Source organism: Capsicum annuum, chromosome 5 (genome assembly GCF_002878395.1).
Source record: "Capsicum annuum cultivar UCD-10X-F1 chromosome 5, UCD10Xv1.1, whole genome shotgun sequence".
Taxonomy (NCBI): Eukaryota; Viridiplantae; Streptophyta; class Magnoliopsida; order Solanales; family Solanaceae; genus Capsicum; species Capsicum annuum.
In genome coordinates this window covers 80,035,215-80,107,303 of record NC_061115.1, presented here as the reverse complement: position 1 = coordinate 80,107,303, position 72,089 = coordinate 80,035,215, and the positions used below count along the sequence as shown (strand labels likewise).

The 72,089-nt window shown below is 33.3% G+C and overlaps 1 protein-coding gene and 1 long non-coding RNA gene across 3 annotated transcripts; both read left to right on the top strand.

Moving 5' to 3' along the window:
- The first annotated feature begins 53,513 nt into the window (after positions 1–53,513).
- LOC107870623 (glycerol-3-phosphate acyltransferase RAM2) lies at positions 53,514–55,961 on the top strand. The gene is made up of 2 exons (XM_016717212.2): positions 53,514–54,556; positions 54,938–55,961. Exons 1-2 carry the CDS (start codon positions 53,945–53,947, stop codon positions 55,832–55,834), a joined length of 1,509 nt encoding a protein of 502 aa, XP_016572698.1. The 5' UTR covers positions 53,514–53,944; the 3' UTR covers positions 55,835–55,961.
- Positions 55,962–56,851: 890 nt separating this feature from the next.
- Positions 56,852–63,146, top strand: LOC107870624. Of its 2 annotated transcripts, none has more exons than XR_001674214.2 (5): positions 56,852–57,055; positions 58,499–58,593; positions 58,703–58,850; positions 62,657–62,763; positions 62,851–63,146. It is a non-coding gene; the product is annotated as an uncharacterized LOC107870624 (long non-coding RNA). The 2 variants fall into 2 exon arrangements; XR_007055781.1 differs by having other exon boundaries at positions 56,863–57,067.
- Positions 63,147–72,089: the final 8,943 nt, after the last annotated feature.

Here is a 72,089-nt window from a genome sequence, read left to right as displayed (position 1 = left end):
GACCTGAGTGATAAGGTAGATAGATTGTTTTCAATAGACCCTTGGTTCAAGAAAAATAGTCTGAAGTTGTTCAATTTCAAGAAAAATATTAGTAAAAATTGATTTAATATTGGTCGTTGATCAAATATGATGAACGATTGAGATTATAATTGAGTAGATGAGCCATATTAGGATTTGATATTGGGTTAAAAATTGAATTGAGGATTTCGACTGAGTCAAATTAAAGTCAATTGACACAAATTTAGTATAAATTGGCTAGAATTTAAATAAATTAGGAAAATTGAATTGACTTAGGATGATATTTAATAAATATTGTAACTATATAAAATTAATATTAAAAAATATATAATAATAAATAAATGTCGATCGATGGCTGAGATCTAAAGATTAAGAATTTGGTTAAAAATTGAATGAAATTTGAAATTGAGTTCAATTGGACACAGTTTGGGCTAGGATTGTAATAAATTGAATAAAATTTGGCTAAAATTGTTACAAATTGACAAAATCAGACTAGAAAATAAATAAATTAAAAAATCAAATTGACTAAGGTTGCGGATTAATACAATAATAATAATAATAATAATAGTAAAATAAATAATATAATTATTCTCAGATTATTTATGAATAAATTATGTAGCTAAAAATATGACACTTAATATATTACTTTAAAATCAACGATAACAATAATATATATATTTTATTATATATAGAAACTTTATATTTATATATATATATATATATATATATATATATATATATATTTTATATATATTTTGTATAATAATATTTTCCCGTTATTTCATTTCATTTCATTCATGTAAAATAACACTTTTAACGAATGCCTAATACTTTCAACTCAATGTAAAATAAATTAATTTTTTGATTTTATTTCATAATTATTATACCTTAGATCTCACATCAAACGACTCCTAAATATACATTATATTGATATATTATATTATCATGCATAGCAAGATGCCTTACAATTATATTTAAATTAACCAATAGAAAAACATGCTCTATTTAAGCCCTGGGTCGTTCCTCGCCCTATCATAGGCCAACGAAATTTAACTTCTTTAATTTTTTGGTGATAACATAACGAGCAAGCTATGGTTTATTTGACTTGAAGACATTTGATATACTATCCATGTCAACAAACTAATTCTAATTTCTTGAGCATCTTTTGCTTGATTATATATGTCCACCAATTTAATGTCTAATTTCTTTTTATTTTATATTTTTTATTCTGCAAGTTTATCCTTTTCCTATTTAAATTTTTCACGTCACAAAAATCCTACGTAAATCCCCAAGAAATAGTTTCAGCTAAATTTGTAACAACACAATTCCCCAATAATTTTTCAAGTAATAATTTCGTAGGTAAATCCCCAAGAATAAATCCCCAGCAAAATTCACAGCACAAAATCCCCAAATAATTTTTCAGGTAATAAAATCCATTACATAAATTGCCACCAAAATATCTCTAAGTAAATCTGTAGGATAAATTACCTTGAAATTTTCCTATGAATTTAATAAATATATATATATTTGTTCATATACCTGCGAATTTACCTAGAAATAAAATACCCGCAAATACTTTTTCAGGTAATGTCGCAAGTAATAATTTCGCAGGTAAATTTCCAAGAATAAATCCCAGCAAAATTCACAACAAAAAATTCTCAAATAATTTCCCAGGTAATAAAATCCCTGGATATTTTTCTATGGATTTAAAAAATATATATTTTTGTCCATATACCTGCAGATTTTCCTTGAGATAAAATACCCGCAAATACATTTCCTTAGGTAATGTCACAAGTAATAATTTCGTAGGTAAATCCCCAAGAATAAATCTCCAGCAAAATTCGCAGCACAAAATCCCCAAATAATTTTTCAGGTAATAAAATCCATTACATAAATTTTCACCAAAATATCTCTAAGTAAATCCGTAGGATAAATTACCTGAGGATTTTCTATGAATTTAAAATATATAAATATTTGTCCATATACCTACGGATTTACCTAGAGATAAAATAACCGCTGATATATCTCCCCAGGTAATATCGCAAGTAATAAGTTCACAGGTAAATCTCCAAGAATAAATTCCCAGCAAAATTCACAGCATAAAATCCCTAAATAATTTCCTAGGTAATAAAATTCATTACATAAATTTTCACCAAAATATCTCTAAGTAAATCCATATACCTGGGGATTACGGATTTTATATATATATATATATATATATATATTTGTTCATATACCTGCGGATTTACCTAGAGATAAAATATCCGCCGATATATTCCCAGGTAATTCGCAAGTACGAAATTTGCTCAATATGTCACCAAATTTACCTAGAGAATTTGTTGAAAATATATAGTTTGCAGGTAATATATTTTAATGTTGTGGAATTTAATATTTTCGTAGGTAAATCCGCATACATTTTCTGCGATATTATTCCCTAGGTAAATCCCCATCTAATTTATAGTTTTCTAGTAGTGGATAAGTATCGATTGATTTTTGAGTTTATGAGGTGTCAGGGTAATATTAATTCCAAATAACTGGTCTAGGAGTATCCAAACAATATGGATTTCGGGTTAGAAAAATGAGAAAAGACCAAAATGCCCTTCTTAAAACATTCAGGAAATTCTAAGAAACAGGCGTTATGGCTCGAGTAACGACTCGTGGTCTGATTCATATCCTGAGGACCTGAGTTCTGGGTCCTTTTTGTTATCACAACATCTCCCATCCTGATGAATCATTAGGTTTGATAATGAGTCATCATGAGGGTTATTGCCAAGGGGCTGAGTTCTCGGTTCCTTACTGTTGTGGCAACGGGTCCATACACAATGACTTGTTATGTCTGACCATGAATCATATCCTAGACTTGTTACCAGTGGGATGAAATCCTTGATCCCTCACTGTCATGGCAAGGAGTCTAGGATGCAACTCGTTGTGTTTGAGAATGGTTCATCGCCACTGGCAGTTTGACAGTGCCTTAAAGAAAAAATCTTCACAATTTTTTATTATGATATCGGACTAAAGCGAGACTAGTGGCGTTGGAAAGTTAATTTAATGACCTATGTTTAAGTGGGTCTAGAGATTAAAAATTTTGGGTATTACCCATACCCATCAATTTTGATATCGTATCCTCAAAAGCAAAACCGTAAACTCGCGAATCTAGATATGTGTTCACGATCTTGGTCTCCATGGTATCTGTAGTTTGGATGGAGTAAAGTTCAACTAGAATGTCAAATTTGAATCATTGAGGACATTCATCAAAAACTTAGTCTTCATTTTATTCTAAATCGATTTTACCACTATTTTCAACCTTATGTAGTTTATCCATAACATATTAATCTGAAATCATCTAAGCTTGGTTGTCCCCTTCATTTATTTCCCTTAAACAAAAATTAATACAAAAACAACATTGACAGTCAACACTGCACACACACCCATAGACGCAAACAGTTGCATTGGCAGTCAACACTGCATATTCAATCCTCAGACCACCTTTGTAGTTGTTTAACATTCACAACTATTCCTGACATTTCATTCATAAGGGTCTATTTATTTTCTTTATTTTGTTCAACCATTTCAGCCAAAGTAAACTTCACAAATATCTTCTTCGAGTTACTACTAGTCGAGACAGGTACATTGCTCTTATATCAATTCTCAAGACCTAGCCACAAATCGATCAATATAAGAACTAAAAATAAATAAAATAGTGGATTTTTGGGGCAATTTTCTAATTTTTATTCAAAAATGGTCAAATGGATATTGAGTACAAGAAATTGAAATGCTGAATTAAACTATGATAATTATGATACATGGGACTCCATTGTTATTCTTGAATCTGTAGAAATAAGGAGTTGAGAATTAGATTTAGAGAGAGATAGAGAGAGAAAAGAAATAGATAAGAGAGAAGGAACACGAGGAAGAAGCATGAAGATATCACAAGTTCATTGTATTGTAGCTATGATTTGTTTGGAATTATATACGATGAGCTGTCAAGCTTAATCTTAACCGACCAAGCTCATTAATTTCCAATTGAATCTACACCCTCCAGGATTTATAATTTCATTGGCTCTCTTCCTTTATTTCCTAGCTTCTTTGTAATTGACTTTTAAGGTCATAACAAACTAATTATTATAGATTTTTTAAAAAAATCAAATCAAATCAAATCAAATAAAATTTAATTTATCTAGTCAGATTGATTTGATTTTTCAATTTAAATCAATTTTCAATCAAAACATGAACACTCTTTTAAAGGGGATGAGGGGTGCCAAGGGTGGCGGTGGGTGGATAGGGTATATGGGTGTGGCCATATGGGCAGAGTTTGGGGGTGAGGGCAGACAGTTAGCCTAAAAACCCTAAAAAAAATTCAAAAAATAATTTTTATTATACTATTATTTATTTTTCAGAGAGAATAATTTCTAAAAGCTTTTTAATAAATCAAATATGAAAAAATTTCAAAATGTATTTTCTTTTCATTTTTTCCAAGAGCATTATAGTGTGAAGGAATTGTTTTCAAAGATTATTAAAGGTCAGATAGGTTTTATTCACACTACCTCATCCACTTTTTTCTGCGAATCTCCTAGGCATTTGCTGCAATAAAGGAAACAAATTGCTTCTATTATTGCTATTGCAAGGACACTGGGAAGCTTGATTTCATGGAGTGAAGAGGAATTGCCAGAACTTGCTAGGTGAAATGGGGTCTAGCATATTCATGTGTGCATTAAATAGTGCAATTACTACAGCAATAATAAAAACAAAACCTTTTTCTTTCATCAATTTAAAGCATTAATGACAATTCACCCATGGGTTAGCACACCGTTCTTATGCCGGAAGGAGTAATTTAGGACACATTTCATGCTCTAATAGTTATATTGATGATGATATTGACACTATCTTTCAGGTCGTTTTTCTCTTCCTTGTTCTCTCTATTCAATTTTGACATATATATAAGTGTGTGTGTGTGAGAGAGAGAGAGTTTGTATAGTTTGTCCTAAGAAGAGGCGGATTTAGGATTTAAAGATTACAGGTGCCACTGTATTTAATTCAAATTTGTTAGTAGTGATGAGACATCGGCTTAGAACGCGCATTCAGTTAGTTCAATCCGTTTTGGGCTAACTCATTTCAATTTACAAATTTTTTTATTTATAAATAAAACTCAATCATCGAAAAAAATTGCATGCAATTCAATATAATTCTTGGTTAACTACTATTGAAAAAAAGGAGAAACATAAAACAAAAACTAAAATTTTGAGTACGCAGTTAGACCCCTTTAATTCAAACACGATGCAATTTGAAAATTTTAACTTATGACGAGCTCTAGAAATATTTAAAAGAAAATTAAAAAGAGCCTAAGGAACGTTTATCGTCCCCTCAACAAGACAAGTAAGAAATATTGTTTATTACAAGATTCCTAAATTATCTGTACGAAACTTGATAAAATATTTAATTGTTAAATAAAAAACCCCATAATGAAGTGTAAAAAAAATCAATGAAATAGCATATATCGATCTTGTCTTTACTTAATAGATTAAGAAATAAAACATAAATTCAACAGATGAAATCTACCTTGAAATGGAAAAACAATATTAAAATTGCACCTAATTAAATACTGAAGATCTTGAAAAAGAAAAAAATAAAGAGATAATTTAGATAAATAAATTAGCATTGAGGAAGAATTGAAACAGATAGAAATACAAAGAACATTAGGAAAAGAAAAAAAATTAAGTAAACGAGAAAAGGGAAATAAAAAAGCACATGTCCAGTAACTTGTGGAAGAACAAAATGAAAGGTGTCGAATAGGTTTGAAAATGCAAAAAGGCCCTAGCATGACCCTGACACGTGTGCCTTTAGACAACATACTAGAAGTCATTGATATTCTATAGGTATCAAATATATTATATCCACACTATTTACTAAAATGTATATGTATATATGAAAATTTTAGCCGAGTGATCGGGTGCCATGGCATCCTCACGATCAAACATGGATCCACCTATGGTTCTAAGTCAGTTAGTAGTTAGCATCTCACCAATCCTAAAAAAGTAAGTTCCTACAAAAAAAGAATTCACTACACGGACGCTGGAGTGATGTTAAATGGGCAAGAACTACCACACGCATTATAAATCTTATACAAGGATAAATTTATACCTTCTATAAAATATGATATAAATCTTATCCCAGGCTTAGTCGTGGCATATCCCACATTATTCCATCCATCTAGGGATTATTTTATTCCATCTCTTAGGTGGGATAAATTAGTCTAGCAATTGTAATCCCAAAACTAGGATAATTAAATTTATGTACTTTCCACCCTATAGGGGTTGAGGTGTAATTGATTAGTTGATTATCTAAAGTTCTAACACTTACATCCTTTTCCCTCTATATAGGATTGTGTAGCGCCCTGAGATCCCATCCCGAGATGTCACATGGTGCTTATGGACTCGAAGGACCACAAGGTAATCCTTTTCTGATATCTGTACCTGTACACTGCATAGTATCTGAAATAAATGCAAAAACTTGCCATAAGGTTCAACACATCTATACATACTCAAAACTGAAAACTGAATACTAATACATCCGTCTGAAAAGCCTCTAAACTATCTGAACTATGGAGTTGATGGGACTGGTCCCCAACTAACTCCGTCAACTAAAAATAAAAAAAATATGAAACAATAATAGTAAACTGAGATTCTTTCTCGAAAGAAGAGGACTCACTTCTACTGCTGCTGATGGGGACTGAACTGCTGAGGATAATCTGGATCCTGTGCCTCTGAACCTATGATGTCAAATAAAACACCATAGCGCAAATGCGTCAGTACGGGAATATACCGAGTATATAGACGAGGTAGGCTAATGCAAGGGCTCATGCATGCACAATATCTAAACTGAATAATCATGAAAGAAGCCGCAGGAGAACACATACATGAATGCACAGAACATGAACACAATCATCATAACTCTATATACTGAAACTCGCATACCATTTTACTGCAGACTGAACTCACCACTGATACTGAGATACTGAATCACTGACTCCTCTGATACTGATAATTGAGGATCTGGATGTGCTTACATCAAGGACTATACTCTGAGGTTACTACTTTCGACTGACAGAATTAGAGATCAAATTTGCTAATAGATTATTCTGGAAGAGATTATCAATGATAAAAAGTATGATTATATCTGAATCTAACGACAAGAATGTTTAATAGAAATATGATACTGTGATCAAGCCTGTTTGGCGGCATATCTATGAATATGATATCAATCAACTATATATGTGACCAAGCCTATCTGTCGGGATGGTCCATGAATCAACGAAACTATCTGAGTTCCTCATAAAGATAGATTACTGTATCTGACAGTCCTGATTTCTGAAGATTGATTCTAAAGCTGAGACTGAATCTGAAATTGAAATTGTGGGAAGTAGTCACTTAACTGATATGCCCCAACCTACCACAGGTGGGGTCCAATCTATACCCCCGATTGGGAGGGCACCAATACCATGCCACGGGTAAAGACATTATCTTTATGTGCATTATCTTTATGTGACCCTCATCTATCAGGTGCTCAAACGAGAATGGTGGAGCCCTCATCTAACAGGTCAAGCCACCTCATCTACCCTCATCTAACAGGTATAATGTCTCTCATCTACCCTCAACTAGTAGGTATGATGTCTCAATCTACACTAGCTACGTAGTTCTGGAGCATAAAGATTGTATCTAATAATCAAACCCTCTACTAGTAGGTGAGTTTCCATCCTTTAGCTCGCTCGGTACTAGTTTCTACTCCCAACTGAAAGACTCTGACTGAATTCTTAACTGAGCATAACTGATCATATTTCTCAAAATATCTAACTGAGTTACACAAAGATTACTTAGTTCCGTATTTGATGGATAAGACATCGAATCATAGTATCTAACTGACGATACAGAGCTTGAATAGATTACTTAAAGAACTTCTGAGATTCGAATTGAATCACTTGAATACTATTAGATCTAATCTGATTATAGGACTAAGGCTAGATTACCAGCGATACAGAAATTATAGAGATTTCTGAGATTACTGAGCTTTCTTAAGTTCTGCACTTGTCTGAGGATACAGGGTTCTATAGTTCACTGAGTTCTGAGAATCATGGCTCAACTGGGATTATCGAGAAACTGACATGGGCTTTAGACAACAGCTCTATTTTTAGGTATAAATACCCCTAGGACTCGATAGCATAAAAGTAAGCATCATCATTCATGCATCATCACAATCATTCAAATATCTTCACAAATAATTCAGGAATCATGCCATATGTTCATTTCCACAGTCATTAAACATCACCTCAAGCATTTAAGGATCTCAAATGTCTATTTATCATCACAGTCGCCAAGGAGTCACTTTAAGCATCTCGAAATCATAATTATATAATAACTTAAGGGAAACATGCTACTAGATTGTACTCCCTTCAATAAGGTTTTACCTCGGCTATTTCATGCCTATATCGATCTTGACATGTATTTGGATATCCCATGGCTTGGGGAGGCTTCATACTATCTACTCATAACTTACTTGCTAACCACTTGGCATGTATTTAAAGCCTAACATATATCAAGAGCACATAATTGGGGGAATTTACAACCATCATATCTCGACTTGTTCACTAGGGTCTTTCAACAACCACTAGACATGACCTATTTTACACCTACTTGGGAATTTCATGCTATCTTGGCATATTTCACTCACTAAGTCATTTTATCAAACAGTAGGCATGCATGGACTAGCTCACAATTTGGGGTTTTCTATTCAACATACTATAGTGGACTTTATGCTTCACCTAAGCTCTTTATCTCACCTATTGGGAACGTTCTTCACTTATTCAACTATTTCTACACCCAAAAGTCATGAACACATCACATGGAAAAACAACTTCAAGAGGGTCTATCACAAACATCACATGAATTCTACATACTAGGGTCAAAGCTCATAAATTTTGTAGGCAAACATAAATCAAAACTCAATAACACATTAAACATCCATTTCAAATCATACAAATCATTAACAACTCATAAACATAAAAAAATTTTAGTTTTAAAAAGGGTTCTTGAGCTTTTTGGATGAAAGGGGCCCAAGAATCAACATCTACATACCTTAACCTTTGAAATTGGATGAACTTTAGTGCTTGAAATATTATCGACACTTGAAATAAATAAATTCTTGAAGCCCACACTATGAGGAACTTGATTCTTGAAGAAACCTTGAAGTATTTATGGATGAATTTTGGAAGATTAGGGTTCTTGAATGAAACCCTAGATATTCTTAAGAGAATTGGAAAAGAAAATGATTGAATTAGGGTTCCTCATATTTAGGCTAAAAAAAGGTGGGAAATGACCAAAATACCCTCTCAATGATATTATGAGTTTTCTTAAGATCAAACGATTAACACCTATTTAGACCAAATAAGTTCTTAAATCTTAATGTAAACCAATGTACCAAATGGCCTATTTGAACCATCTAAATTTAGACCTCTATTAAGTGTAAGCAAATAAGGCTTTACACATGGTATTCATCGACCTAGAAAAGAGATATGATAAAATCCCTAAGGAGGTTTATGGAGATATTTTAAGCCTAGAAGTGTACATGTGACTTACACCAGAACAATTAAGGACATGTATGATGAATTTAAGACCTAGTTAAGAATAATCAAAGGTTACTTAGAATAGTTCCTGGTCCATGATGGGGTTACAACAGGGATCAACCCTAAACTTGTTTCTATTTTCCTTTGTGATGAATGAATTGGTATGGCATAGTGAAGGGGAAGTATTAATTGATAAAATGCATAGTGAAGTTAATGTTAGTCTAGAAATTTTGAGGCAGATCCTAAAATCTAGAGGTTTCAGGTTGAGCTGGATTAAAATATATTATTTGGATACTTCAATGACGTAATGTATCAAGTGGAGGAGGAAGTGAAGATTGATATATATTCATACCTAGAGAAGAATTTTCAAGTATCTTGATTGTTATAACGCAAAGAAATGGAAAAATTGACAATGATATAACATATCATATTGGATTGGATGGGTTAAATAGAAGCTTGCTTCTGGGTAATGTATGATAAGAGTTTGTCAGCAAGGAGTATGATAAGAATTTGCCACCAAGGTTTAAATGTAAGCTTTATAGAGGTGTGGTTAGACCTACATTATTACATAAGATAGAGGGGTGTCCAGTTAGAAATGCTTACATTTTAAAGGGGGAAAACTATTATTTTAGCCCTGAGTTATTGCTATATTGTGATTTTCATCCCTGTGTTATTTGATCAAATGCATTTAAACTTTAGTTAAATTAAGTGTGCTAAATTAGTCCTTGAATCTGATAGTTTGTTAATCCTTGAATCTGATAGTTTGTTAACTTATTGCTAATTTAGTCCTTGAATCTAATATTTTGTTAACTTATCCCTCAGATATATTGTTATATCAATAAAGTTTTGATGATTGAAATGTAAATGAAATATGTTACTCAAGATGGTCCAATCACATGAAGACAGGGGTTAGATCTCACTAGGGGATATAGACAAGTTTGCTTGAAGTCAGGAATGGATAAGCTCTCTTAATACAATCGTAATGATGGATCACATGTGAAAGAAGAGGTGGAGATTGACTAAGAAGTAGTGATTGATAAAACATTGGAAGATAAGAAAAAGAAAGAGTTTGACTCAGTTATGGTAATTGGGTTGAAAAGGGACTTTGAATAAACAACAAACTCTATTGAGTTGAAGAGTACAAAGGAAGATAGAAGACTGATGACATTAACGGACTCTATACAGAGTAGTTTTTATTTCAATGGAGTGACTCACTTAGTTACTCATGCACTTACAAAGAAATAAACACATCGACAAATTATCTAAGAATTCACCATATTAAAGATATCATTATTGAACCTGTTCCAAATACTTAGAGTTAAGGAGTCTTAGACTTTATGTATTAGGATTGGTTTTGAGTTGTATTGTGATTTCAATTCTAGTCTCAGTGGAGTATAAACTGAGGTAGGATTATTGTCTTCAAGTAGGGGAACTCAAAGACTTGGGAACACTTAGCTTGGGGAAGGTTTGTGTTTTGTAGAAATAAGAATTAGAGTTTAATTCCTATTTTACACGAGTCTTGTAATTTGTTGATTGTTGAAGCTCGATTATTTTAGTGGAGTTGGGGTTAAATTATGTAGAGGTAGAAGTCATGTATTTTTACACCTCTTTGAGTCAGGTGTTTTCCACATAAATATCACTATGTGATTTACTACTATTTTAGCCAGATAGGAAGACATTAGTTAAACTGTTCCATTAATAGGCAACTGTTAGGCTAAAATAAGATAATCAGTAGGGAACATAATCTTATAAGTGGTATCAGAGTGAGGATGTCTTACATAAGGTTAGAACCTAAGAAAAGATCACTATGATGAATTCCACACTTTCTACTAGTCACATTGAAGGCCAATCCACTACTAGGCCTCCTCTTTTTTATGGCTCTTACTTTAGTTGGTGGAAAGATAGGATGGAAATTTTCATTCAAGATGAAGATTATGAATTATGGGATAGCATTTCTAATGGTCCAACTATCCCAATAAATCTGGTTGATGGAGAACAAGTCAAGAAGGTGAGAAGTAAGTTTACTACTGATAATCTAGTTGCGTTAAGGAAAAATGCAAGGGCTAAGAACATATTAGTGTGTGGATTAGGTCCTTCGTAATACAACAGGGTATTTAGCTACGCCACTACCAAGAAAATTTGGGATGCCTTGGTAAATGGACATGAAGGTACCATTCAAGTGAAAAAATTCAAAATTGCTCTACTATTCACTGAATATGAGGCCTTTAAAATAAGGGAGAATGAATCTATCCATAAAATAATGTCAAGACTCACTGCCTTAACCAATGAGCTGACATCCCTGGGGAAAACAATTACTACTGGGGAGCAAGATGAAAAGGTGTTAAGAGTCTTATCCAAGTCCAAATGGGATGTTAAGGTTACTGCAATTAGGGAAGCAAAGAATTTTGCTGGAATGACTTTGGATGAACTTGTAGGAAATCTTAAAACTTATGAGATGTAGATTGATAAAGCAAAAAAAGAGAAAGGGAAGCTCCTATAAAATCGTTGGCCTTAAAGGATTCTGTAAGTGATGAAGAAGCTGAATTTACTGAAGAACAGGTGCCATTTATAACCAAGAACTTCAATAGAGTCTTCAAAAAGAAAAAAATAAAATAAGTAACAAAAAGAGGTCCAACGATAATTCTAATTGATATTATAAGTGTGGAAAGATTGATCATTAAATCTGAGATTGTCCTATTTAGGAAATTGAATGGAGAAAATAAAGAGCTGAGAAGGAATTGAAAGAAACATCTAAGGAAAAAGAAAAAGAAGAATATTCTATGGTAGCTACTTGGGGTTCTGACTCAGAAGAATCAAAAAAGGAAAAGATTGATAAAATTTCTCTCATGGCCATTGGAGATTCAGACATAGAAGAAGAAGATGGTATCTCTAAGGTAAGTGTTCCTGAACTTAAAAACAAGTTGCATTTATTCTTAAAAGAAAAGCTTATTTCCTTGATGAGTGCTTTAATTGATGACTTCCAAGAAGTAACTTCTGATAGGGATGAGTTATTCAATAGTATTGCAAGTCTCAAGTTTTACCTAATTGATGTGGAAACTTGTAAAAACACTGTTGAAAAGGAAAACGGTTTAAGGAAAAAGTCAGTCAACTTGATTCTTCAAATTTAATTCTAAATCTGAAATCTTAAAACTAACTCTTTCTAGAAAAAAGAAAAAGAATGAAAAATGCTAAACAAGAAAAAATTGAGTTTGAATTAACCAGGGTCAAACAAGAATGTAGTGATGAAAAGGACAAGGTAGAGAGGTTAAATCAAGAAATCTCAAAACTGAAACTTGATTTTGAAAGGGATAACAGATGGACAAATTCCTCAAGAATTGTTCATCAATTGGGTGAAAACACTCACAATGAAAAGATTGGTTTAGGATTTTATAAGAGCCACAATGTTACTAAGGATCTATGCTATATATGCAGTAACCATGATCATCAAACTGCTGAATGTCCAATTGCTGCTAAAAGAAGATCTAAGAGTACAAGGTTGGCAATGAAAACTAGCTTCATGAAAATCCAGACAAATAAAATAAATAACAAACCTGGTCAGAGGAATGGGTCACACAACCTGTTTCTTCGATGGGCTAGAAGAAATCAGATTCACCATTTTTCTCATAAGAAAGGTCTGAAGCTTGTCTGGGTTCCAAAATGTAACCCTTGAAATTATTTTTGGAGGAGAAAGTAAAAGAAAGCAAGAAGAAACAGACAAATAAAATAAACAACAAACCTGGTCAGAGGAATGGGTCACACAACCTATTTCTTCGATGGGCTAGAAGAAATCAGATTCACCATTTTTCTCATAAGAAAGGCCTGAAGCTTGTCTGGGTTCCAAAATGTAACCCTTGAATTATTTTTGGACGAGAAAGTAAAAGAAAGCAAGAAGAACTGGTACTTGGATAGTGCTTTCTCAAGACACATTACGAGTGATAAGTTCCTTTCACTCTCCAAAATAAGTGAAGGGGGAGTACCCTTTGGTGATGGCAAAAAGGGAACCATTATAGGAGTTGGGAAGGTTGGGACCTCTAAATCAAGTGTACTGGAAGATATCTACCTAATGAAAGGATTGAAGCACAATCTTCTTAGCATATCACAACTTTGTGATAAGGGTAACAAAGTCATTTTTACTTCTATAGATATTGAAGTCAAAAGGGCAGATACTAAGAAGGTTTTACTTATTACAAGAAGACACAAGAATGTGTACAAAACTGATATTATAAATATGCCAGCAACAAGGCTGACTTGTTTGAGTGCAATAAAAAATGCTCCCCTCTTATGGCACAAAAGACTTAGACATGTACGTCTGAAACAATAAACAAACTCTCTTCCAAAGACATGGTGTTGGTCTTGCCCAAAACTAAGTTCAAGGTTGATAAAGTTTGCAGTGCATGTGTAAAGGGGAAGCATGTATAGTCCTAATTTATATCAAAGAACTATGTCAGTACAGTCAGGTGTCATGACCTGATCCATATGGATCTTTGTGGACCAATGAGACTTCAAATCAGAGGTGGAAAAAGGTATGCCTTTGTGATTATCAATGATTATTCCAGGTTTACATGGACACTCTTTTTAGCTTTCAAATAAGATGCTTTTGATGTCTTCTCCATATTCATTAAGAAAATGGTAAAAGAGCTAGGCACTTCTCTAATTTCCATGAGATTTGATCATGGTACAGAATTTAAAAATGCAAAGTTTTTAGAATTTTGTTCCACAAATGGTATAGATCACAATTTCTCTACTCCTTGAACACCTCAGCATAAAGGAGTAGTAGAAAGGAAAAATAGGACATTAGAAGATATAACCAGATTAATGATGCTTGTAGGAAATCTAGCAAAAAATATTTGGGCTGAAGCAATCAGTACTACTGCATACATTATAAATAGATGCATGATCAGGCCTATTCTAGAGAAGACTCCCTATAAATTACTAAAAGGAATAAAGTCTAATATATCTCACTTTAGAACCTTTGTTTGCAAGTATTTTATTCATAATAATGGCAAAGAAAATTTAGGAAAATTTGATGCTAAAATTAATGAGGGAATCTTCTTAGGATATTCACAATATAGCAAACATTATAGGGTCTTAAATAATAGAACAAACTGTGTTGAAGAAAGTGTGTATGTAGTATTTGATGAATCTTATGTTGAGATTAAAATGCAGGAAGAAAGTGACTCTGAAGAACAATCAACGAAACAAGTTACAAAACCTGGTCCATCGATTGAAGGAACCAAATCTGAAGACACCTCAACAAGGGGAACTAAATTAGGAGGCAATCTGACAGGGGGAACTAAACCACCATCTACTCCTAATCAAACTAGTCATGTTGATCCTAGCAGCTCTCAAGGATGATCCCAAAGGATACAAGTATCAAGAATGTCATCCTATAGAAAATATTCTCACTGATCTTACCTAAGAAATCACCATAAGATCAGCACTGAGGATCCTGTGTGATTTCAAATCCTTATTATCTGTGATTAAACCAAATAAGGTTAATGAAGCACTTCTTGATATTGATTAGGTCATAGCCATGCAAGAAAAGCTCAAACAATTTAAAATAACTAAGGTTTGGCACTTAGTTCCACCTCCAAAAGATAGAATTATTATTGAAACTAAGTGGGCATACAGAAACAAAGTTGATGAACGTGGAATAGTTACAAAGAAAAGGCCAAATTGGTGGTCCGAGAATACAATCAAGAAGAAGGCATAGATTTTGTTGAGACTTTTGAATCTGTGGCAAGACTTGAGGCTATCAGACTTCTTGTGGACTTTGTTGCTTATATGAAATTCATACTTTACCAAATGGATGTCAAGAGTGCTTTCTTGAATGGATTCTTAAAGAGGAAGTTTATCTGAAACAACCTCATGGATTTGAAAGTAGGGAATTTCCTGACTATATGTACATGCTTGATAAGGCTTTGTATAGACTGAAATAAGCTCCAAAAGCTTTCTATGAGAGGTTGTCAAAATTTCTTTTGGATTATGGAAATACTAGAGGTAAATTTTACAACACTCTCTTTATAAAAACTATTGGGAAAGATTTGTTGATAGTGCAGGTATATGTTGATGGCATCATATTTGGCTCCACAAACATCAACATGACTCATGACTTTGCCAAACTTATTAGTTGTGAATTTGAGATGAGTATGATGGGAGAGATTACTTTTTTCTTAGGCCTACAAATCCAATAATCACCTTTTGGAACCTTAATTCATCAACAAAAGTATGTGAGAGAACTTCTCGAAAAATTCTCCATGATAGAAGCCAAGGAAATTAGCACTCCAATTGCCACTACTACTAAGCTAGAAATGGATGAAGCAGGTCAATCTATAGATCAAAAGTTGTTTAGAGGGATGATTGGTTCACTACTATATCCCATAAAAAGTAGACTAGATATTGTGTTTAGTTTAGGATATGTGCAAGGTTTAAATAAAATCCTAAGGAGTCTCATCTAAAAGCTATGAAGAGGATCTTCAGATATCTCAAGGTAACTACTAATCTTGGTCTGTAGTACCCCAAAGGGAGTAATTTTAAGTTGGTAGGTTACTTTAATGCTAATTATACAGGTTATTTAGTGGACAAGAAAAGCACTACAGGTATGGTACACTTTCTTGGATCATGTCTAATTACCTGGTCCACTAAGAAATAAAACTCAGTAGCTTTATCCACTGCTGAGGCTGAGTATGTTGCTGTCGCGTCATGTTATGCTCAATTATTATGGATTAAGAAGCAACTCATGGATTTTTATATGGATATAGCCTGTGTTCCTATCTTTTGTGATAATACAAGTTCCATCAATATTGCAAATAATCCTATGCAACATAAAAGAACTAAAAAATATAGATATTAGACAAATTTTTTTTAGAGATAATGTTCAAAAAGGTCTTATATCCATCATATTTTGTTCTGCTAAGGACCAAATAACTGATATTTTCACTAAGTCATTGAGAAGAGATCACTTTGAAAAGAACAGATTAGAATTAGGGATGATTAAGATTGCATAAACTCCCCCAAAATTATTGACTAGAAGTCTTAGTTCTTGTTTATGTCCTGACTAAATTATTGAGTAATTTAGCTTTGCACATTAAGTTTTGTGTCCAAATTCCAGAATTTTGAATGACCTTAATGAATTGTGTATTTAATTATGCAGAGATACCAGTTCATACAAGTGATTTTGGTTGTATTTTGAAAGCCACCAGGTATGATCTTCATTAATCTTTTCTAAAATCAGCTTAATAAAATAGCTAAGCTTATTTGATTCCTATATTATTGAAGTTTGTAACAGCCAAGTCCCAAGAGTTAATGTTTTTCATAACACTACAAACATACTCCCATTAAACCTCTATTCCAACTATAATTCCATCATCACATATCATAAATTTCCTCACTAAAAAAATCAACACTCATACTGATCTCTCTCTTTTCATAAAGAGTTTGTTTGTTTCTCCCTCTTTCTCCATGACTTTCTCTTTATCTTCTTCCAATACAACAAAATCCAAACCACCCAGTGAATCACACCTCACCTAATTGGTGCCTCATGCTCCTCCCAACACCACCAATTATATTCCTCCAATAATTCTTGGAAATCTTTTGGATTTTTCTATCTGCACTAACTTTCAAAACCCGTTCTCCATATTCTCTACTAATCTTCTTCACGTGAGCAAAAAGAGATGTGTTACAATACCTATTCCTATCCCTACCTCTTTTTTTTCTAGATGTGTTTTGTTGTTCAATGAAAATGGGAAAATTAGTGGAGCATCCTATTTTTAAATCTTCTTCTGAATACGCTTAGTCAAAATCTTTCTCTCCTTTCAAGAAACAGGTTGCAAAACTTTTTCTTCTGATTACTCTAATTCTAAGAAAACTCAGGATTCCCTTACTTAGAAAGATACAAACTTTAAGATTGAGGAAACTCTTGAGACCCTCAATCATCAAGAGAATCATATAGCACCACCTGATTCAATGGGGAGTCCTGCTAATTGTATGGAAAGGTTGAGAAATATACTTGCTGAATTGGAACTGGAAGAATACCTGGAGTGTGAAACATCTAAAAATGCTCAGCCTACTAACTTGGAGGTTGCTCATTCTGAATTTAATCTTGCTCGAGTTGTTCATAATACTGAAAAATAGAGCTCCTTGCTCAAATTAAGGCTCTCCAAAATATTCTTGCTAAGAACAATATTGTTCTGGTAACATCTCGGGATAATTATAAAGCTGAGAGAATAATGTTTATTTCCAAAATCAATCCTCTAAAGTCTGACCTTGCTCGTGAACATGCTGAAAATATTGAAACTATTCATCGGCTGACCTGGTTGCTTCACTTTGTTCATTCCACCTTCACCAACTCTTATAGACCTAGTTTTTTTTCATTTAATCTTGCTATTTTGGGATTGCTTACATGTTATCATGTGTTGGTTTTTTCATGATATGGACACTTTTTCTCGTTAACCTCAATCCTTGTACACTTTATGCATTACTTGTCTTTTCTTTCATGTTATGCTTGTTTTAGTGATAGCCCCAGTGTCCATGGATTATTAAACGTTTATTTTTTGGTCTTAACTTATCTTGAACCATCTTTTCAATGATGTCAAAAGAGGGAAGTTGAGTTGTGAAAATGTTTAGAACCTAATGAATAATCTGTTTCATTTTAGTGCCTTCTCTTAACTAAGTATTTCAGGGAATATAATGGTTTCATCAAGACAGTAGGTTTGTCATCATCAAAATGGGGGTATTTGTTTGATCAATAAAGTTTTAATGATTGATATGTAAATGAAATATGTTACTCAATCTAGTCTAATCATATGAAGATAGTGGTCAAATCTCATTAGGGGATACAGATAAGTTCGGTTGAAGTCAGAATCGATAAGCTCTCTAATACTATCATAATGATTGATCACGTGTGAAAGAAGAAGTGGTGATTGAGTAAAACACTGGAAGATAAGCTGAAGAAAGAATTTCACTCAGTTAAGGAGATTGGGTTGGAAAAAGACTTTGAATAAATAACAAACTCTATTGAGTTGAAGATTTCAAAGGAATATAGAAGATTTCTCTTAAAAAAACAAAATCTTGAATAGAAAAGTCACAAAAAGATGAACTTATTATTCAAGTCAACCCTAAGAACCCTATTTTTGATAGCCTCCTTACCCAAAATAAATTTGTTGATGGAAAACTCTTTAGACACCATTGTTGGGAAAAAAATTATAATATAACTAGTATTATGAAATCTATTGATTAAACTAATCCAATTGATTCCACTATATCTTCTATCATCTTGGAGATAATTGCTATCGATGAATTATTAGTCAAGGAAAATAGTTGAATGTTCATCTACTATATTTTCATATATATTAATTAAATTTTTGTTAGAAGGAGTAATTTTTCATTTGATCAATGTGTTAGAGTGTGAAATTCTTTTTAGCCTTTTCTTGTAGGTTTAGGGAAGGAAAATAAATAAACTGGTTGAAACATCAATGGTGGCTCTATATTTATAAACTTCTCTTTATTTTCTATTTTTCTAAATTTTCATACTAAAAAAGAAATATCTGAGGCCTGAAATGATATTTTAGTAACTAAGAATGCAAAAATGCATGGCAAAGAGAAATGTTAATGGGCAGTTAGTTGAAAGGTCTAATATAGCACACTTACTTTAATTAAACGTTATATATGTTTGGTCCAATAACAAAAGGATGAGAATCACAGTATACCAATAACTCGGGGACTAAAATAATTATTTTTTCTTTGAAAGATGATGGTAGCGGAGATGGGGATGCTTGATGGATGTCTGGGAATAGTAGGAGAGATAGGATTAGGAATGAAGTTATTCAAGAAAAAGCAGGAGTGGCCTCCATAGAAGACAAGATGAGGGAAGCGAGACTAAGATAGTTCATACATATTAAGAGTAGATGCATAAATGTGCTAGTAAGGAGGTGTGAGAGATAGGCTATAGGAGGTTTTTAGAGAGGTAGATATAGGATGGAGAAGAATTAGGGGAGATTATTAGACAAGACATGACAGATTTTTAGCTTTCTGAGATATGACCCTAGTTAGGAAGTATGGAGGTCAAGGTTTAGGATAGAAGGGTTGTAGGTAGCCGATTATTGTCTTTTTTTTTGTTGGAGAGTAGTCTCCTGTGCTTATCTTCTCTTTATTTAGTATTTTTAGTTAGTATTCACGTAGTATCTTTTTCTCACACTTTTACTACTAGCTTATTTTGAATTATTAATGGTGTTATTTTGCTGTTGTTATTTTCTTTTAATTCCTACTTTGATTTTAGTTTTTTAGGCTGGAGGGTCTATCGAAAATAGTCTCGCTACTTCATAAATATAGAGGTAAGATTTTCTTACATCCTACCCCCCTCTCTCTCACACACACACCCCATTTGTAAGACTACACTGGATATGTTATTGGTCTGGAAGTCATCTTTATCAATCTAACTAAATTTATCTGCTTACCACAAACATGTTTCAGTGGATATGCTTTTAATTAAATAACTAGATGAGTTTCATATTATCACATAGGTTATCAGTAATAGTGCATTAGCATTAGTGGTTGACCAGTGTTGTAAAATTATTTTACTGTGCACATGTACTAATACTACAAATATAATTTGATTAGGATTAGATTTTTTCAACTTATTTAGGCATTAGTTGTATTAGACGTAGTTATCTATTACTAATTTCTAGGAGTTAGTTTACGCTAATTTTGATTATTTCAGTTGTATATAAACTGCACCGCAGTCTCATCAAATACACATACTTTCTTCTACTCTATTCCTCTTCTTTTATATGATATCAGCGCCATAATAACTCTAATGAGTAATTTTTTTTCCAGCACATCAATGGTTTCCTTCACCCTAAATGCTAATGTTGATGCCTTCCCTATCATCAAAAACTTAATTCAATTCAACCCAACCTCCCAACTGCCGATTAAACTATCTAGCAGCCACAAATTCACTATTTGGAAGGCCTGGATTGCCATGCTACTTCATGGCCATGACCTCAATGGTTATCTTAATGGCACTACATTGTCTTCTCTGAAAACTATCACCACTAAGGAAATTGAATCTGCCAGACCCAAATACAAGGATTGGTTTCGTCAAGATAAACTAATCCAAACTGCTCTTATGTCCTTTGTTGATGCCACAATCGCATCCACTGTCACTTCCGCAGATAACTCCAAAGCTGCCTGGGATCAGCTTCCTCCCTCCTTTGCAAACAATTCATAGACCCGCATATTTAGCCTCCGTCACACACTCAATCGGGTCAGTAAAGATAATAAATCTATTATTTAATATCTGTGTGAGATTCTCTCTCAGTCTAATAAGCTCACCACAGCTGGTTCACCAGTTAATAACAAAGAACTTATGGTGAAAATTTTGAGTGGAATCGGTCCAGAGTTCTATGATATTTCAGTATCTATACGGGCATGAGACTCTCCAATCAGCTATGAAGAACTTTGTGACAAGTATCTTGATCACGAAGTGTTCCTCAAACATGATGATCTAAAAAAGGTGACCACACAAGTCACTGCAACAGTTTCTCAACGTGTCATAAATTCCTAATCAGCACCACACAATAATCGATGCCCACCTAACAACAACAACAATAATTGTCATCCCCAAAATAGATAGCCCAATCAAAGTGCTATTCCTCAGGATTCCAACAATAGTTCTCGGCAGTATAATTTCCCACACTAATCATCACGAGTCTGTTGTCAGCTCTGTGAGAAATTTATCCATACAACAAATGTTTGTCGGTCCCGATCCAATAACCACTTTGAAGCTAAGTCTAATTTTCTTCCCAAATGACCCATGGATTGTAGACTCGGGTGCATCTCACTATATTACCCCCAATAAAAACTCCCTGCACAATGTTTAAGACCTCAAAGGGATGGCAGAAGTAACGATGGGTAATGGTAATGTGATTCCAATTACTCACACTGGTACTACTCATTTATATGCACCAAATAATGTCTTCAAACTCTCTACTATTTTATGTGCTCCTACTATCAAGCGCAATCTTATTTCCATTTCTCAATCTTGTCAAGATAACCAAACCTCAATAGAATTTTTTCCTTTAAACTTTGTTGTGAAGAATTTAACTACGGGAACACCTCTTCCGTGTGGCCCAAATAAAGCAGGACTTTATAATGGCCAACATTTTCTTTCCCAACCATCAATGTTGTTGTTACTGGCTTCGTTACATCTATGGCATCGAAGATTGGATCACCCTCATTCTCGAGTTTTATTTTGCATTCTCAATAATTTCAGTCTTTCTTATTCTTTGAAAGACAAATTTACTTATTGTAACTCTTGTTGCTGCAATAAAGCCACAGATTTCCATTTTATTTAAACAAATTGTCTAGTAAATCTCCATTAGAAACACTTTATAGTGATCTATGGGGGCCATCTACAGTGCTCTCAATTGATAAAAAATGTTATTATTATATTTTTGTTGATCAGTATAGCAAATACATCTAGTTATACATAATGAAAAACAAAAATGAAGTTCAATAAATTTTTCCAAACCTACATCCTATACTTGAAAAACATTTTGATAAAAAAATACTCACCCTATACACTGATGAAGGAAGTGAATATCAAATATTAGACCCGTGCCTCTACTCCAATGGCATACAATATCTTGTTTCTCCACCGTACACACTTCAACGGGTTGCCATGGCTGAAAGACATCATCGTCAAGTAGTTGAGACAGCCAAAACACTACTTCATCAAGCTACTTTTCCATTTAATTTTTGGTCATTTGCTTTCATTATGACACCTATCTCATCAACCGTCTAACCACTCACAAACTTAATAACAAGTCACCATTTGAAGTTTTTTTAGAGACAAACCAGCGTATGAATCTCTTTGTATATTTGGTTGTTTGTGCTACCCATTGCTTCGACCATATGCCCAAAATAAGTTAGAACCATACTCCAATACTTGTGTCTATCTTGGATTCTCCATCACTCATCATTCCCATTAGTGTTTTGACACTACCAGTTTTAAAAAAAAAATCTCTCGGGATGTAAAATTTTTTGAATATCTTTTTCCATTTGAAAGTATATTTTCTCAATTCAACCAGAAATTTTCTTCTTTAAAGTGGGAATAAGTTTCTTCTCCAAATAACTGACTTTTTTAATCATGGAGAAAATACACTTGATGCTAATAACACTCAGTTGCCCCCCACTATTCCACTTATGCGAGACACATGCCAAGATGCATGCTTAATTCGTGCCGTACAGGAAAACTACCCGAAGGCAGATCACTCCAGACCTCAGGCACCAGGTAATATCCCCTCTAGTTCCTTAACATCTTCTTCTATCAGGTATAGATAATCCGCCGCTGATAACCTTCAACCCTATTTTGTTTTCCAAAGCTAACCCCTTGATCCCTCTACTTTTCCTATCTCCAAAAATTGTCGCTCACTAATTTACCATATCTATTGGGGTCAAACAAACTCATCATCCATACAAACATCTCCACCTCAAAGTTTAACTCCCCCATAAGCAACCTACTATCTCTAGATCCTCTACTAAGGCTAAATATCGTGCGGTTGCTTTCGCTTTGTCTGAAATATATTGGGTTACTCACTTGTTTAAAGTTCTTTATGTGTCACTCCCTGATACACCTATAATACTTCATGATAAGCTTGGAATTACATACATTGCTGAGAATTTGGTACATTATACCAAAATGAAGCACCTTGAGGTTGATCTTCACTTTGTTCATAACTAGGTTCGTAATGGATTAGTCCAAATAAGGCACATACACTCTGCTGATCAACTTGTAGATCTACTTACAAAACTATTGTCCAAGCCAGTTTTCCAGTTAATGCTTCCCAAGTTACGTGTTGTCTCTTCATACTAAACTTGAGGGGGCGTAATAGTGTATTAGCATTATTCGTAGACCAATGTTGTAAAATTAGTTTACTGTGCACATGTACTAATACTACATAGATAATTTGATTGGGATTAGATTTGTTTAACTTATATAGGCGTTAGTTGTATTAGACATAGTTATCTGTTCCTATATTCTAGGAGTTAGTTTATGCTAATTTTGATTATTTTAGCTGTTTATAAATTGTACTGCAGTCTCATCAAATACACATACTTTCTTCTACTTCATTCCTCTACTTTTATAATTAGTGATGTTTTTTTTCAGTAATGTTTATGGCTTGATAGTTGTTTGAGATTCGTGTTATCTTATAGTTATCACTGATGTTTATGCATGGCAATTATTATGCTTTGATAATTACTATACTAATCAAAAAAATATTATGCAATGTTTGTAGGTGATTTTACATTTAGGTTGTTTGCCACAAGTTACACAGATGATTCTGGTAGGCGTTAACTTCAAAATACTAAGGTAAATACTAAAAGTTTTAGAATTACCCTACTTTGTGAAAATATCAAAGTATAATTGTCATGATAATTACTAGTGCTCATCTTACTTAGAAGCACTAGAAGCTTACTGTAGTTTACTAGGAAGTGAAAAGAAAAGGGATGAAAATGGTGGTCTCGAACCTTGCTGCTGAATTAGTTCTCTATGAATGTTATTATGATCTTAAGATGTCTTTTCTGAAGGAAATACAAAGCAACAACTAAACACTGGAGATTTTCATAAGAACTTAGTTGTATCTAATTTATTAGTTCTAATTGTATTTTGCTGAAGGGTATAAAGAAAAACAACTCGGCACCAAGAGATTATTTGAAGAGCTTAGTTATATCTGCTTCTCTTTTTTAAAATGGAAAATAATATCTGTTTCTTCCATTAAGTAGGTATCTATTGAAGAAATACAATGTGTCCTTTAGGCAATTAGATAATTTAGAGGAGATGATAAAGCTGGCATTGAGGGTACTTTGCATCACATTTCCACAATTAGGAATAGAAAGGGCGAAGTCACTGGTTTGACTTGTCGAGCTGGCAGGGCCAGAGGATAAATTGACATGGTGCAGGATTTTCTTGATTTTGGTGAAAGAATATTGTTTGTTGGATAGTAAGTAACTTAATTATAGATGTATATCATGTCTGACCTGTGAAGAGAATGAAAATAAATTATTTATTTATGGATTTGAAAGATGGACTACACCATGAAACTATCATTATCATTATAATCTGTGTTATGCCTAAAAGATTCCCATTTGTTCTAGATGTCAATATCTAGGGTTGCTTATATTTCCATATCTAATTAACATAACCCCAAGGTTATCACAAAGTATCATAGGTATACCAGGGAGTGAAACATGAAGATCTTTCAGCAAGTGAATAACCCAATTCATTTCAGTGAGTAACCCAATTCATTTCAGATGAGGTGGAAGAAATCACATGATATTCAGCCTCAGTGGAGAATCCAGAGACAGTAGGATACTTATGAGAACACTAGGAGATAGGTGTCATACCCAGATAAATATTGTATCCTGAGATAGATCAGAGATCATTAATGTCACCTGTCCAATCAGCATCAGCATAGGAGAGGTGTTAAACTGGGTAATCTTGTTTACTAAATATATGATGTCAGGTCGTGTAAATGAAAGGTACTGAAGCTTACCGAGCACACTCATATACTTTTTTCCATCAGTTTTAGGTGTTCCATGATCAACTAGAAGGGTCTTGGATATGCTCATAGGTGACTGAATACCTTTGTAGTCTTGCATTTGAGTGTCATGTAAAATCTCATATATATGCTTGGATTGACTGAGAAATAAGCCATCAATATTCATGTATACTTCTACACCCAAGAAATAGTGCAATAATCTAAGGTACTTAAGCAAATATTTTTTGATAGAGAGGTAACAACATGTTGAATAAGTGTTTCATCACTACCTATGATTATAAGGTCATCCACATATATTAGAATATAAATAGTGACCTTATATTGTGCATAACAAAGAGATAATTATCACATTCAAACATTTGGAGCCCCATTGGAATTAAAGAGCTAGTCAATGCATCGTAACAAACCTTAGAAGCTTATCGAAGTCCATAAATTGCCTTTTTGAGATGGCAAACATAGTTGAGATGATTCGTGTTTTCATAGCTAAGAGGTTGAGATATATACACATCTTCTTTAATCTTTATTTAAAGAAAAGCATTGTTGATATCTATTTGATGTAGCAGCCAACTCATCTATACATTAACTGTGAGTATTGTTTGAATTATAGCTGGTTTAACCATCTGACTGAACATTTTGTAAAAATAAACTCTGGTCCTTTGAGTGAATCTTTTTGGAACTTAACATACTTGGTACCGATCAATAGACCCATCAGACTTAGTTTTAATTCAAAATAACCACTTATAAGGGATAATATTTTTGGCATGGTCTGGAGGAACCAAGTCCAAAGTTTGGTTCTTCATTAATGCATCAATTTCAACCTTTATAGCATCTCTTCAATATGGAAATTTTTGTTCTTGCTTCTGGGTTACAGGAGTATAGGGTATAGGCTGGTTTATTTGGGTAGTGTATTCAATGAATTTTTATTGCTCGGTGAAGTTATTTTGTGATCCCGTTACCATACTATGTTGTTCTATGGGTGAAATGTTAACAACATGTTTAGATGGGGGAGGTAACTTAAGATATGAGGTGGGAATATGGATGATGCGTGTGGTCGATGTCAGTAGATGTGAGTAATTAGTGGGTAGGGATTCTTGGAGATAGGACAAGTAGAGGGAACAACGGGTTGTGCATACGATTGTTGTGCATTGTAGTTTTTTGATGGAATGTTCATGATATTAGAAGATATGAAAATATAACATGTTTATACGCATTCCTATCCATGTACAAGATTATGAATGATAAATGCTTCATGAAATCCCTCAATGATTGTATTATGAAATGTTGACAATAGTCATGTGTTCAAAAAGTGTCATGTCTTATCAGTTTCATGCTATCGAGTGTTGGGGGTACTTGTACCCAAAAATTTAGCTGTGTGCCTAGAGCCAGTGTTAGTTTTCAAGATACTCTTAGTCAAGCCATGATCAGTAGAATTCAGTCTGACTCACGACTTAGGCAAACTCAAAAATCTTAGTAATCTCAGAAATCTCAGTAATTCAGTAAATCTCAGTAGTATTCCATCAACCATGAAACCCAAGGAACCCAATCCAGTTCAGTTCAGTTATTATGTTTTAGTGTTTATTCAGATGGGAGTAGGATTAACCACCGAGTGAGCCCAATTATGGGAACTCACCTGTTATTAGAGGGTGTGTTGCTTAGAAGTAGTCCTTGCGCTCCAGAACTACGTAGCCAATGTAGGTTGAGACATCAAACCTACTATTTTGAGGGTAGATGAAGTGGCTTAACCTATTAGATGAAGGTCCCATTGTTCTTCTTTGAGTACCTTCTATATGAATGATCACTCACAGTTTGTCCTTACCAGTGGAGCGGTATTAATACCCCAACTCAGCTATATTACTTTATTTGGGGCATGTCGGTTAGATAACTACTTCCCACAGTTTCAGTTTCATATTTAGTCTTCAGAATAGAACATAGTCCAGTTCTATAGAAATCAGGACTGCCAGACACTGCCATTCAGCTTTGTATGGAACTCAGCTAGTTCCATTAGTTTTTAGGACTGTCAGATACAGTCATCCATCTCCTTATAACACTTAGATTAGTTAGTTATAATCAAGACTGTCAGAAATAATCTTTTAGTTATCAGTTACTAGTAAACTCAGATATCATTAAATCTATGTTGTCAGTAGACTCAGTAGTCAGAACTTAGTATTCAATCCTATCATGACCTCAGTTACAGTTACGTATTCATGCATGTATTCTCACGTTCATGTTATACAGTCAATTAGTATTGTTCATGCATATGAACCCTTTGCATTCAGCCTGCCTCACTTGCATACCAGTACATTCAATCGTACTGACGTATTTGCACTATGGTATTTTATACCATAGGTTTAGAAGCATGAGCTCTCGAGCATCCTTAGTAGATCAGACGTTCAGCATCCAAACTAGTAGTAAGTCCTCATCATTCGAGGATAGCATTATTATTTTATTAACTTTATTATTTTAGTAGTTCGGAGTTAGTTGGGTACATGTTCCATCAACTCCACAGATTTCAGACAGTTTAGAGGCTTTCAGACTACAGTATGTTTTAGATAGTTTATTTCAATTTTGGGTATTGTTATACCCCATTATAGACATTATTTTATATTTAGGATTAGTTTAGTTTTGAACCTTATGGCCTTACAGCTTATATTCTGCATATTTATAGTATATTTTTAAGTGCTCAATTACAGATATCAGTCATGCGTTAGTTGTGGTCCTTCAAGGTCATGAGCATCGTGTGATATTCTGGGTGTCAGATTTGGGACGTTATAGTAAGTCTCTTCAGGCACTCCTTCGGTGTGATTTTAGGTCTACCTCATCTTGCAAATTTTGTTTCAATTTATATAATTAGTTTCCTTTAGAATTAGAACTTCAAATTAAATAGTGTAAAGGAGAATATTCCTTTGCCTTAGAGGATAAGAACCTGTAATATATTTCTTTTTGATAGGTTAATCTAATTATTATTATTATTATTATTATTATTGATAAAATTCTTTAATCCAAATATTATGCAATTGAATTACCAATGAAAGAAAATCGTAGCTATTTGGATCATGTCCAACTTGCCTGTTACAAAATATATGTCTTTCTTAATAAACGAAAGATAATTCTATTTGAATTGGAGTGTTGAGTGTTTTTTGGTAGCTTTTCTTGCAAAATATGCCATAAGACTATTTTTTAGTAGATCTCCTTTAGATTAGAACTAAGTCCTATGAAGTGTGGCTGAACCTTTAATAATCTAATTTATTACTTTTGTGTCTTGAGTTGTATCCCTGTGTAAGTTAGACTAAAGAGAGACTACTTTTAGATGGATTAAGAAGATGCTGCAAGGTAATGTATTTGATAACCGTAAAGAATAGCAGAAAAAAGGTGTAATTAGGGAGACCTTCTACTAGTCCAAGATCGTTAAATAAAAATAGGAAGATTCAACTAAGAAGAGGAAGCTATAAAGGTGAACGAAGATATTGAAAGGAAGAACTTGAATTTGAAAGAAGACTACTTGAATGTGCTTTGTATTGGATTTTTTATTGGATGGTTACAAATGTACAAAACTCATCCCTATTTATACTAGTCTATGGATGGTTCTAGAAATTCTTTTAGATACATCTAAAAGAATATTCTAGCAAACTTTATCCTCTACAATACTCAAGAACATCTAGATAATTCTTCAAGATAATTATCTAAGTATCTATACTAGGACATTCTAGAAAATCTATGCTATTCCAAAAAATCATCTTTAACTTTTTTTACACACAGACACACCCCTAAAGTGATTTTTTGAAAGTTATCCCAAACTTATTGCAAAAAAACTCAAACAAAACTTTAAACCATGCCTTGGTGAAACTCTTAGCAGTTTTTTCCTAACTCTATTTTCTTCTTTCAATGATGAAGATTTTCCATCATTGATTTGTACTTGTTGAGTTTTATGATGTTGATTTCTCGAGCTCTCCTTTTCTCTGAACTCCTCCATGGCTTCATTATCTGGAGACACACATGTGATAGAAAAGTTTGGAGCTATATGATTCAACATTTTAGAATTTATTCTTTCTGAAGCAACTCTATAACATAAGGATATTTCATCTTATTCAGCCTCCTCATTTGATTCAATGATGATTTGATCATCAATTTTACGTGTATACTCAACACCATAATAGTATCCACTACTGGAATTCATTTTTATCTCTTCAATCATATTGTATTTCTCTCCACCTAAAATAGGGACTTCTCTTTCAAATTTATCATTCATTTGATCTCTAATTTCTTCATTAACTCCTAATATTTTCTTTGAGCCAGTGATTGACCATGATACGATAGATGATTCATCAGAGACTTCAACTTCTACTATATCTCTCTTAATGTTTTCTTCGATAAAGTCATCACTAACATATAGAGTTTCAAACACTATATGCTTAGAATATACTTCAATATCCTCCACGTTAAAACTTTTATTGCCATTTTCAAATTTTACTTTTTTGATTTTCTTGATAGCAGCTACCGTGTCACCGGTCTGAACATTTTTAAAATTTTCTTTTTTTTTATCAGTGCCTTCTTTCTTCACATGATGGATTGTGTTATATCTATTCCAATCTCTTTTTAGCTTTATGGAAGTCAAGACATCTATTGCTCGACTCTTAGCTACTAAGTATCTCCCCCCAGACTACTTCTTCTGTAAAAAAATTTCAATTTGAGCCATGTTGCTCTCCATGGCTCGGTAATAACTTCTTATGTGTCCTGCTTTGCCTCACCGATAACATCTGAGTCTTTTTACTATAATTACTAAAAAACTATTCCTTATTTAATTTTCAGGCAAGATTGAACCACCTGAGAATCAAGAGTGAGACATATCTCTTCCTTTTTCTTTAATATTCCTCTTGTCAGCTAAAAGATCATTCGCTTCCAATACTTTAACAAAATCACCAGTCAATTGTTTGGCTAGTAACTCCTATGATGAAAAAAAATCTCAAATTCCTCCGAGGATGATTTTTGAGCCGATTCTTTAATCGATGTCACAAAAAAAATATATTTTGGCTTCACACCATGAATAATATTTCTTCTTATCCATGCTTCAGAGATAGACTCATCCGAATTTAATAAAGAGACCTCCGAACATAAATTCTTAATTCTTAAGAAATACTTGACAATAGAAAAATTACCTTGATTGGCGTTAGTTAATTCATTCTCCAATATCTGTAGCCGAGTTTCATTTTTCTTGTTGAACAACTGATCGAGGGTCCTCCATATGTCATGAGCTGATTTATACCTTATGATGTGGCTAAATAAACTGGAGCAAATAGGCCTCTTCAGAATGAACTCTACCTTCGTATTAATCTGCTTCCACTTCTTGTAGGCATACTATTCTTCGGTCTATCATCTGGAGGACTTGTGTTACTTCCGTTAACAACATCCCACAAGTCCTCACCCACAAGGTATGATTCCATACATATCTTTCATACCTTATAATTGGACTAACTCTACAACTCTTTTTCCAGTCCGTTAATGCGACTGCTTAAATTCATTCGGATAAATCAGTTGAATCGACCAAAAATCAGATCTTGAAATAAACACAAGTCAATCTACGGTGTTGGCTCTGATACCATGTAGAGAATAGAAGAATAAAGGGGTAGTTAAAGAGACCTTTTGCTAGCCCAAGATCGTTTAACTAAGATTAGAAGATTCATCTAAGAAGAGGAAGCTAGAAAGGTGAAGAAAGATATTGAGAGGGAGAACTTGGATTTGAAAGAAGACTACTTGAATTTGATTATTTTTGGTTTTGTTTTTTGGATGGTTACAAATGTACAAAACTCGTCCCTATTTATACTAGTCTATGGATGGTTATAGAAATTCTTCTAGATACATCTACAAAAATCCTCTAAAATACTCAAGAACATCTAGATAATTCTTCAAGATAATTATCTAAGTATCTATACTAGGATATTCTAGAAAAATCTGTGTTATTCCAAAATATCATCTTTAGCTTTTTTCACAATAACTTCAGAAATTAAGTTAAGTTGTCAAAAGTTTGCAAGAACAGAACAATTTAGTGCAGATCCAATTACTCTCACAATCTAATTCCCCCGGGTTGAATGAAATATCAACACCACTTTGAATGGTTTCTTTTGTTTCCGTTTTTGGGTATTGTCGGTTGGGCCATTTAAGGGAGCGAAAGAAGGAAACTTCTTAGTCTTCAACAAAAAAATTATTGTTGTTTAACTATGTAAATGATAAAAAGGTATTTTATTTATACTTGTTATTATATCTTCTAAATTAATTCAACTAAAATCTCTCAAATCACACTACTCTCCCCCAAATGACACACCCACCCCCTCCCCACCACTACTCCACCACCAATTAATTCAATTTGTATGTTGTACATTTTTTTTTAAAGGTTCTTCTCTTTCATGACTTTTTATTTTAAAAATTCTTATTCTTTGTGGCGATAGGCATATTTTCTTACCTAGTAGATATATTTACTATTTTATTAATTTTAATTAAAAATATTAAATTTGCATCAAATTATTTAAGAAAGAAGCTTAATTTCTCAATAAACGTTAACATGATGAAAATTCTCAATAAAAGTTTATTTTTTTATGTATTAAAATTTATTTATATTTATCAAAAATCAAACAAACAAAATTAGATTAAAAAATATCATTTACTTGAATCTAGACTTGAATATAGTAGATAAAAATTAACTTGTTAAATATAATAGTAAAAAGTTAAACAAAAAAATCTAAAAAGTAGAGAATATGAAGAATATAATGATCAATAACAGAGAAAAAAAAAAAAAAAACTTAAAATTATATATCAACATAGGAGCATATATAAGAGAGGTTAAGAAGCTAAAACTTTATTTCAATTCAACTATTTTTAAAATTAAAATTCAATATCAAAATAAATATTTACTTACTTGAATTCAGAAATGGATACAGTAGAAAAAAATAGCCTGCAATACGATTATCATTAATCTACATATAAAAAATAAAAATGTTAAAACCTAAAAGAATATAAACAATGAAAAACATAAAAATGCACTAAATGAAGCTAATGATCAATAACAAAAGAAAAGAAAGAAGCTTAACATCACCTATTATTGTAGGAGTATATATAAGAACGATTAAGAAAATAGAACTTCATTCCATCTCAAATTCGTTTGAATTAAAATTTAAATATCATATCAGTTATTATAAAAAGATTAGGTTGTTACTCTTTCTTATCCATACTTCTTTAAAAACAATACATATTTATCTTATAATTCATATGAAGAATATATTTAAAATTCTACCTTGTTATTTGGGTTTTTGGGCTACAAGTGACAAAAAAAATTTTAAAATGAGGTGTAGGTGACACAAGTCTTAATAAATGAGTGAAGGTGACAATTACTTAATTATGGATTAGGAAAGTTTGGAAAATTTCAAAATAACCTACAAGTTTTTAAATTTATACTTTGATCCAAATGTTAGTCAATATAACAGGAAAAGAAAAAAAAAAGGGTCCATTTTTCTCTCTTCTCATCCATTGTTATTTTCTCTCTCTTCACGATATTTGTTGTTCATTATTTTTGCTGCTTTATTCATCATCTTCTGATTCATTATCAGCATCTTATACTTCATTATCATCTCATATTCTTCTTGTTGTCCATTGTTGTTGTTGTTGTTACCGTAACTGCTGCTCTTTGACCAATTTCTTATGTCAAATTTTGTTTCGTACATCACTTTCAACATTATCATTTATTTGAGAGGATACTTTGGTAAGTCAAATTATGATTTTTAGTTGAATTTGTCATCTAGGTATCTGCTAGTGTGCTGTTTTTTCAACAATGGCTAGCACGCGAACATTAATGCAACATAAGAGCAATCTGTTTAAATAGATCCATCATATGTGGCACCAGATAAATAATCTGTTGCAACAGTAGACTCATGTTGGATTCATGTTTATGGTTCTAGGTGCCCGTAATATGAATCGAATAGATGGGTATTATGTTGCAATAGATTAATAATATGTTGCACCAGATTAGTAATTTATTTCAACTGATAAATAATCTGTTGCACCAAATTAGTTATATGTTCCAACAGACAAGTGATATGTTGCAACAGAATATATATCTATTGCAAAAGAATATTTATCTATTGTAACAGATAATTATTCTGTACAACAGATGAATAATCTGTTTTGAACAACAAAATGCAGCTCTTGTCACAAACCCAATGATAACTCAATTCATATGTTGATCTCTTTCTATTGATACTGGATTCAAATTATTCCTTAATTGTAGACATGTCATTCGTTGAGAAAAAGAAATAGACAACATGAAAATTAAATAAGAATTAAAACATCAAATGCATCAAACATAAATTTTTTATTAAACAAAAAAAAATAAAAATACATAGGTAAAAGGAAAAAAAATCTTAATTATTATTATCATCATTCTCATTATTATTATTTGTATGGCCAGCCGACCAATCTTTAACCGGCAGCAGCAGTGCCCACCTCAGCCTGTGGATCTCCCGCAATATCCTTACTCTAATGGCAGTCAACTCCCTCTGTAGGTCATGAACCTCCTTCTGCAGTTCCTGCATAGTGTCTTGTAAAATAACAATATCGCACACTAGATCAGTCATATCTAGAAAATGTATAAATTAACAAAACACACACGTAAAAACAAAAGTAAAGAAAAGAAAGAATTCGAATGTAATACAACGTATATTTACACAAAAATCAAGAAAAAAAACTTACCAGAAACAGAAAAAAGTTATCAAGTCCTTGAATAGAAAGTAGTTGAAGATATAACAAGAACAAGAAATAAATAGAGTGTAGTAGAATGAACAATTGAGTAAGGAGGAACCTATTTATAGAGAATTGAACTTGAATGTGTTAGGTAAAAAGTCACAACTGTTCACTTCCATTTATTAATGACATTTCTTGCTTACTGTGAAAATTTATGACTTGATTAAATTAAACGATATTGTGATAGGTCGACTTTTCAGCTTATTATTATTATTATTATTAATTAGTTCTTTCCAAGAACCATTTTTATATTAATTGTGACAACAGATTATATATCTGTTGCATCAGATAACTCATCGGTGACAATAAATATATCATCTGTTGTAACAAATAGATAACATGTTGCATCAGATAATATATCTGTTGCAACATATAATCTTTATATCTTTTTTTTAAGAAAATTATCCTCATGACATCCAAATTTTTTGACTTTTTAATTATATAAATTAATAAAATAGATTTAAAAGCACAACTGTTCACCTTCATTTATTAATGACATTTTTGATTACTGTAAAAACTTATGACTTAATTAAATTAAGCAATATTGTGATAAGTCATGACTTTTCAGCTTATTATTAATAATAATTAGTTCTTTACAGGAACCATTTTTACATTGAGTTGTGACAACATATTATATATATATTGCATCAGATAACTCATCTGTGACAATAGATATATCATCCGTTGCAACAATAGATAACCTGTTGCATCAGATAATCTATCTGTTGCAATATATAATCTATTTTTTTTCAAAAAAAATTATCATCATGTCATTAATCCAAATTTTCTTACTTTTTTATTATATAAAATAAAATAGATTTAAAAACAAAAATATTTTTGGTGAGTTTTTTACGGTTTAAATTGTGTTTATCATTTATTTCCTTATTGTTTTCTGTGAAAAGAAATGACTTAATTTAATCAAGCTGGTGAGTTTTTATTATTGTGACAAGTCAAGACTTTTCAGCTTATTAAATTTAAATAACCTTTTTCTCAATTTAAAAATCGAAGACACCTGGTTTTTAATAACCGTTACTTTAATAAAATAATAACCATTTTTTTATTGAGTTATGGCAATAGATTGTATATTTGTTGCATCAGTATAGAGCTCTTGATCTTTTATGAGTTTGTCAATGAGGACCACTTTCTGGGCAGCTTTCTTATAATACTCTTCTTGATCCTTCTTAGCTCTACGCAAGGTCGAGGAGAAGTATGAAAGGTTTTCTTTGAGTTTTTCCAAGGCAAGCGCTCTCTCGGCTGATACTGTAACATATATGGATAGTGCAGCAATTAATGCAGAATAGTATTCTAGTAGAAGCAAGTCTTGAGAAGACATGATCAGTAATCTCTCGATATCAGCTTTCGCTATGTCAAGCAGTTCTATTGATATCTTATCCTCTATGGGAGAATATTGATCAGCATAAAAACCAAGTGATTGAGATCGTTTAATTTGTTGACTAACTCGAGCAGAAGCGTCTCTGAATTATCAAATTTTACAGGCAGTCTGGTGGTTCAATAACATCAGATGTCTTGCTTTCGGTATTAGCTAATGATGGGGAGATTCTGCCTTCCTCACTATCTTAAAAAGAAAAATCTCTCAAAATTAGATGGAGTAACTCAACATAACAACACAAGATGAACTAAATCTAGCATTCAATTTTTCTTTCCTATTCCTCCCCTTTTTATGTTCTCACCTTTTTCAGATTCGAAATTTTTCTTTTGCGGATACTTGATAATGCCTTGAAAATTACTTTCTTTCTCCTCTTATCCTTAATCTCTAATGGAGTGAATGAAACTGAAATCCTCCTTGATCGAATGATATTATTGTTAGATATAAATTCAATTACTTCAGCAGTTAATGCATTAACAATATTAATCACTTCATCATGTTTTGCCTTGCAATCTTCACATTTATATGCACAAGATAAGCAAGGAGGGGAAAGATCTCCAAATCTTTGCCTGAGTTAGTAAACAGATTAAACAATCTCAATATCTCAGTCTTTCTGCTGCTCATTCTTCTACCATATTGAGGACAACATATCCATCATGCAAAAGTCTACACTATCGCCAGAAATGTTGCCACAACAAAAGCCTGTATAAGGCATGACTAGTAATCTCCCAATATCACTTTTATGACTTTTTAGAAGTCTCTTGCAATTATATTAGAATGAATATAGCGAGCAATTATGCTTATTTTGGTTAGTCAGTTCCAATATAATTGAAAAAGACGTCAAGAAATTCATAAAAGTGATATTGAGAGACTAATAATCAAGCCTTCTAAAGACATTCACCATGGCAAGCATTTCTGGTAATGGTGTAGACTTTAGCATGGTAGATATGTTGTCCTCTATATGGGAGAAGAGAGATCAACATAAAGGCTGAGATATTGAGATCATTAATCTATTCACTAATTCGGGCAAAGGTTTTAATAGGGTAATGAGCCTACAATTACGTAACATTTGATAGGCTTGGTAGAGTCAGTTTATATCAAATGTTACGTAACTCCTTGCTAATTAATTTATCAAAACCCTTGAAGGTTGGATGAGTAAGATGCATTGAGCAACGCTTGAAAAAAGTGAGTTATTTAACTATTGGGACCACATCTTTACTGTGAATCAACATATTTTGACCTAAAAACATACACAGCGACCCTTTATGTATCCTTTAAGGCTTCTGAAGAAGGTGTTTTAAAGGGCTTCTACAATGCCACAACTTTGAAGGAGTGTTTCTGATCGAGCTTACAAGAAATCAGGAACTCTATACCAAATTCAAAGATGGCAACGACAAACTTAAAGACCAATTGGTAAGCTAGAGGCAAGCTTGAAAATTGTCGGGATTTGCATACTACAGAAAGCCTCTGATCTTCTCCAAGGAATGTTGAAACTATATTAAGGCTAGAAAACATAATCAATTATAACCATATTGATAAGGAAGTAGTGACACTCAATCTTTCTTCCAATCACGTTTGTGTTTCCTATCAGGTCAACAGCAGTGGACCTGATCGAAACCACAAACAAGAAGGCATGGGATGCAATTTAAAATTCAAAAATTACCGCCTTCGCTTAGATTCCTTACTTTAACTAAAATTATGGTTGGCGGAAGTTTTATAGACTTACTGTATAATATTTCAACCCTCGACTTCCTTAAGGCGACTCTCTTATTCTTCTGTTATTTTCTATCTAGGTGATAATTCCGACCACGATACCTAGTCGCATCTCCATAGCAAAGTGACCATCTGTATTATTTTTCTCTTAGAGAGACAAAAAATGAATAACACTATCGGATACATTTTTTTATTTGCACTTGATATAGATTTCTCATGTTTTAAGATAATTTCATCGGTCAGATTCACTAGAAGTTACTTTCTACCCTATGTATCCTCTTCAATTAGCTCTCAGATGATATAGTATTTCATCAACCACTCATTTTCCCTTGAAAGCATTCTTCTACTGCACTTTCTGGCATATAATCATCAACTAGTAGCAACTCAACCATATAAATTTGGGATAGGGCAATAACTATATTGATTTTCATTCTTGTTAGATGCAGTGCTAGGCTTCAAAGGCCTTCTCAGAGTCCAATACACCCTAAAAGTTAGTCCAATCGCTATTGAATCTCTTTTCAACAACACCAAAACTAGATCCTTTCACAATGCTTGATAAATAAACATGAGCAACAACCGATATTAAATCCTGATAGGGTATCAGAACCATATTCATGCTCCCTTAGCCTTATTAGTTTGGACCTACCAACTTAACTGTAAAATTATAGATATCATATTTGAATGGTCTATGACTAATCGGTAAAAACAACATTCACAAAATCAGTGTACTCTATGTGTATTTCAATGATAACATTATCGGTAATACATACCTCCCACATATGAAGTGGTTACATCTGCATGTAGCTTATTCCTCCGAACCTATCTTTACTGTAGCCTCTTGTGATGGTCGGACAAAAGTTGATCAACTTTCAGTTCCTTATATCTGCAAAAAAGAGGAAAAAAATCAATGTCGCAAAAGAACATTTTCCATTTGTTGCAACAGATATAGATTCTGTTGCATTAGATGAGGAGTCTATTACATCAGATATGGAGTCCATTGCATTAAATGTGGAGTCTGATGTAACAAATGTGGACTCTGTTAGAATACATCAAATCAGCCTTGCTGGTGGTTTGATTTGTTCCAATAGTTGATCCATCTATTGCAACATCAACAACAACATAAACTACAAAGAAACAACAAATAAAAAACATTAACAACAAAGAAAAAAATAATATTTGTTCCAACAACATCATCAACAACAAAGAAGCAACATCGTATGTTCCAACACCATCAACAACAACACACCACAAGTTCCAACAATGCCAGTCCCACCAACAACATCAATAATAGCATTAACAATAAAGAAATAAATAAAATACATACAAAAAATGATACTGCCAACAAGGCTTTTAAACTTCTCCCAATAAATGACTTTTTCGCATATTGTAATAAAAATTTTCGATTTGTTTATTCAACAGTTAAAAGTTTCTTCACATTTTTTAAATAAATATAATATGGGTAATGGTAATTAAATAAAAAAACAGATGTAAACAACTTTCAAAGAAGAAAACAAAAATTAAAGAGCAATAGTAAACCATACCTTAATGTTAAAAGGGGATCAAAACAACAATTTCAGTCGGGGAATCTAAGATATGGATCGGTTTAGATCTGAAAGGATCTTTATAAGAAAGAGGAGAGAAAAAAGGTTGTGATAACCCTAAAGAGGAGAGAAAGAAAAAGATAATAGACGAATAAAATAAATTTAGGGCTGAAGGAGAGATGAGATAATTCTAATTTTCAGATGTACTACCCTTAATATTAATGACTAAGCAAAGTATATTTCTTCAAATTTACATTTTCAAAGCATAATTTGGTAAAATAAACCCATAATTAATATTTTCTTAATGGGTGTGTCAAGTCAATAGGGGCCAACTAATATGAAACGAAGAAAGTATTAGGGATTTCAATATTCATTAATTAATGTTCATTAATAATTTGAGGTATACGAGGAAGAAAACAAGTGGCATTGAAATGACAAGACAAGACAACTCAATAAGATTTTTGAGTTATCCAAGAAACATTTTTTATCGCCTTTAGTAGTACTACTTTATCTACTCGGACAGAAGCTTGCTTTAAAATTAAAAGAAAAAAAAGATTTTCAAAAAGATGTGTCGTCTATTGACACAGATATAAATATCTATTTGAAAAATCCCAACAGCTCAATCATCTGTGACAACAGATGTAAATGTCCAATTGATAACTAAATCAGATATGTTATCTGTTATAACACATATCAATATCTATTTGAAAATTTTTAACAGCTCAGTTATCTGTCATAACAGTTGTAAATATCTATTTGATAATTAAATCAAATATGTTATCTGTTGCAATAGATATAATTATCTATTTGAAAATATCCAACAACTCGATCATTTGTTGCAACAAATTTCATTACAATTGATTTAGGTAGAACTAGGGTTGAATGAATGAGATCATAGGTTCAACAATAACTTTAATTGAGTCGTTGCATTTTCATGGTGTTTGTATTGCGTTCATCCTGACCCGAGTCATCAATTGATCACTCTTCGTTGAAATGAGTTATCGTTAACTTAATGTTAAGATTAATAATGGTACCTACATTGATTTAGGTGGAACTACGGATGAATGAATGATCTCACAGGGTCAACAACACCTTCAATTGAGTCGTTCCATTTGAACGGTGTTGGTATTTTATTCATCCCGATCCGAGTCATCGATCGATCACTCTAAGTTGAAATGAGTTCTAGTTAACTTAATGTTAAGATTAATAATAGTACCTACATTGATTTAGGTGTAAATAGGGATGAATGAATGAGCTCGCAGGGTCAAAAACAACTTCAATTGAGTTGTTACATTTGTATGGTGTTGGTATTGCGTTCATCCTAACCTGAGTCGTCGATAGATCATTCTGAGTTGAAATGAGTTCTCATTAACTTAATATTAAGATTAAAATAATACCTACATTGATTTATGTGGACTAGATATGAATGAATAAGCTCACAGCGTCAACAACAACTTCAATAGAGTCATTATATTTGCATGGTGTTGGTATTGCACTCATCCCAACCCAAGTTATCGATTGATCACTCTAAGTTGAAATGAGTTCTCGTTAACTTAATGTTAAGATTAATCATAGTACCTACATTGATTTAGGTAGAACTAGGGATATATGAATGAGCTCACAGGGTCAACAACAGCTTTAATTGAGTCGTTGTATTTGCATGGTGTTGGTATTGTGTTCATCCCGACTCGAGTCATTGATTGATCACTTTGAGTTGAAATGAGTTCGCGTTAACTTAATTTTAAGATTAATAATAGTACCTACATTGATTTAGGTAGAACTAGAGATGAATGAATGATCTCACAAGGTCAATGATAACTTCAATTGAGTCATTGCATTTGCATGGTGTTGGTATTGCGTTCATCCCGACCTAAGTTGTCGATCGATCACTCTGAGTTAAAATGTGTTCTCATTAACTGAATGTTAAGATTAATAATAGTACCTATATTGATTTAGGTGGAACTAGGGATGAATGAATGAGCTCACAGGATCAATAACAACTTTAATTGAGTCATTGTATTTGCATGGTGTTGGTATTGCGTTCATCCCAACCCGATTCATCGATCAATCACTCTGAGTTGAAATAAGTTCTCATTAACTTAATATTTTTAAAACTATATCTTTTGAAATTTTAAAAATTAATTAAGATCAATTCAGACCAAATTAATAATTTCAAAACTTGTCATTCTTTTCCAAAATTACAAATCAACCCAGACAAATCATACATTTGAGGGGAAAACTTTTCCTCATTTTAAATCTCAATTTCTTGCTCTTCTCTCTATCTTTCTCAACAATACAGACAGCAACTACTCAATATATTGCTCAACCCCTCAAACCAGATCGATTTTCTTCCTATTTTGACCACATAGTTGTTATTTTCGACTTCATTCTCATTTGTATCCATCATTTTCTCTGTCTTCATAGGTAACAGAGTTTGAGAATATTTCTATATTTGTTTTTTTATTTTTAAAATTAGGGTTTTTTAGTTTATGATAAAAAAGAAGACTTTTAGTTGTATTATCTTCAAGAATGGGTTAACAATTTTTTTTTATGCTAAAAAGGTAGGAAGCACCCGAGAAAATCCTACATATTATCTCAGTATTTCGTTGACTGTCGTGGTATTGTTGGATGGTGTTTGTGGTATTGTTGGTGGCTATTGCTGGTGGTGTCGGTATTTGTATTTTTGGTGGTGGTGTTGGTGGTCTTGGTGTTGGTATTAGTGGAATTGGTGCTGGTCTTGGTGGCATTGGTGGTGGCATTGATTGTGGTGGTGGTGATCCATCTGTTGCAATGGGTGGAAGATCTGTTGGGAGATATTAAATAAGTCTTCAAATAGATTTCCCATCTGTTCCAACTGATGGGTTATCCATTGGAGTATTTTTTTGTAATGTGGCATAGAATAATTTATTAAAATTTGTCTTACCTTTTTTAAAAAAATTATGCAGACATCAAATGCAATATATTTTTTATTTTTCTATTATTTGTAGTTAAAAGATGTCTCCCAAAAGAAAAGAAACTGAAAGTGAAGAAAATGGATCAACTTTTGATCACCAAACAAAAAAGGGTAGAGTACAGATAGATTCGGGAGAACATACAAAACAATCTCAGTTAGCAAAAAATGAAGCCGAGGAAAGTGATAACTCCTCCTTACCAATGGGGCATGAAATAATATCAAAATCCCAGCATGATTCTATCAAAACCATTAGTATTGACAAGTTTTGAGTTGTGATGCCGATGAATAGGCCTAACGCAGTATTTGGTGATCTTGCACTTAAATGTCAGTTGGGGAAACCTTTTGACGAACTTAGGAGTATTATGAAGAATGAAAACATAGATAGACTTTTTAAGATGAGCTGCTTTGCATACTTTCTCGAGTTGTCTGAGGACATCACTCTCCATTTCCTAATGAGCATGGTATATGGCCTTCTCAAGTGCAGGATCAAGTATATGGGAAAGGAGGGCGGAAAAAATATGGATGAAGTCTGGATCAACTATTGTGCATGTCGATTTATTTTAGATTGAAAGAGTTTGCCATAGTGACAGGCTTGAGATGCAATCGACCAGAACAACCTCTCATCAAGGAAACACCCCACAAAGGATCCGACAAACGCAAGGTAAAAAAGATAGGTTGTTGGGCATTATTGGACGTAGCTACAAAGGGGAGGATTTGATGGCGGATCTCTAGAATGAAAACATACCAAAGCACTATAGGGAGAAATTGTGCTTAGTGTAGTTTTTCCATTCCATTTTATTGGTAAGAGATGTCAGAAAAGTTATAGAACATGATTTGTTGAAGATTGCTAATGATTTTGGGAAATTCAATGATTATCCCTAGGGATATGACAGCTACTACTTGACTATTTAATATTTACTGACAAAGCTATCCCCAAAGACGACCATATTATATGGTTTTCCCTGGGCTTTTATGGTAAAATTGATCACTATTTTTACTCATCCATTAATTTATAATGCAGATACTTACTATGACCTTTTTTTGCTTGCTTCCTGTTTACATTTTTTAGACTTGGGCATGTGAAGCCATTCCTCCCCTCCAAAAGCAGTTCAAGGATTACCCGGATGAAGTTTCTCATCCAAGGATCCTTAGGTAGTTGGCGGCTGTAAAGGGCAGCAAAAAAATATTAAGGAGTAGAAGGTTAACCTATTTAACCCTCTGAATGATGCAATGCATCTTATTTCAACTAAAATAATTTGCCTCAAAGAAAGATATTAAAACAGATGTTTCATCTATTGTGACAGATGGGTCATCTGTTGTAAGAGATTACCCGTCAATTGCAACTGGTGCAACAAATGGGTAGTCTGTTATGACAGACGATCTATATTTTTCTATAGATTAACCATGTGTTGCTCTGGTTCCCTAAACCTGACTCAACAGATTACCCATCTGATGCAAATTATGCAACAGATGTGTAATTTAATGCAACATATTGTCAATCTATTGTGACATACAAATCAGTTGTTCCGGCAGCTAGATCATCTATTGTATAAGTTGGCTATGTTAACATCTATGTAGCCCAGCTGATTGCAAATTATTATTATATGATTTAAATGCTTCCTATCTTTTTTTTACAGGTTGTGCATTCTTGGATCGTGCCTACCGTTGATGAGCTGGGGATGACTTCTTTTCTTACTCTGGGTCTTGTTAATACAAAAAAGACCCAACGGTAGAGTTAATAAAGAAGTAATTGGCCGGAGCAACATCTATAAGAAGAGAAGTTAGGCAAGGTCAGCCTAATGTTGAAGCTCTTCACAACCAACCTCAAATTGCAACAAATTCGGGTTCTTCTTATGGGGGTATTGCTGGTGGAGTTGTTTATGATGGTGGTAGCCATCCTGATGCTTCTACTACTGCCAATCATGATTATGACCATTTTGGTGCTCAGCAAAAACTAAATACTTTTGAAAACACCTTTTGTACAGGTCTCTCTCACACTTACAACAGTCCCTCTTACCCTTATAGTGGTCCCTCTTACCCCTCTTCACCCTCATGTTCTCATTTCAAATGCAAAGTATGCAAAGACAGAGAGGATAAACTCCTTGAAAAGCTAGAGGCTATTACTGAAGCTGCCGAGAAGTTGAAATCCAAGAAGGGTGTCAAACCATTCAACGAGGTAAGAGAGTTATGCACTCCTACAATGGCGGTTAGGAGGAAAAGAAGAAAAATTAGACAAATTCTCTCTATTCTGAAAACAACAAAAATTGCAACTCCTCCTGCTCCAAAAGTTATTAAAGTTCAGGGGCCGCTAAAGAAGGTAGATATATTCACGGCGCTTGGTAAGGAAAAGAAGAAGGAACTGCAAGAAATCATGAATGGCAGGACTAAGTTCAAAAAGAATACACCATGTATTCATTTACCGCCAAAGACTTCACGAATATGACAAATATGTGTGTGTGGTCCGAGGATAATGTAAGTTTACTTTTACTAACCTAGCCTTCCGATGTACTCGACGAAGAAGAATCTATGCAGTAGATGTGTAATCTATTGCAACAACTTGGTATTCTGTTGCAACATAATACACATCTATTGCATAAGTTGCATTGGTTGGTTAATTTGTGAACTGATTCAGAGAAGCCTCTGCATCGGATTCTTTCCACTATGTTTTTTTTCTTTATAATTACTAACCTATTTAAAAATTATCTTATTATACCACAGTATGTTAATAAAATTCCCTGCCTCATGAGGGGTAGGCAATTAGCATACCTGAATGCTCATGATATTGTGATAGGATAATGGACCTCAACTTCTACAACAATTTCAAAGATAGGTACGCTGATCTCCGTAAGCTAGCTGATTCCGATGGCTCGAGATTTGATAAGTTAGTTTCTACATTCCAATGGGATGAAAAAGCGATTAAATATATTAGAGAGAAGAGGCCATATCCACACGGCAAGAGCTGGACTAAGGTAAAAAAAATCCTTGCAGTCATGAACGTGGAAGTCAAATATTTTATTATTGTTGAGATACTACTTTATGAGGGAAATATTAAGGTTTATGACTGCAACTTACCTGTCTTCATCAAGGACACATTTTTAGCCCACATGCAGCCACTCTTGAAGTTGTTAACGCAGAGTAAGTTAATGGATCATTTGCCGGCTGAAGTCTTGACAAAGGAATCATGGGATTTTGAAGGTCAAAATAAGAACATCGAGCTCCAGAGAAATAGAACTGATGTAGAGTGCGGGCTGTACTCGCTTGGATACATCGAGTGTTTATTGATCGGCACAGAAATAATTGGTATGTATGACACCGATGTGGGAAAGATGCAATAGGTCTGGGCTTATGGGGTACTAACTAAATGGTTGGAGCTCGTGTATAAAAAAGAATATGTACAAAGACAGAAACGAACAAAATAATATTTTTTTATTTCAAGTCACTTCACTTTACTTTACATGTAGTGGAAATAATTTTTATGTTTGCAGATAGTTGAATTTTTATAATGCAACAGATAGTATATCTGTTGTAATATATATAATACCTATTATGATAGATTGATTATCTGTTGGAATAGGTTGGTCATCTGTTGCATTAATAGATATTTTCTAGTCTGCCTGTCGCAACAGATATCTAATATGTTGCAATATATAATCTATTTGTTGCAAATGATAGGTAATCTGTTGGAAAAAATAAGAAAGTAGGAAGACCTATTATATAATTTCCAGCAAATGACCTAACTAAATGGTTGGATCCCATGTATAAAGAATAATATGTACAAAAACGAACACGATCACAATTTTTTATTTCAAGCCACCTCACTTTACATATAGTGGCAATAAGTTTTATGTCTGTGGATAGTTGAATTTTTATAACACAACAGATAGTATATCTGTTGTAACAGATATAGTACCTGTTGTGACAGATTGATTATCTGTTGGAATAGGTTGGTCATCTGTTGCATTATGCAGAATTTCCCCCTCTGTCTGTCGTAACAGATATTAAATCTATTACAACATATAATCTATCTGTTGCAACTGATAGGTAATCTGTTAGAATAAATCAAAAAAGTTGGAAGACCTGTTAAATAATTTCCAGCAAATGACCTACGTGTTGCATCTCATGTTACAATATATGTCTAAATTTGTTTGGTAAGATATGTCGTCTGTTACAACAGATGTATTATCTGTTGTGATGTTTGAATCTAGTATTTCATTTCAATTAACATGTTCAAAACTAAGGATTAAATTATATTCATAGACAACATAAAATAATTTGAAGCCTTCAAAAATGACATAAAATAACTCAACAAATAAACAAAATGTAAAAATATCATTATGGGTACAAATGATCTACTCTACAAATAAATCAACAAGTTAAACCAAGGAGGATAGGTTATTACACTGACGAACTCAAGCTATAAAGATCTTCTCAATATAGACAAGTTGTTCTTCATCTGGTGCTGCGAAATTTGGCTTTGGTCGTCATGGATCTTTAATGTCGCTTGTGTATGGCTTCTGAGCTTTTGCTTCTTCGTATTTCCATAAAAGAGCAGCATATTTTTTGTAGAGTAATCCTGCATCAAGTTCACCATTTGGTACTTGTAATCCATCGCTCAAATACTTGGCGTACGCGTCAACAAAAACACCGCAATCCCTGTATTTTAAAAAAATAGATAATCCATATCTTGCAATTCATGAAAGCATTGTGAAATTACTGGAATGAAACTAAATTATGACACTTAAACTTACAGGCTACCAATGATTTTTTTAGCAATTCCCTCAATATATTGTACATCAAATGGATTACCCATTTTATTCCGGTATATTTCAATTGTTGACCAACCAGTATGAACCTTTTGGTCCAAAAAGTCACTTATATCAAGGTTAGTAGGCAATATTTTAGCTAGCTTTTGTATCTTAGACGATGGCCCAGAACGTCTCCTTTGTGACATCGAGTCATAAATTCGGATGCGCCTCTCTTTTAGAATGACGATAGCCAACACCCAATGGAATTCATCACCATAATTGATTGGGATGTACACTCCATCGACCAAATACCAAGGTAAGTCAGCTGGAATGCTAAAACCTTTGATGATGTTGATTAAGCATTCCTCATTTTGGGAAACTTCCGGCTGTTGTTGAAAATACCTATCGTAGGCATTATTGATGTAAACTTTGTACAAACAATTATATTTCATATATCTATATTGTTCTTGTGTTTGTAACTTAGCCTTCTTTCGAAGGTAGTAAAAAATTACATCGATATGCTGCGTATATTATCAAATATTTCAGATTATGTGACAAAAAAATTAATATGCAGATGCAATTAAATAAAATATTAATTTATAGTAATATGTATGACATTTAAACCTTATCATTCCAGCAAGTTTGGGGCTGTGACATCAAATAGAACCAATTCTTCATTTTAGGATGTGCAACAATAAAGTCAAACATATCAAAAACAAGACTCGATTCGTTCACTTTGTAGCTTTCATCATTTTTTTTTCTACATGATGTTTTATATGTGTTAATGTCACGTTCTTACAACAAGAATAGTATAAATCAATATCTTTAAAAATTGATTTATGTACCTGCCGGCATGATGCTTTAACAGTCCATCGGCAATCGTTTCAGAATAGTCGTTGATCAACTGTGTTAGTTTTTTTGGAGCCTCGTCCGAGATGTTGAACCCTTCAAACGGGTAATTCTTCCATTCTGCCAAACTGATAGGCTCTACTTTTTCTTTTTCTTTGGAAGCAGTTGATGAATTATCAACAGTGATATTATGATCTTCAGAAATGGCTTCTACTATGACAACCACCTGAAAAGCCAGAATTATTAATGCTAATTACAGATATACAACAGATTGTCCATCTGTTGCAACAGATGAGCCTTATGTTACAATAGATGGATCATCTGTTGGGATGAATTTGAAAAGGTAAATCAGAGCAGTACGATTATTTCGAATAGATAATCCATTTGTTGCAATATAAGACTCATCTGTTATAATAGATAATGCATTTAATGCAACAGGTTAGACAACAGTTGCAGTGGATGTATATATCTATTTGATAATTTTCAGTAGATGTATCATTTGTTGAAACAGATATGTGCCTATTTATTTGTTGAAACAGGTGATGTACATTTACCTTCTTTGACTCATGTTGCTCTCTTGTGGCCCTTGCACACTAAATATCGATGCAAGACAAAGACAGAGGCATTGTAATTTTGCTTTTTTCGATGCTTGATGGTGCCTTGGAAGTATCTATCCTTCTCCTCTTAGACACCTTGATCTCTAGTGGAGTGTATGGATATGAAATCCTCTTTGATGGAATGAGACTCCTCTTAGATGCCATTTTCTTTACAGAAGCAATTAGTGCATTAATAGTATTAATCACTCCATTGTGTTTTACCTTGCAGTCTTGACATTTGCATGCAGAACATTCGCTAGATGTGGAAAATCTAGAGAGAAAAATCTGTAAAACCAGTATGATAATAATCATAATGGCTTGTGGTTTCAAAAATAGTAAGAGGAGCATCATTAGCCCCAACAGCAGCACCACTACCACTACCACTACGATTATCATCATCAACAACAATAAGCCCACCCTCCAAAATTATATTTCTTGTGATGGATGTTGCTCTAAATAATTCCATTTTTATTCCAAAAATGACCTTAGGGTCCGGTAAAGTCTGCACAAACCGTAAAGTAAGGAAAAATGGCATCTTCAACTCTCGATTAGTCGGAACAAGCCACGGATGGACAATCTAAAATAAATAAATAAATATATATATATATATATATATATATATATATATTAGAATGATGATGAAATCATTTAAAATAATCATTAATTAAAATAAAAACTTGATTAAAATTGGACTTACTATTTCCTTGGGGGGATTGAAAAGATAAAAAAAATTTGCATTTTTATCGGTTTTGGCCGACAACCATCTCAGGATTCTTGGATAGGAAACTTCTTTCTGTTAGTTCACTTGTTGTCTCAAATAAGGAATGGCTTTAAATGCCTAAGCATATAACATAACGCCAGTAAATCAAAAGCATTATTGAATAAAAAATGATGAATTATATCATGATAAAAGAAATATTTACTATGAAGGACCATGGAAAGCTATATAAGTTGACTGTCTTTGGCGTCATCGGAGTCAACAAATATTGGACAGTCATTTTGATGCTTTCATAACCCCAAGGATAGTTGTTAAATGCCTCAATATCCTTGGAGAGATTTATTAAACCGGGGCTTATGTTATTGTTAATGTCTCTCACTAAAAGAATAGTATGTACAAACCAAATCAAGTACAATGATTGTTTGTTCTTCTTTTAGAGTTCTTTACTTTTCAACGCTTCTATTAAATTTTTATTTTTGAAGCTTGGACCAACAATGGACACCAGGTCCTCACAATCACTCGACTTACCTTTACCTTTTTTATGTGTGCGGATGATTTTTTGGGGTCAGAGTAGGTATAACTTAAGAAGGAGGATAAGATTTTTTGTCCGGTAACTATGGCAAACTCCTTCCAACCAAAACAAATAGATATGCCATAGTAATTTATCCACACCTGATCTATCTTGTCTTTATTTTCATACATAAACCTACACTTGAGAAGATCGTATACCATTTTCATTTGAAAATAAGCATTGTTGTCCTCCGGTAAATCAAAATATTGCCCAAAGCAGATTTCCATGAAATAAGCATCCAATTTTTATTTTCAAAGTATTTTTCTGAAGGCATCGAAAGATTTTCCCATGGCTGACTTAACCACGAAATCACCTGTTAAATCTGTGGCACTATCGCACTGCATTTTCACAAGACAATGATCAATGCTGAAGGTTTTGACCAACTCTTCGATGGAAGGGCTATTAGCATTTGGATCATCTCTTTTGAGACATTCCTCCTCCCTGTGTTCATTATCTTTAGTTCCTGATTGAGATAATGCTTGTAAAGCAAGCTTATAGAGTGGTGGATGTAGCCGAGTTTATGTACTTGTTCCTTTACTTGGACTTGATTCAATTTCTTTTCTTTTGGGAGACATATTATCTTAAATTAACAGGAACATAAAATAGATTATAATTGATTTATGCAGCATTAAAAAAGATAACAGTAAATCTAACATGTATAATGGTAAAATAATAGTTTCAACAGACCACACATCTATTGCACCAGGTATGTTATCTGTTGCACCAGGTATATTATCTGTTGTAATATATAACCAACCTGTTGTAATGGATGAGTAAATTATTGAAAACAATAAAAATAGATCACTAATCTGTTGCGCCATGTATTTTATCTGATGGAACATATAACCGACCTATTGTAACAGATGAGTAAACCATTGAAAACCATAAAATAGATCACTAATCTGTTGCACCAGGTATTTTATCTCATGGAACATATAACCGACCTATTGCAATGGATGAGTAAACTTGGAAACCATAAAAATAGATCACTAATTTGTTGCACCAGGTAGTTTATCTATTATAATATATAACCAACCTATTGCAAGGATGAGTAAACCATTGAAAACCATAAAAACATATCACTAATCTGTTGCACCAGGTAGTTTATCTATTGCAACATATAACTAACCTGTTGCAACAGATGAGTAATCTATTGAAAACCATAAAATAGATTACTAATCTGTTGCATCAGGTAGTTTATCTATTACAACATATAACCAACCTGTTGTAACGAATGAGTAATCTGTTGGAAACCATAAAAATATATTACTAATATGTTGCACCAGTTATGTTATCTATTGCAACATATAACTGACCTGTTGCAACGGATGAGTAATTCGTTAGAAGCCATAAAAACAGATCACTAATCTGTTGCACTAGGTATGTTATCTGTTGCAACATATAATTGACCTTTTGCAACGGGTGAGTAAACCAATGGAGACAATAAAAATAGATTACTAATCTATTGCAATATATAAATGACCTGTTACAACGGATGAGTAATCCATTGGAAACCATAAAAATAAATCACAAATTTGTTGTTCTAGGTATGTTATCTGTTGCAACATATAACTGACCTGTTGCAATGGATGAGTAAACCGTTGGAGATAATAAAAATAGATCACTGAACTGTTGAAACATATCACTCTTCTGTTGTAAAATGAGTTATCTATTGGATCAATATTTTTTAGGTTTCTTTCAGATAGAAGAGTCGTCTGTCGCAACAGATGAATGATCTATTAGATTGTTTATCTATTGCATAAGATTTTCATAGTTTCATAATATTTTAATTTGTTGCATCAGATATTTTTATCTGTTGCATCAGATGTCTTCATCTGTCACATAAGATGTTTAATCTGTTGCATCAGATGTTTCATCTGTTGCAACACCATTCTTACCAAGACAAACAACAAATCAACCCAACAACACCAACACATCACACACACACATATTAAGAACATCAACTATGAACAAAAATCACCAATAAATCCAAATCAAGAGTACGACAACAATAAGAAGAAATGCTAGAAATTAGGGTTTTATTTAGTCCACATTTCTGTACTAGAAGAGTAGTTGGCTCAAGTTCCTCTGTTTCTTCATAATTTTTTACCTGTAAAAAAGGAAATGGGACGACGAAGAACTCGAAGTTGTTGTCACCGGAGAAGTCTTCATGTCGATTGACGATTGAAAGTCGAAAGAGAACTCACCCGACTATTTTTCGCCGGAGGTTGAAGTCGCCGGGGATTGAAGGGAGAATTTTGCAGAACTGTTGGTTAGGAGAGAGTTGAGAGAAGTTGTCGAGAGAGAGAAGAGAGAGACTAGTTGATTTGGATTAAAGAGGGGTGTGACTTGATTTGTATTTTTGAAAAGATCAGAAAGTTTTGAAAATATTAATCAAGTTCATAATTAACTTAATCAAGTTTCTTGATGATATTTGACCCTTTAAGTTGGTCAATGTCACCAATCCTTCATTCAAGACTTAAAACAAACCTTTCCTTCAATTTTCTCTTGTTACTTTATCCATTACACCACACAATTTAATATTCATAAAAAATATTGTATGAATTATTTTAATTACTATCACTACTATAATTATTATTATATTATTATTATTATTATTATTATTTAAACTACTACGATTATTGTTATTGTTGTTAATAATAATATGGTGTTGTTGTTGTTGTTGTTGTTGTTGTTGTTGTTGCTGTTGCTGCTGCTGCTGCTGCTACTACTACTACTGTTGTTGTTGTTGTTGTTGTTGTTGTTGCTGCTCCTCCTTTTTCTTTTTTAAATTAAAAATACTATAATTTGTGTACTACTATTTGTATTAATTTTATTATTTTAATTATATTTTTATATTTTTCTAATGTATAAATAAATTATATTTAAATATATTTTATAAAATTTAAATTTTAAAAGTAATATACTTGAAATAGTAAATGTCTATTAGAACTCTTTAACTATGGTTTCTATTTTTCAGATAATAAAAAAAAAATTAAAAGGATAATGTAATTTGAATTCAAATACTTAATTTTTCAATTCAAAATTTTATTGCAATATTTTTTAACTTTGTTCTAAAAACGGTCACGTGACTTTTTAATATCTTGCTACTTGACTTCTTGTCTTGCTTTTAGTTTTACATATATAGAGATATTAACAGTTCACCTACTATATTTAGGTTGTACTTTGAAGTGATGTATAGCACTCCTCCCTTCGGTTATTCAAAAGAAATTCTAGACTACTTGTTTTGATAAGTAAGTAAAAGAATATCAATTCTGATCATTATCTATCTATGACAATATACAAAAGTGCTTCGGTTGTCTACTTGCATTGCTTGTCCAACCTTGGAATAATGTCATTGCAATATCATGCAATTTGCCCTCTAGCACATGTTTTTTTTTTTTTCTTTTTTGAAAAAAATAAAAGCAACAAAACAACGAAGAAGCCATGTAGTAATCTTTCTGAAAAATCAATGCAAACTTTATAATCGATTTACAAAGAAAAAGAAACTGAAAGCAGGAAAAGCTTAATTAAAATTCGAGAAATATATATTTGATTGATTAAATTTCAAACCTTTTCGATATATATGTTGTCAAAATAAAATACTTCGGAACTCTTCCTGTGGCTTGCTAAATTATCCATCCCCAAGGTAAAACGTCTGTTAATTTCCTTTTATTAGAATTGTGTACACCTATATTATAAAAGATTTTTACACTATTATTATACTTTTATCAACTAAGCAGGTCACTCACCATGTTAAATATGTAGGTAATTACTAATCCATGTTGTAACAGAAAGATACCTATATAAATTAAATGACATTTGGGTGGCCTCTTAGTATATTTTTTTTCTTATACACCGTGTAGAAAAGTTAAAATTTCTTTTTCGTTGGTAACGTAACCAAGCCAAAATCATAATGGTGCTATATTTGATTACTTTTATATTGGCCCAATACTTTGGACTCCTTGCTCATATAATTTAGCAAATATTACAAGGAATATAATTGAACAGTGTGGCCGGTTGTCACTTTGTGCAATGATATACTAAAGTTTTATCTTTCTAATATAGACCATATTTGTGTACTTCAAGGTAAGTTTAGAAATTGGCGGTTTGAACAAAGAAGCATTTTAATATGATCCTGAACAAAGACATTTATGTTTTGGGAAATTCAATATGTTTTTGCTGACCTCTACTTAGAATTTAAAGGAATTAAAAGACAAAAAATGCACGTACATACATTCTTGTGACTTAAAATGTACTTCCCCTGTTCATCGTTACTTGTTCAGTATGGTAAATTTGTTGTTCAACTTTACTTATCTAATTTGAAAAATCAAGAGATAATTTATTATTTTATACCTATTTTATCCATATTATTTAATACTATTTATTTCCCAACATTTAAATGACATAACTAATAAGAGTGACACGGTAAAATCATCCTTTTACTTATTGTTTCTGAACAAACGTGCCAAGTCAAACATGGACAAGTCAAGATGGCCGGAGAGAGTATGAAATATATTAGGAGGCGAATGTGCAAAAACAAGAAATGACGATTTGAACCAAGAGGAATTAGTCTTTTCAGCATACTAGAGAAACAAGAATATGCCAATTTCATGTAAATTCCATAAGCTTTAATCTCTTCAACGCGGCCAACCATTATGGACATTTATCTTAGATGCCATCTTCACTATGTTTTCTTTATTTGTCATCTTTCTTAATCGACATGCATATATACACACAAACTTGGAGAAAGTTAACTTCAACTAGCATTGACACACAAACTTGGAGAAAGTTAACTTCAAGTAGCATTGTTTAAGTCCTATACCTTATCTTATGAGTAATTAAAGAAAAATAAAACATATTTATTTGTTAACTTAGAAGTTAGAAGCTGCAATAATGGCGATAACAACGTTTCCAATAGTGGACAAATGTGCATCCATAGGGCGCGAAAAGGACACAGTGGTTGCGGACATGGATGGAACTTTGCTTCGTGGTCGAAGCTCTTTCCCTTATTTTGCCTTAGTTGCTTTTGAAGTCGGAGGGGTTTTAAGGTTACTTTTTCTTCTCTTGGCTTCACCATTTGCTGGCCTGCTTTACTATTGCGTCTCGGAGTCTGCAGGAATCCAAGTCCTTATTTTCGTGACATTTGCAGGGATGAAGGTTTCTGATATAGAATCAGTAGCACATGCAGTGCTACCGAAATTCTATTCAGGGGATGTTCATCCGGAGTCCTGGAAAGTGTTCTCTTCGTGTGGGAAACGTTACGTTTTGACGGCAAATCCGAGGGTTATGGTGGAAGCATTCTTGAAGGATTTCTTGGGAGCTGATATGGTTTTAGGGACTGAGATTGAAACTTATAAAGATAGGGCTACTGGTTTTGTTAAGAAGCCAGGAGTGCTTGTTGGGAAGAACAAGGCTGATGCTCTTAAAAAGGCATTTGGAGAGGCGAAACCTGAGATTGGTTTGGGTGATCGTCATACTGATTTTCCTTTCTTGGCTTTGTGCAAGGTTAGTTCTTTGCTACACTTACTCATCATGAGCTAATTAGTTTTCTAGTCTTCTTAATCTATCTCGAAGTAGTTAAACATACAAAAGAATATGTAAATTCATATTAAGGATAAGAAAAATGCGAATTAGTTATTCCCTTTGTCCAAATTTATGTCGAAGTATTTGACTTGACATGGAGTTCAAGAAATAAAGAAAGAGTTTGGAATTTGTGATCTAAAAGAGGTCATGGATATTTGTATGTGCATAAATTAGACCTCATTAAGGTAAAATAAGAAACTTCATATGATCAATTAAATGAGAAACTTTACGTTCGTATTCATCTATGTGAGTTCTTGGATTATATAAGTTGGAATCGATGAAGTAACAAAGTTGAAAATGCAGGAGGCTTACATTGTACCACCTAAACCAGAAGTTAAGGCTGTAACCGCAATCAAACTTCCCAAGCCCATCATCTTCCACGATGGCCGATTGGTCCTAAAGCCAACACCTATCATGGCATTGCTTATCATTCTATGGATCCCCATTGGTTTCATCCTCGCTTGCTTGCGTATTGCTGCTGGTTCACTCCTCCCTATGCCCATTGTCTACTATGCATTTTGGGCGCTAGGCGTCCGTGTAATCATTAAGGGTAACCCTCCACCTCCTGTCAATAAATCCGATAACAAATCTGGTGTCCTCTTTATTTGCTCTCACAGGACTCTTCTTGACCCAATCTTCCTCTCGACTGCCCTTGGACGACCTATTCCAGCTGTTACATACTCTGTTTCACGACTTTCAGAGATCATTTCACCTATTAAAACAGTTAGACTGAATCGTGATCGAGCTCTAGATGCCTCCATGATCAAGAAGCTCCTACAAGAAGGTGACCTAGCAATATGCCCGGAGGGGACTACATGTAGGGAACCGTTTCTTCTTAGGTTCTCGGCCTTATTTGCTGAGTTGACCGATGAGTTTGTGCCTGTGGCCATGGTGAATAAGATGAGCATGTTTCACGGTACAACGGCTAGAGGGTGGAAAGGGATGGACCCATTTTACTTCTTCATGAACCCTAGCCCAGCTTATGAAGTTACATTCTTGAATAAGTTACCTTATGAGCTAACTTGCAACTCCGGGAAATCAAGTCATGAAGTGGCTAACTACATACAAAGGGTCATTGCTGCAACTCTTTCTTATGAATGCACTACTTTTACGAGGAAGGATAAGTATCGTGCACTTGCTGGAAATGATGGCACTGTTGTGGAGAAGCCTAAGATCAAAAAGGGAATAATGGGATGCTAATTTAAAGTCAGCTACATGCCTAACATTAGAAGATTTCAACTATTCAAATGTTTGATCATGTACGGCATTCAAAGAAATAATTTAAGACTTCGCTTTGTCAATTAATTAGCTTGTTTTACATTTCGCACTTTCTCGAGTTGATCCCTTTTATGTAAAAGTTTTCACGGATAACTGGAAGAAGCAAAAATTATGTTAGTTCAAGTACAAGTGAGGCTTGATTAAGTAGTTGCCGCAAGGTTTTTAAGAAATGTGAATGAAAAATGAGTAAGTGTTTTTGTTAAAAGATATAAAGAGAACGAATGTAATTTGAATAGACATTTTTTCACTTTGAATGATTATGAACTTTTTAATAAGTTGTGACTTTTCAGAAGAGTTACACCTTCACTACTAAAAAAGGCCAAAAAACGATACATAAAAAACCGACGAACTGTGTCGCTTTTAAAAAGCGACGAGAAAAACGACACTGTTCGTCGCTTTTTTAGTTTAATTTTAATTTTAATTTAAATCGACGGCCAACGTCTTAATATCCGTCATTTTTTTTGCGGATTATTATGCCAACTAATTAACAAATAATTTATAATTTTTTAATAAATGCGACGGATAGCATCGTTATTTATTTTAAAATAATAATAATTAATTTTAGAAAAGCGACGTCCTTCGATTTTTAAATTTGATTTTTATTTTTGTTTATTTTTATTAAAATTGACAGACAATGTCGCTATAATTTTTATTTTTTAAAATATTAATTCTAGAAAAGCGATGATATCCATCACAATTTTTAATTATTATTATTTTTTTGTATTTTTTACAGAAAACGACGGACAATGTCGCTTTTGTTAAAACTAAATAAAAATTAACTTTATGAAAATGACACCTTCCGTCAATATTTGATATTTTTAATTTACTAATAAATAAATAATTTTATATTTTAAAAAATTAAATTAAATATATAATTTTTTTTAAAAACCAACGACAACGTCGATTTTGTCTGTCGAATTTTAGTCAAATTTTTAGTCAACGTCCTATTAGGGCAACCACACGGACCCATTTCTTTTCCTTTTCGCCTCTCTACGCCGCTTCTCTCTCTCTCTCTCTCTTTCCTCTCTTTCTCTTCTCAGCTGCTCCGATCAGACGCTGCTGCGCCGGTCGCTGCCATCTCCGAAGATGGTAATCTTATCTATCAATTGGGACATTTGGTGGTTGTGACTTGTTATTTGATTTGTAAGTGAAAAGGTAGTTAGGGATTCACATACTAAGGTGGTTTGTTGCTTTCTCATCCTTTTCCGTTGCTTGAATATTGCCGACAGATTAGGCATTTTTGTTGTATTTTGTATCGATTGGATTAGGTTGAAGTTGACTCAGATTTGTAAGTGAAAAATGTAGTGAGGTAGTTTGTTTCTGTAGGTTTGGGATTAGCACGAGATTAGTGTAGCATCAATTGATTGAAGCCTCGTCATATATTAGGCATTTTTGTTGTTGTTTCTGTAGGTTCTCGATTAGCTTGAGATCAGTTTCTGTAGGTTTGGGATGGATTAGGCATTTTTTTTGTTTCTGTATTAAATCGATTGTTTTGAAGTTTGGCTCAGATTTGTAATTGAAATGTTAATTAGGTGTAGTTTGTTTCTGTAAGTTCGGGGATTAGCTTGAGATCAGTTTAACTTAAATGGAATGATCATAAATCAATTGAAGGCTCATGATATATTAGGTATTTTTATTGTATCTTGTATTGATTGGATTATGAGAAGTTGACTCAGATTTGTAAGTAAAAAGGTTGTGAGGTAGTTTGTTTCTGTAGGTTAGGTATTAGCTTGAGAGCATTTTAACTCTTATGTTGTGGTATGGTTGTAAATCAATTGAAGACTGTGATAGATTAGGCATTTTTGTTGTATTTGTATCAATTGGATTATTTGGAGTTGACCCAGATTTATAGGTATTGAGGTAGTTTAGTTATGTAGGTTCAGGATTAGCTTGAGATCAGCTTAGCTCTTATACAGTAGTCCTTATTTTATAATTTTGTTGTCTATGATCGTAAAATGGGTATATTTTGATACAGCATGTCATCATCTATTGACTTAATTCATTGTGATAATTCTACCCGAGTGACAGATAAACATGTGTATTCTATCCCTAATTTTTAGACAAAAGAAAAAAAAAAAACTTGTTCTGTACGACTGATTTTTAGATTCTGTTTCTAAATTGAAACCAAGTAGAACGCCATTAAAGACACAAAGGATGATATGTTACATACAATTTTTGTAGTTGTTTCATGTTAATAAGCTTGAAGATCATTGCTTTTATTTTTCTCGACTTAAAAACATGTGCAACATACATTTGCAGGTTATAGTTACATGTATTTTCTTGACTAAAACCTGTTCAACTCAGATGTCTTCTGTACATAGTTCTAAAAGATTGATTTCAGTGCAACCCAAATTTCAAAAGATGCGCTAAGAGTCTAAGACTACCTAAACTTCTAAACGGACTGAAATATAACCTTTCAAGTATTAGTTGCACTTTTGAAAGCTGCTTCCTATGAAATTTTAAGTCAAGTAACTGTTAAAAGAACCTAAGTTGTTCTCTTTAAACAAATTAAAGTGATATAATATTGATGCTAACCTTTTTCTTTATTTGTGATATAATATTTCCATCATCATGTTTTATGAACAGGTTGGGTTGCTATTTCTTGAAAAAAAGGTTGGTTGCTATTTTTTGACGATCGGTTACCTCTCTCTTCAAATTAGTTCAAATTAGGCCAAACAAAGGTAAGTTTATTTCTCTCTATTTTTTTATAGTGTAGTCTTTATATGTAATGTAATGGTGGAATTATTTGCTGTAAAAGGCTTTTAAAGTATAGATTTTTTTGATGATTAGATGGTGTGAGAGGAACATGCGACCCTTCAGATGAAAAATAAAATTTGAAAGAACTGGAGCTCCTGATGCTCATGAACTGGAGCATGAGCTGGGCCGGAAGAATTTGAAAGAATTTTTCCTCTTAGAGCTTGTGCATTACTCGCATCAGGTGAAGATAAGTCCGAAAAGTTTAATGGCATGCTTATTTAGATCCCAACTTAAATATCAGGACATTTCATTGATACATTTGATGCCTTTCTTTCAGCAAACACAAGGAAGATAAAAGGCCAAACAAAAACGATGAACACCATAAGAAATTGACAAGTTTTAAACACTGCTTGTTGTTCTACTTTATTCAGAGCACAAAGAAGAATCATGACAATAGGTTGGCAGAGGCAGGAGCTTCTGCTAAATCACCATCTCTAGAATGTAAAAGCTGAAGTGGTACTTCCCAATGAATATAACAAGGCCTTAGCTAAATAAATATTCCAGTATTACTCAGAGAAAAATGACTAAATCAGTCCCCACTTTCAGATGAAAAATGATGAATTTGATTCACACGTGAAGAAGTTGGCATTCAAATGGTCATATACTATTTTTCACATTCATCCAGTATTACTCTGAAGCATGACAAGGGTACAGAACAAATATATTGGGCGTTCAATAAAGTTAAAATAAAACAGCCGTATGAGTTAACAAGTTTCCTCAAACTAGATCTAGAAGCCAAAGAAGGTTTACTTACCAAACCAGAGCATAGGAACCTGGGAACCTGGACATTGCTTCCTGGAGGCTGCCCTTATCAGTTAAAATATCTAGAGAATTTTGCACTAGCATTGATACGGAGTCCTGAGAACCTAAAATTTCAGGTGCATAAATAGATGCAGCATCAGAGTGTTTTCTAGCAAAATTTAACACCTTCCTTCCAATTTCCATGGTACAACAAAGAAGCAAAGGTCAAGACGACATATGCCTCTTGCGGATTAGTTATTAGTGCTAGATGAAATGCCAAGAGTTCAACCCCGCTCACATACATCAATCAAAAGGAAAAATATCATCAAGTATCCTAGCCACTAGAAGCCAATTTCTCAACACTAGCTCAATAAATTTAAATCAACTTACCACAAACTATCATGAGAAGGTCGACCACAGGTGACTAACTGATCCAAACTGGAAAATAGTTTCTGCAGAATGTTCAGACCAATAAATTTAATGAGTGAAAGACTATTAAAGACTCAAGAAAATATGCATAAGGCGAAAAGATAAATATGCTAGACATAAGTGTGTGTATATGCTCATATATATGGGTGTGTGTGGGAGTAGGCGGAAGCTAGATTTCAGGAGGATGCACGGAAGCAAGAAGTCTAGAGAAAATATGTAGACAAATTCGGAAGAGCTGACATCAAATAAGTGAGGAAGCATATAGAAGGAATTGTACAAATTTATGGAGTAAAAACCAATACAAGGCTGGAAGATATACCATCAGCATAACAGAACTTTCACTCAACTGTTTGTTAGACTGTTGAGCAAGGTGTGCTGCCTGTAAATGACGAATTTACTCGAGTATAAGCTACTGTCCTGAACCAAAAAATCATGAAGCTCACATCATACCAAAATGAAATGAAACAATATGACATACATTAAAAGGTAGCAGCACTCCAAGGATGTTGTATCTCTGAAGTAAAGAAAGAGAAGGCTCTGCAGCTCCATAAGACAGCATATAGTTGACTTCCATCATAAGTCTAGACTGTCTAAGAAAAAATTAAGGCCATATAGAAAAAAAATATTCAAAACCAAGAGGCAGATATATAAAAAGATTCCATTGTGGTTAGCAAACCTTTTTAGCATCAGGAATGTCAAACAATGAGAAGGAGGTATAATAGCATAGAGAACGCTAAAGAATAGGAGGATTAAAAGAACAAGCCGGGGTAATTAAATAAGTTAACAATGATTTTTTGAATTTGTTCATTCCTAGTCCAATTTCATTATGGACAATGAGAGTTTGCATAGCAATTTCAATCTCCTCGAATAAGGACAACTTGAGGCAAGCAGCCAGTCTCAAACCATGCAAGATCCTTGCTGAGAGACAAAGTACAGGATCAGTTGCATCAAAAATTAAAAAGAACACATTTGGGAAATTCACGTGACTCGTGTTCTATTTTTCAATTCAACAGCCCTACTACCTCCTCCTCAACTTTTAGAAATGCATACTCTAACTAGTCTGAAAACAATTTTCATGTTCATTCGACATAAAGAATGATGTCCAGTTGGTTCACAATAGATAGATATAGTCGATGGGATAGTGTTTTTAAAGTACTTACAGTATTTTTTATAAGTGATGGAATGAAGACTATGACGTGTTCCATCAAAACCTTTCACCAAACTCTTTAACTCACCGTGCTACCTCCAAGTTTATGCCTAATAGCAGATTCACCTCCCCCAATCCACAAGCACACTAGCTGGCAGAATTGGTTTCCCTCACAAATTCATACAGTGGACCATGGCATGTGTTACCTCAGTCTTATATTCTTGGTGCTAAATCGAGCGTTGACAAAGCCTTTTCATGGGTAGAGAGGAATTAAACAAGGGAACCATTTATCACCTTACCTCTTTGTTATTTCTATGAGAGTACCTGGAAAGAGAGCTCAGTATGTTGACTACTAATCCTGATTTTAAGTATCATCCCAAGTGCAAGAAATTTCGTGTTATGCATATATGTTTTTGCAAGCGACCTCCTGATCTTTTGTAAAGCTGATCTAGTCCCTATTGGCATGTTTCAATCTACTTTTCATAAGTTCTCTTGGGCATCAATCTATAAGCCAAAAATGATAAGAGCTCAATATACATATCTGGGGTTAAGAATTCTATCAACTAGTAAATTTTGCAGTCTTTGGGACATATAAAAGGGAGTTTACCATTAAAATACTTGGGAGTACCCTTGTTATCTAGGAAGATATCTATTAATCAGTGCTTGCCTCTAGTTGAGAAGATATTGGATAGAATGAATTGTTGATCAGCAAAAGTACTATCTTATGCAGGAATAAAGTGGTTATAGAGGTATTTTGTGTTTGGAATTCAATTGTACTGGAGCCATATAGTCATACTCCCTAAGAGCAGCATGAATCAATAGCTTTTATAGAGTGAAAGAAGTACAGAAAGCTGATGAAGAAGTGAAGCCTATACCTGACGAACCAGCTCCAACAATAGTGGAAGTCGTAAAGAAAGCTGATGAAGAAGAGATGCCGACGATTGTAGAACGTCCAGCAACTATAATATAAAAGGTAAAGAAAAGCGTCGAGGAAGAGAAGCCAGTTGCTGATGAAGCATTGACCCCAACAACTGAAGAGGTAAAAAAGGTTGATGAACCACCAGCTCCGTTACTAGCCACAACTAATGATGAAGAGAGGCCATAAGCTGAGGAAAGCATACTTGCTACTCCAGCAGAATCAGAAGGAAAGACAGCAGATAAGAAAATTGAGCCTCCTACTGTCGAAGAAGTTAAGAAACAAGACACCTGCATTGGATGCCACTAGCAAAAATATTCCAAAATTAGCCAAGGAACCTACCCCTGAACCAGAAGCTCAAAAGTTTTCCTGATCAAGTTGGTGATATTACCAAAAGTGAACCAGAGGTCCAACCAGAGGCTGGAAAGGTCGAAACTTTAGACAGAGAATCCAAAATAGAGCCTGCTGAGGAAAAGTCTGAGCAGCAGGCAACAATAGTTGACATTGTGGAAACATTTGAGGCTGTTGAGAAAAAGGAGCAAGTACATTTAGAGGCCAGTGAACAACAAAAAGCTAAAGAGGTAGAAGTCCCGATAGCAGAACCTAAGGAAGAAGCTTCAGAACCAGTTCCCGTTGTAGAGGAAAAGCTAACTGAAGCTACTGAAAAAAATGATCAAGAATATGATAATAAACACTCAGTCGTTATTGCTTGATGATCTCCGTCTAATTTTACAGTTTCTTCTCTATTTTGCAGATTCCTCACTTAAGACCTGCCGAATACAAGAGGTCTAGATTACCTAGAAACAGGAAAGTCAACCGTGCTTATGGTGGTATGTTGTCAGGCAGTGATATACGTGAAAGGTATATTTGTGGTGCGCTAGAGTGTTCTCTTAATCGTCAAAACAAAATTTAGTGCTCTTCAAACTCACGAGATGTTGCTTTGTACAGGATCATAAGAGCTTTTTGGTTGAACAACAAAAGATTACGAAGAAGGTTTTAAAGATCCAGAAAGCCAAGGAAAACCATGCAACCAAGAGCTAAGCTTTTAATCCTTGATGATGGATTGAGAGGAATTTCTGATACCGCAGGCTACTAAAATACCCCTAGCTGATGTTAGTTAAGCAACAACACTTGCAAATTTGCTACTATAAGCATGTGATCAACTGCTCTACCTTAATGGCAGTCTAGTTATACCTCTTCTACTGCTATCTATAAAAGCAACATGCACTCGCTCCACTGCAAAAGAGATGACATGACTCAATCTTCACAAAAGAAATAAGCAATTTTTCTCTAAACTATGCAAGAGAACCTAATGAAACCAGATTGAGATGAAGACTGGCGGAGATACAATGATCTGTCTGTTCTGCTAATGAAAGATCAACGTAGAGAGTGAAAGAACATATAACAATGAGCTACCCGTATGAGAAAACAAGAAAATAATTGTAGCTTGTCCTATAATATAGAATACCAAATAGAACAATAACACAAACAGTAAGCAACCAAGATTTCCCAATGATCTATTTGCTGTGTTACATGTTTCAGCTACCAGAAATTCCACATTATGCTACAAAAAGTGTCCTGAGTTATATTTTAAATAGGACTTGTACTAATCCCAGTTTGGGACCAACTATAGGTTGTCAATCAAGCAACCAATAATAAATTATAAACCACATAGATCACCACATAAGGTCGGGATACACCAAATACAGGATAAATGACTAACTACCAAACTGTGAACAAGCAAAGCTACCAAACATATGGAGTCCGGATATTACTTTTCTACTACTAAAACAATCAGAATAAATCCAAAATATCAAACTGACCTAGAAAAATGGATACAAACTGGAGGTCAAGTAGATTCACTTGCAAATTCAGGATAAAAGATCAACAACAACAGCTACTCTTCAATTCCAAACAAGTTGAGATAGGTTATATGAATTCGAGAAGTGTGAAGTCACAAAAAATACTCTTTTTTAATACCGAATCAGATCATTCTTTTTAAAAATATTCTTACTAGATTAACTTCACTTGACCCCTGAAACTAATACCGAAATGCATTATGAACTCAACTAAGTGTTCAATACTCAGATTATACAGCAAAAATGGGTGGAGATTACTTTAGTAATGATCAAAGATTTATTGGTAAATTATCAGGCAGGATGAAATTTAAGAAAAATGAAAATAGAGCATCAAAATTATGATCTCGATAGATCTCACCAACTAAGATGGAATTCACCAAACTTGAACCAAAACTCCCCTCTCAAAATGTCCACTTTGGCAATCCAAACACCTTCTAAATCGCACCTAACGTCAAGGAAATGTTCATTAATAGAGGTAAAAATTTAATCACGCTTGGTATCAGAACATGAAAACTATAAGAAACAACTATAGGAAGCACTTAACTGAAAATATGAATTTTGATAGACTAAACAGTCATGTGATCTTAGGCTTTACACTAATGATCTCTTCATTAAATACTTAAAATTGTGTAGCAGTTGCACAAAATAAATAGAAAAACAATATAGCAAGGAAGCTAGAGTAGCTAGACAAGAGAATAAAAGCAAACATAACAAATTATAACGAAATTTAGCATCAGAAAAGGGACAGTAATATAATAACATCAAATAATGTGATAACCGTAGCAAAGAACAACATGTATGAAACAAAAATCGAAGGACAAAAACTATGAAATTAGTACTAATGCTATTGGAATGCACAAAGACAGACACTCGACTGCCTACTAACTTTCTACCTTAATCACCTCACAAACCCCCTACCTAAGATAACTAATTTATAAGACGATACATGCTTAACACACACAGTGTAAACAAGAGTTGAAAATAAGGTAGGTTATCTGCTACATACACCGGATTAAAATACGCCGATTATACAAACATATTTATGGAGATTAAAGTGCTAACCAAGGAATTCTTGTTATAAGGATTAGCATCAAGCATTCCTTTGACAAGGTCCTTAGCTTCATCAGATACTCTTGGCCATGCATATCTATTAAAATCTATTGTTCCCTTCACTATTGCATGTGCAATCCCTTTTTCAGTTTTTGTGCTAATCACACCCCATAAATCAAGGAAACACAACTAGACTATTCATAAACTCAGTTAGTAAATCACTACAAGGAAATAATGACTTTTAATTGTAACTTACCTGCCCAAAAAGCGGGAACACCACATAACAAAATGTAAGAGTATAACACCAGCACTCCAAACATGAACTTCTTGTCCATAATTTCATCTAAGAACTTTCGGAGCCATGTAATATGGACTTCCTTCAATTTCATCAAATCTATGACCTAACCACGAATAAATAAATAAGTTTAAGTAACCAAACATAGTATATATTACCGTGATAGTGTGATGATGTATATATAACTTAAGTTCAACACAAATAAACAGGAATGATCACAAAGACAAATTGAAACAATATAGTATATAATGTAGGATATGATCTCTTAAATTCCAAAGACTGACCAAGTTCAAAGAAAATAGAAAGACCAAAACCAATGGCCTTTAGTTGAGTATTTTCAGTTGCATTGGCATATAAAAAATTCTCAGGTTTGAGGTCTCGATGAATTACTCCATGCTTGTGGCATACCTATCACCAGATGTAAATGATTTTGTTTAGAATTTGCAAGTTAACTATGTAATCAATTGCTTATAAGTTATTTCTATCGTCAGTGTAAGGGATTACATATATTACCTGAAAAACATCAAGAATAGTCTTGGTAACAAGATAGTTTGTGATTGTATCTTTGTCCGGTTGGGGCTTGCTTTTCTATGGTGGATACAAGTTATTCATTGGAGGTAAGAAGAACAAAGAAGAGGTACTTTTCTATTCTGCTGAAAGTGCAAATAGTGCTACATATTTACTTATGACAAACTATTTTAGGAAACTGAGATTGATCATTTCTGCTATAGGAAATGTTTTTCAATAGATTGTAATCAAGTTAGAATCTAAATCAAAACTAGGTTACGACTGAGAAGAGGGTGTCATGTAAATTCAATGGCCGTTTAAATATCAAAACGTTACTTGAAAGTGTCCGCACAACATAGCATATGATCATAAAGAGTCAGCACTGCCTAATTGCATCAATAGGACTTTTGCTGTAGAAAATTCTTCACATAAAGATCATAAAGAGTCAATTATAAGTGATAAGTATTGAATCCTGTTAAACGAATGTATATGAGCTACAGGACATCTTCTTTCTTGATGTTGTAGCTAAGAAGTTAGTAAATGTTCTAATCCATCTTCACTATCTATAGAAAAATGACTTGATCTAGAACGTAGACACTAATATTTCTCTATGTCCTCAATTCCACTTATCCTAATATATCTGAAATTTGCCATTATCTTTGTTTGTAGAGGAAATAAAAGAGATTTTTGATTTATCTGCCATCTCAATTCAGATTCCTTCTAAGTTAGTACTCCTCCTTCCTCCGAGAAGCACATTTGGGAAACTTCTCACATGTCTTTCAAAATGTATTACCCTTTTAATGAGTAACTATGGGAAATATATTCAGCGCGATGAACGTTTTAGGTCATCACGCTGAATTTTACTTTGTTAGACTCTATCGCAAGAAACGAATTAATAAAGTTCTCCCAGCTGACACTACAAATGAAATTCTGTGATGAACTACGAAAATCATATATACAGCTAAAGAGTTCCTACAACCTGAAATCTCTATTGTACTCTACTTATCTGATCAAGTATCTATTGCCAATTGAACTCAGGAAATGTAAAAAAGACGTGAATAAAGAATAGAACTACATACCAGCAATCCTTATAAGTAGCACATTGCAGGAAATAAGCATGAAAGAGCCCTAGGAATTAGCAGTAAATAACAACAACTCACTCAATTTACCCTCCATTAAGAAACTCGAATTAACCTACCATTAAAAAACTCTCATAATTAACCCACTAAAACTCCTACCATCACTATATTCTAGGTTCTAGGTTGATATGCTAACTGAGTTGAGTTGAGCAAGAAATTTGACGATTTTGGGCAAATATCTTCAATAGATCGATGGATTTGAGAAGATATTTGGGCAAGAAGCTGAACGGGTTTAGTGAGTTTGTGATCTGTGAGATATTTGGAAAAAAGAGATCAATATATTTTTAAATATTTACTGTTCTTATTTAATTTTTGTCCATTATAAATAGGAGGGAGAGTAAAATATTTTGGAGGGAGTGAAAAAATTTAATGAAAATTAGGCCACATTTCTAGAATGTGGTCTTTTGAATTATAATAATACCATACTTAAAAGTGTAGTCATATGTGTAAATAAGTGTTGTCAATTATATCGTGATTTTGCAACACTTATAAGTATGGCCTGTATCATTAAAGACCACGTTTTCTAAGCGTTGTCAAAAATAATGTGGCCAGAAGCTAAAAACGCAGACTACACTTTAAATGTGTGGTCTTAAGTAGTATAGGCCACACTTTAAAAGCGTGTTCTAAATTTAATGTGGCCAAAAGACTAAAATATTGTAGTGTGATTTGAAAATGATTAAGTGTAGTTACTTGAAATTGTGAACTTGTGACTTGAAAATGGTCAAGTGTAGCTACTTGAAATATGAAGTTAATGACTTAAAAATGCTTAAGTGTAATTACTTGAAATTGTGACCTTGTCACTTGAAAATGCTTTAGTGTAGCTACTTGAAATTGTGAACTTGTGACTTGAAATTGTTTAAGTGTAATTACTTGAAATTGTGAACTTGTGACTAGAAAATAGTTAAGTATAGTCACTTGAAATTGTGACCTTGTGACTTGAAAATGGTTAAGTGTAGCTACTTGAAATTGTGAACTTGTGACTTGAAAATGGTTAAGTGTAGTTACTTGAAATTGTAAACTTGTGACAAGAAAATGATTAAGTGTAGCTACTTGAAATGTGAAGTCGATGACTTGAAAATGCTTAAGTGTAGTTACTTGAAATTGTGACATTGTGACTTAAAAATAGTTAAGTGTAGCTACTTGAAATTGTGAACTTGTGACTTGAAAATAGTTAAGTGTAGTTACTTGAAATTGTGAACTTGTGACTAGAAAATGATTAAGTGTAGTCACTTGAAATGTGAAGTTAATGACTTAAGAATGCTGAAGTGTAGTTACTTGAAATTATGACCTTGTGACTTGAAAATGATTAAGTGTAGCTACCTGAAATTGTGAACTGGTAACTTGAAAATGGTTAAGTGTAGTTACTTGAAATTGTAAACTTGTGACTAGAAAAAGGTTAAGTGTAGTTACATCTGAAGAAAAAGATAATGAGTTAGACCCGGATGTGTGGGTTGCGCCCAGGGCTGAAAATGCCAATATAAGACTCATATTTATATTTTACTCTGGTACACTTTTATATTGAATTAGCTATATCCTAGAAAAAAGATTATTGTTATATTCAAGGACTGCACTTTCACTGCTCCTTAGCATTATGTCCCTACATATCCCAATGAGATACTTTCAGTACTATAGTATGCCCATCAAAAGGAAAGATTATGATACTGCAGATTCATAAATTTCACACACTATTCAAAAGAATTCATGAGGGGTTTGGGGGTGGGGGTATATACCTGCGACTGACTTGTTTGGTGTTTTCATCCTGCTGAGGTTATTGGTCCATACATGAAACAATGGAAGGGAAGAAATAAGATTTACTAGTCCTATATTTGAACTTGTTGGGGTAAAAATGGTAGGTTCTTGGTGATGCCATTGAAGCCATTCTATTTGCTTTTTTTCTTTTTCCCTTGGTCTTGAATCTTGAGAAAAAAATGGAAAATGGTATCCTATAGTGTTGGAGCCTAAAAGAATGACTATTTTTTCTAGAGCATTTGCCAATAGTTATAAAAGTAGCATTTTCCAAAGGAAGAAAATAGAAAAAATATGTGAGGATATTCCTTTAGTTTCCCCTAATCGACAGGAAAGCATCCTGTTTTTTTAATTATCACATGGATACCTCATTTTTATTTTATTTATTATGGTATGAAAAGACTTTCTTTTTAGTTTTTCAAAATGGTTCCCAGAAGGCTCTTGAGTGATTGAAGGACATGCTTTAGTCTTTTGTTTTGGTCCAACTTCCAACTGATCTATAGTTTTCACCTTATTTCATTCTATTTTATTTTTTGTATTTAATATGAAAGTAAAAAATATTGAAATTTACGTTATATTCCACCTTACTTAGTAATAGTAAAATTTACTAATGTGTCTTTTTTAATATACAGAATGAATATCTATGCTACTTGTCCGAGTTTGGTTCAACTGAGCCTACATAGGAGAAATTTATTAAAATTTGGACTGAAAAAGTGGCAGAGGAAAACAAAAGGGGAGAGCCTATGGGTTTGGTTCTCGAAATGAATTATGAAGTCTTCGTGCTGGATGGGCTGGTATTGGTTCCTCACGTTAGGCTGAGGCGATTGATGGTGTTCATCTCGCTGCTATGTCGCAACAGATTGCAGAGCTTACACGTGTCTTGGTACAGTCCGTTGCTCAAAATAAAGTCACGTGCAAGACTGTCGAGGGACCCAAGAACTAAATAGTTAGCATGACTCATTATCTGGTCACCGTTCTTCATCTCCCAATGCAAGTAGCAAAGAAGAAATAGAAAGTAATGAGTTTGTTCAGACTACTCTTTAGTGTTAGTTGGATTTGACTTCTAGATATTTTTTAGACATTAATTCTTGAACTTAATGTTTAACTTTTGAAGAACCTTAAAGACTCAAGTGTTTTGGATGTTTTTGAGTTAATTGTTAAGTGTTTTTGAATATTGGATAAGTGTTTTGGATGTTGTTGATTGATTATTGAAGTGTTGATGATTTGAATTACTTAAATGTTTTGATGATGTAGTGCGTTGTATGATTAGTAATATGTGTTGCGTTGCATTGTATATAACGAATTGTATTTTATTTGGCAGGTGGGATGCAGATAATACAGATTTCTGAATTCAAAAAAATTACAGAAAAACGACGGACAGGGTCCCTTTTATCCGTCATTTTTTTGAAACATTTTAAAATACATTTCTAGAAAATACAACGCTTTCCGTCGCTTTTAAATTTGTAAATCTTTTTTTAAGAAAACTGACGATGACCGTCAATTTTTTATTCATTATGAAGAACAAAAAACGACGCATAGCATCGCTTTTTCTAAAAAAAAAAATTATTTTTCTCAAAGTACGATGAACAGTGTCATTTTTTGGAAAAAGTTATTTTTTTCTTCAATAAAATGATGATATTCATCGTTTTTTGTTCATATATTGTTCTTAACATGTAGAACAACCAACAGCAGTGGTGGCGCAGCGGAAAGGGGCTGCCCCAACCTACCCAGAGGTTGAGGGTTCGACCTTAGGTATGGACAAACACTCTGTTGGGAGCTCTTCCCCCCAAATGAGGCCCGACGCGGGGCGAATTTGGATATAGTCGGACTCCTAAAAAAGTGGGTACTGGACACCGTATGGTTTAAACAAAAAATATGAAAAACGATGCACAACATCCCTTTTTTTGAAATATATATATAAATTTTTTAAAACAAAAAAAGATGCTGACCATCGTAAAAAAGCCACGTAAGTCTTCATTTTTAAATAACAATGGGTCTTTTTGCGATGCAAGTGACAACGTCATTTTTTCATTGATTTTGTTAAAAAAAGCGATGCTGGCCGTCGTTTTTTTCCTTTGTTTAGTAGTGCGTTATGAAGACTATTGAAGAGGTGCACCTTTCTGTACCTTTGTTTCTTTTCAGAAGCAACACCTTGATGGCTATATATACCTGTTGAATATCAGATTTTTCATATGAATTTTCTGAATTTCTACTTTTTTTCTTCTTGCACTTTTAAATTTTTCTTGTGTGATTTACCATCGTTGAGTGAGTTTGAAGTTCAGCGAATTTGAGGTATCGCTATTCTGCTAAAGTAAATCATTTTGTCCTGGAAGGATATATTCCATTTGTCACACCCCTATTTTTTTTATCCCTCTAACCCTGCTAAGGAGTTAGTTTTAGAGAAAAAAATGGGGCTTTTCAATTAAAGTGAAGTTTTGAAAAGGAATTATTTATTTTATAGAGTGGCCACTTGAAAATGAGTTCGGGTGTTCCAGGTCACCTTATTGAATTCCCAGTCAAAAGAAAATGACTCTATATTATTGGTCTGTAAACTAGAAATCTGGATAAGGAATTCTATTGACCGAGGGGAAGGTTTGAGACACCCTTCGAATCCCATGGTTCTAGCACAATCGCTTTAATGACTTATGTTTGTCTTAAATAATCTCTTGGATTTATAACATTTATTAGCCTAAAAATTGTTAGTATTATAGTATTGCACGTTACTTTAGAGATTAAACCAAAACTAATTGAAATTACTTTAAACATTACTTGAAGATAATAAAACCCATAAATGGTTTAGCAAATTAAAATCCCATTAAAAAAATGAACAAAATTGAATCTTTCAAAAATGCATTTGCAAAGAATAACTTTGAATGCCCCAACTGGACAAGATGAAGTTTTTTTTAATATTATAGATGAACATGTGCATTAGAACTCAAACCAATATAAATACATTTTATTATCAATGATATAACACACCTCTCTCATTTTAGAACTTAAAAAAAATCAGAAAGAAAAAAGCCTTATTTTATGTTAGCTAAATATAACCATAATATTTGGAAATTAGACTTAATAATGAATAAGTTTTATCTCTATCTATAAATATAAGTAATTACTAAAGCTTGGAAGGTTCATATAATGAAATGATACACTTACCGTTATTGTTGCATCAAAGAATGAAAAATTAATAAACTAACAAGAATTTGTTATGAAATATAAAATGAAGATGAAGAATAGAGAGAGAAGCGAGTTTATTGCTCTTGAGAAATGAGAAATTGAGGATGATTTACAATGAATAAAATCGCTCTATTTATAGGAAAAAATTCCACCTAATATCTCTCCAAAAGATAGGCATTCACTATCTTGATAAACATTTACAACTATTGTTGTACGCGAACTCAATAAGAGGCAAATGATCAACCCAACTTCCCTTAAAATCAATCATATGGTCCCTTAGCATATCCTCCAAGGTCTGAATAGTATGCTCTGCTTGTCCATCTATTTGAGGGTAGAAATTAGTGCTAAGGTTCACCGTGTACCCAAACCTTTCTGAAATGAATGCCAAATGTGAGATGAGAACTGTGTACCTCA

Excerpts from the sequence above, each read along its gene's own strand:
- LOC107870623 (XM_016717212.2), top strand. The coding sequence starts at position 53,945 with ATGGCGATAACAACGTTTCCAATAGTGGACAAATGTGCATCCATAGGG. Across the intron at positions 54,557-54,937 it reads CTTTCTTGGCTTTGTGCAAG|GAGGCTTACATTGTACCACC; the intron begins GTTAGTTCTTTG and ends TTGAAAATGCAG.